Consider the following 59,221-nt stretch of genomic DNA (forward strand, 5'->3'; position numbering starts at 1 on the left):
GGCTTGTCTGAGCTCCTTGACTTTCACGCGGCACTGATCTGAGTCCCTATTGTGGCCTCTCAACATCATGCCCTTGGAGATATTTTCAAAAGTTTTGGCATTTCGTCTTTTCAAACGAAGTTCTGCTAGCACTGAATCCTCTCCCCATATAGCGATCAGATCCAGTACCTCCTGTACGGTCCATGCTGGTGCTCTTTTTCGATTATCGGCCTCCATGGTTACCTGTGCTGATGAGCTGAGCTGTCTGTGGTCACCTGTGCTCTCCACACTGGGCAAACAAGAAATGAAATTCAAATGTTCGGAGGGCTTTTCCTGTCTACCTGGCCAGTGCATCCGAGTTCAGATTGCTGTCCAGAGCGGTCACAATGGTGCACTGTGGGACAGCTCCCGGAGGCCAATACCATCGAATTGCGGCCACACTAACCCTAATTCGAAATGACAATATCGATTTTGGCGCTACTCCGCTCGTCGGGGTGGAGTACAGAAATCGATTTTAAGAGCCCTTTATTTTGAAATAAATGGCTTCGTTGTGTGGACGGGTGCAGGGTTAATTTGATTTAACGCTGCTAAATCTGAATTAAAGTCATAGTGTAGACCAATGCAGACACCGTTTGCAAGAATTCTACAGTGTGCATGTGTACGCACAGTGGAATACAGATAGGGACCACAGATCTCAAAAAACTAGTCACAATAGGGTAAATAACTTCCCTTTTCCCCTTCGATTCCGAAGGGAGCAGCTATGTTGCTCATTCCCGACTGCACAATTTTTGCTTCAGATTTAAATGGAAAGAAATTCCAAATAAGATTATTGGGAGGATAATCAGTCAATGTATCTTTAGCAATATTTGCAAAATAATCAAAAAGGACTTTTATGCCATCTTTCATGATTTCTCCAGTGTCCCCTGATACTGGGTACATCCATATAGCACTAGAAAAATATGACACACTAAATTTTTAACATTTTAACTTTTAATGGGGTTCACTCACAGCTGAAGTTCCTCCTTGTGGCTGCATCTGGGGAATCAGCTCTCATCTGGTCTGGTGTCCCCCTCCATTGTTTGCTTGGCCAGGGCCGGCTCCAGGCACCAGCCCTCCAAGCATGTGCTTGGGGCGGCCCCTGGAGGGGCGCTCCAGCCAGCCAGGAAGAGCGGGGCCGCCCTCCCCCAGCGCTCTGGCCGGCCGGGGAGAGCGGGGCTGTGGCTGGACTCTCCACCCTCCCCCCGGCTCTCCAGCCGGTCGGGGAGAGCGGGGCCCCAGCCGGGCTCGCCGCCGGGGAGAGCAGAGCCGCGGCAGGCTCGCCGCTCTACCCCGGCGCTCCGGCCGGTTGGGGAGAGCGGGGCCACGGCCGGGCTTGCCGCCCTCCCCCCGGCGCTCTGGCCAGTTGGGGAGAGCAGGGCCACAGCCGGGCTCGGCGTCCTCCTCTGCCACGCTCCCCGCCGGGGGCGGGAGGGCGACGGGAGGCTTTTTTGCCTGGGGTGGCAAAAAAGCTAGAGCCGGCCCTGTGCTTGCCCCACAGCCTCTCTCTCTTTTCTACTTGGCCATCTGGTTAGGTTACTGTGTAGTTCCCCCCTTCTGAAGCACCAGAGTCTCTCCAGACCAGCTGTCTTGTTGATGTCTCCTACAATCCTGTGCCACTTCCCAGTGGCTGGTAGGTAAACCAGGGCCAGGTTTCAGCCCACAGACGCTACAGTCAGCAGCCAAGGTCTGCACAATCTCTATCCTTGCTGCTCTTTACCTGGACTGCTTCCTGTTCTGCCTCCCACAGGCCTTCTCCACTCTTCTGGGTAAACCATTCTCTCAGGGACAGAATCCCAAGGCTTCTCTCTCTCCTCCTGGGTGTCCTCCTTTTCCCTCTCTAAGCTGAGAGGATGACTGCTGGTTTCCACTCTGCATCCACTTTCTGTGCCACCTTAACCCCTTCAAGGCTAGCATGGGTTAAACACCCCATCACAGAATCCCATGCCATTTTCTTATACTGAGTAACTGGCCCTGAGTTTCTGTTTCTCTCTTGCCAAAATTTGTGAAGATGGGAAAAGAGTAGTCAATTCTAAGATTAAAAACATCCATAATGCAAATCAAAGTTAAAATATTATGGTGTGGGCATTGCGTTGTTTAGTTCATTGTAATGAGTCATCCCAATGCATAGGGAGATGACCCAGAGAAAGAGAGAGAAAGAAATGTTGACTATTTGGAGCAGATGTTGGCAGGGAATTCAAGCAGAAGGTTCATTTGGTGAGGGAAAGTTGTCACAATGCCTGGTTTAATGGGAAGTGGAGAATGGTAAAATGTCTCTGCTTCCAAGTTTTTACTAGTTCAACACAGTATATCTTGTGGTTTTGCTATAAAACTGAGTGCAATTGAAAAATTATCAATATAAAGACAGGTCAACAAAATACAAAGAAAAATAATGTAAAAGACAGATGGCTTTGACCAGCCAAAGAAGAGCAGTCCGAGTATGCATCATCTTCAGGAGCTAATCCAGACCATCGGCCATTGGGGCAGACCTGTATATATTGAGCCCTTAGTTCTCCACCTCATTGGCCTAACTCATACCATGGAAAGAGACACAGACATTAAAAAGTAAACAAAAGAAAGACATCCTTCATTTGGAATTCTTTTCTGCCAAAAAACACAGCTCTGGGTCAGGGCTGGCTCCAGGGTTTTTGCCGCCCCAAGCGGCGGGGGAAAAAAAAAAGGCGCAATTGCGATCGGCGGCAGCTCCACCACACCGCTTTCTTCTTCGGCGGCAGGTCCTTCCCTCCGAGAAGGAGCGAGGGACCCACCCCCGAAGAGCCCGACATGCCGCCCCTTCCCCTTGGCCGCCCCAGGCACCTGCTTGCTGGGCTGGTGCCTGGAGCCGGCCCTGCTCTGGGTGCAGAGAAGCAGCCAGAAGCAGATCCACTTAAACCAAAGAAAGAACAAGTAGGAACTGAAGAGAAACAATCAAACGAAAAGGAGTCTCGTCCAATTACGTCACATGAAGGCAGACTACTAAATACTGACAAATTTTATAAGTGCTTGTATACAAATGCTGGATGTCTAAATACTAAGATGGGTAAATTTGTGTGTCTCGTATTAAGTGAGGATATTGATATAATAGGCATCACAGAAACTTGGTGGAACAATAATAATCAAAGGGACATGGTAATACTAGGGTACAAAATATATAGGAATGACAAAGTAGGTCATGCTGGTGAGGGAGTGGGACTGTATGTGAAAGGATAGAGTCAAATATAGTAAAAATCTTAAATGAATTCAACTATACCATAGAATCTATATGGATTCCAGGCCCAAATAATAAGAGAATAGCATTAGGAATATACTACTGACCACATAACCAGGATGGTGACAGTGATTGTGAAATTCTTCGGGAGATTAGAGAGGCTACAAAAAAAAGAAAACCGAATAAAAATGGTGTATTTCAACTATCCCCATATTGACTGGGTACGTATCACCTCAGGATGGGACACAGAGATAGAATTTCTAGACACCATTAATGACAGCTTCTTGGAGAAGCTAGTCCTGGAACCCGCAAGTGGAGAGGCAATTCTTGATTTCATCCTAAGTGGTACACAGGATCTGGTCCAAGAGGCAAATACAGCTGAACTCCTCGGTAATAGCGCCCATAATGTAATTAAATTTAACATCCTTGTAGGGAGGGAAATGCCAAAGAAACACACCACAGTAGCATTTAACTTAAAAAGGAGAACTTCACAAAAATTAGGAAGCTGCTTAAACACAAATTAAAAGGAACCGTCATAAGATTGAAATGCCTGCAAGCTGCAGAGAAACTATTTAAAAATACCATAATAGATACTCAAACTAAATGTATACCCCAAATCAAAACAAACAGTAAGAGGACCAAAAAATTCCTCCATGCCTAAACAGTAAAAAAAGGCGATTAAAGGCTATGAAGCTAAGCACCTCTGTATTCACACCCCACACACGACTGTAATAATCTTTGTACAAAATATGCCTTGTGAGGTATCATTTGAAAACTAACAACTCACTGATCATTAATATTCTTGCATGATGTATGTACACAATGTGTATTAAGAATTATAAATATATACTGGAATTATTACTTGTGTGTGTAAACCAGGTATGTCAAGCGGAGTTGTTAAATAGGTCTGTTTTAGACAAAGGAATGTGTATTTGATTCTCTGATCAGCTCAATATCCAGGAGAAGACAGTGAAGGTCGCTATTGACATATAAACATAAACAGGACTATCAAGACACAGCAGGGGAGGAGATGGCAGAAAACAGAATGATTTGCATTTCAGCAAACACAAGTGGGGGATTAAAGACCAAGGAGCTTCCTTCACCACCAGACTCCATGTTGTCTTCCTCGCAGCTTGAATAAACTTTACTTTGAGGGGTAACCCTCAAAAGAATCCATTTCAAAGGTAGGGGGTCTAAACCTCCAGTGATAAGCAATTGAATGAACTGATTGTATACAACATTACTGTATTAGAAGAGTGTATTGAGTCAGCTCTTTTCTGAAAGCTGGTGGTTAACATCATTATAAAATGTATGTACTAATACTGAGTAAGGAATTATGGATACTCATTGATATTAGGCTGTACAGTCTGCCCAGACAGAAGGAAAGTCACAGCTATCTACCTGTCTCCTATGTGACTTAAGCATGGTGGAATCAGAAACCATGGAAGCCCCATTTACATAGAAATCATACAGGGGGATGGGAAGCCCATAGGAATGGAAGAACAGCAAGAAATCACCCTGCTCTTAAAACAAAGTCATCAGACTTTGGAAGATATGAGCAAAGACAGAAGCCGTCTTTGGCATCCATCACTAGACAGACACAAGGGAACAGAGCTCTTGCACGCTGAGAAAGGTAGGTCCTTCAACCAAGGGGAGGTTGAAGTCTCTCAAACTGAATATAGATGTGAAACCTGCCTAGATAAAGATTGTTCTCCTAAGAAGACAAGGGAAGCCAGCACCTTGTACTTTCGTGGAAGGTTCTGACTGAGGGAAAATCAGCCATGGCTGGGAGGAAGAATGACTAGTGAGAAAAACCATCTAGAGCAAAGCCTGCACCTTGCTAGATTAAGTTTTAGACTTTTAGATGTGTGTTTTCACTTTTGTTTTACTTGTAACCCTTTCTAACTTTACTATTTTTATTTGGCATCACTTAACCTATATCCTATTGTTAATAAATTAATTTTATTCTTACTAGAAACCAACTCATTGTTGTGTTTAAATGGAAGGCTGCATTTACCTCAGTTAAGTTAAAAAAGTTGTGATGTGGTTTTGTCTTTTTACAGGAGCAACGAATCTTATTATTTCACTGAACTGTCCAGGTGAGGTCTGGACTCTTCAGGGAACATGGTTTTGAGGAAATTCGGGACTGGAATTGTGTTTGGGTCATCTGGCTGCTTGTATCCAAGGCCAGAGTGGGGCTGTAGACAGGCTCCTGTCTAATCGCACAAATCCAAAGACCCTTGCCCTGCCCCCAGCTCACCCCTTCCCCGAGGCCACGCCCCATGCTACCCCTTCTCCAAGGCCCCACCCCCACTCACTCCATCCCTCCCTCCCTCCGTCGCTCACTTTCCCCCTCCCTCACTCAATTTCACCAGGCTGGGGCAGAGGGTTGGGTTGCGGGAAGGGGTGTGGGGTCTGGGAGGGAGTTTGGGTGCAGGGGGTGGACTGTGGGAGGCAGTTTGGGTGTGGGGTGTGGGCTCTAGGTTGCAGGAGGAGGTGTGGGCTCTGGGAGGGAGTTTGGATGTGGGGTGCGGGCTCTAGGCTGGGGAAGGGGGTTGGGGTGCAGGAGGGGGTCGGCACTTGCACTTACCTTGGGCAGCTCCTGAAAGCAACCAGCACATCCCTGTGGCAGCAGCTCCTAGGCAGGGGGGCCAAGGGGTCTCTGTGCGCTGCTTCCCACAGGCGCCGCCCCACATCTCCCATTTGGGTGTAGTTCCCGGCCAATGGGAGCTGTGGAGTCAGTGCTCAGGGGGGCAGCTCAGGACGGGGGTCGCAGGGACAGTGCCAGCCACTTCCAGGAGCGGGGCTACGGCAGGCAGGAAGCCTGCCTTAGCACCCAAAATCTCCTGGTTTGGCTGAAGAAGCCTCCAGGAGATAGAACATGATTCCAGGAGACTCACGACGAAACCAGGAGAGTTGGCAACCATACTCCTGGGGTCGGAGCTGCTAAACAAGTGCTGTCAAGAATACAGACACTCAGGGTGTGACTTGCATGCTTCTTGCTGACTGTGAGTATCCCAGGCTGGGAGCTATAGAAGCAAGGCATTCCAGGGTTGCAGGGCAAGCAATGACAACCCCTCACTGGTCTGCATTGTCCCCTGAACCAGAACAACCACAACAGAGGCAAACAGACATCCTTTAAAAATTGGAAGTTAGATGCTACTGAGGAAAATAGGAGAATAAACTCTGACAAATCAAGTGTAAAAGTATAATTAGGCAGGTCAAAAAAGAATATGAAGAGCAACTAGCAAAAGACACAAAAACAGCAAAAAAATTTAAAAATACATCAGAAGTAGGAAGCCTGCCAAACCATCAGTGGGGCCACTGGATGATTGAGTTGCTAAAGGAGCATTCAAGGAAGATGGCCATTATGGAGAAGCTAAATTAATTATTTGTATCAGTCTTCACAGCTGAGGATGTGAGGTAGATTCCCACACCTGAACCATTCTTTTTAGGTGGCAAATCTAAGGAACTGTCACAGATGGAGGTGTCAATAGAGGAGGTTAATGAAGAATAGCCATACTATCATCACACAAACCGGAGTGCAAGAATCCGCATAGCTGATGAATGACCACAGAGTTATGGCTTGGTATCAGCATGCAGGCACTCTGGCTAAATAGATGCTAAACAAAATAATACATAATGGCCTGAGCTTTCAAAAAGATTTTAATTACAGGAAGAACACCACCATTCCTTTATTGCTATAATACTCTTTGTACTGCCTTCAGCAATTAGGCCAAATTCATTTTAAACACGTTAACTGTAAGAATTCAAATTATATATAACGTAGTGATCAGTTTAATTCAATATACATGCAGGCAGACTGACAATCTTAAGGGATTCAGTACTCCATCATTATTGGTGTACTATCAAAAAGTATTTCCTCAGAACGACCATTCTATGATCATCTAACAAAAGAAAGTTGAATTCAAGCAAGTATTTTCCACTGGCATTTCTGATCAATAAACCGTCTGATAGTTGGTCAATTAGGCCCGACCAGATTTAGTTACTAAGGGCTTGTCTCCAGTTACTGATGGATCCACTGGGGGTCAATTTAGCGGGTCTAGTGAAGACCCACTAAATCAACCACCGATCGCTCTCCTGTCGATTTGGTGTTACACCAAAACGGGAAGCATAAGATAAGTCGATGGGAGAGTTTCTCCCGTCGACCCAATGCAATGTAGACACCGCAATAAGTCGCCCTAAGGTACGTCAACTCCAGCTACATTATTCACGTAGCTAGAGTTGAATAACTTAGGTCAATTTAACCCCACAGTGTAGACCTGCCCTAAGGCTCATGAGCAATTGAAGAGGTTTAGAATGGAAATCTCTTCCCATCTTTAGCTATAGCATTCAATACTGCAGACATCAAGGGCTAGATCAGCAGCTTTTACATGTGCAATCCTTACTCTCACAGGTAGTCCCAATTAAGTCAATGTACCTTTGACTTCAATAGGACTGTTTTAATGAGCAATGAATATTCCCATAAGATTTGTGAGATCTGGCCTTATAATTGCTAATAGGATGTTTATATCACTGAATAATCTTATTTTAAAATGACTTTATGGACCTTTCACTGCCATAGGGTTTATTGTTCTTTCAGCTAATTTATAAAAGCAGCAATTTAACATGACATCAGATTTGGCTCAGGCCCTATTTTGAAGTAGAGATCTCTGTTTAACTTGAACAAATCAAATCTCAGACTGTCTGACTGTAGACTAATTTTATTTTCAATGTCCTGCTGGGCAGAGTGTTTCCTAGAGATTCTAAAACATAATTTGCAACAAACACACAGTATGTGTCCATAGCAACTGGCCATTTCCAAGCAACTTACCGACTATCTAAGGTTTCATGGTTTCTGATGTGGAAAAATTCCTTGTACCAATAAGGGTTACATAGTCTGATCCCCTCAGGTCACTGCATTCTCAAGAGTACCATGCATCAATCCTCAATTCTCTGGAATTTAGTGCAGGTGAGCATTTCAATCTGTCATCATCCAAGAATCAAAGAACTCAAGACAAGGCTCTTTCCCCACCCCTACTTTTTAAAAACACCCGGTGAGTATTTTAAGTCTCTATGATTTTCACAAGAGCCATCCACATGTAACTGCTTCAGACCTCATTTGAGCTCATTTGCTCACATAACTGATCAGATTTGCACGTGGTAGTATGATGTTTGCAGGCACAACAGATGCGAGTGTGTTTGTATAAGTGTACCTATCACACTCTGCTTGGCAAAAACACATCTCCAGAAGTTAAAGTATTGGGGAAAATAGTGTACTTTATAGCAAGGGACTATCTCACTCCTCATTCTCTGGAGACCTTCATCCCTCAGTCCGACCTTGTTGAGTCCTTCCACAAGAGTCATCTTTCCAATGAATTCTAGAAGCTTTCCTCTCCAGGGCTCATATTCAGCTCCCCTCCATCCCAATTAAAGTCAGGGAACTCTGATAATGAGACCCCATCCCCACTCAAGAGGAGTGGGACCCTGAAGGGGAGGACTCAGAAGGAGAAGTTTCTAGAGGGTTCCAAGCTCTGCACAAGGCAAGCCGCAAAAGACTGTGCTCTGGCCACATCCAGGCAGTAACAACTGCAAAACACGTCAAAAAGTAAAAAAAAAAAAAAAAAAAAAAAGAAGAAAAAAAAAAAGTGCAAAACAATCCCAAAGGTACTTGTCCTCTGACTCAGACTCCACCTCCTCTACTGAGAAAGGAGAACTTTCAGGCTCCAAATCTGAGCAGGACTTGGAAAAAATGCAACAATATTTTATTCCCCCTGAGAAGTTTGAGGTCATCTGCAAAAAGTTTGTGGTCACCATCCAGATCCAACCTAAGCAGGCTTTTGTGGATAAACCCCCAAACGAACACCTTTTCTCAAAATCATCCCCAAAAGCAGCGATTCCTCAGCACTCCTTTGAGGATGTGATCAGGGAGGAACTGGAAAAACCTGATAAGAAGTAAACGTATTAACAAGCACAACCATAGATGCAAGAAACAAATAAGGACAGAGATCGCCCAGACATCAGCTGCATACTTAAGAAAATTTCCCTGGCAACAGCATTTGTGCCTGACGCCATAGAGGACACAATAAGATTCTCACCGGGGGCTATGGCATCCAGCTCAGCAGCCAGGAGGCATATATTATATATGACTCTGCCCCCAGAAGATAAACACTCATTCCAAGCAAGTCTGTGCTCCTCTAATTCACAAGATCTCTCCTCTTTGGAGAGAAGTTAGCCCTCCCGTCTCCTCTGAGTGGTCAAAGAAGGGAGTATAATCCCACTTTCTGGCAGCCACTCTCCTTTCACCCATCCTCTTTACAGACGTACCAGAGAAAAGATACTAGATACACCAAGGGCAAGTCTTGGGACTGAGGCTTGAGCAGAAAGCCCAGAGATGGTCCCACAGCCCTCAGGAGCCCAGCAAACCATCCCACTGCGTAAGAAAGATGGGAAGTATGGTAAGAGGCCACTCTAGCTTAAGCAGGAGATCTTCAATGCTCTGAAACTCAAAAAAAGAGTCCTACAAAAAGTGGAAACTAGTCAAATTACAAATGATGAATATTAACAAACACCACAAGTGTGTAAAGACAAAATTAAATTAGCTAGAGATGTTAAGAGTAACAAGAAAATATTACACAAATACATGAAAGCAAGAGGAAGACCAAGGACAGGATAGGGAAAGGAGAAAGACAATAACAGAAATTGTGGAAATGGCAGAAATGCTAAACAACTTTTTTGTTTCAGTTTTCACCAAAAAGTTTAGTAGTGATTGGAAGTCTAATATAGTGAACGCCAGTGAAAATGAGGTAGGATCTGAGGCTAAAATAGGGAAAGAACAAAGTTACAAATTACTTAGACAAGTTAGACAAGTTTTAAAAAGTGGAAGTCAAATCCTAGTGAGGTAAATAGAAAGGAGCATAAACACTGCCAAATTAAGTGTAAAAATGTAATAAGAAAAGCCAAAAAAGAGTTTGAAGAACAGCTAGCCAAAAACTCAAAAGGTAATAACAAAATGTTTTTTAAGTATATCAGAAGCAGGAAGCCTGCTAAACAACCAGTGGGGCACCTGGACGATAGAGATACAAAAGGAGCACTTAAAGACAATAAAGTCATTGCGGAGAAACTAAATGAATTATTTGCTTCAGTCTTCACGGCTGAGGATGTTAGGGAGATTCCCAAACCTGAGCCATCCTTTGTAGGTGACAAATCTGAGGAATTGTCACAGATTGAAGTGTCACTAGAGGAGGTTTTGGAATTAATTGATAAACTTAACATTAACAAGTCACCGGGACCAGATGGCATTCACCCAAGAGTTCTGAAAGAACTCAAATGTGAAATTGCATGGTTTCTGTAAAAGGGAAATCATGTCTTACTAATCTATTAGAGTTCTTTGAAGGGGTCAACAAACACGTGGACAAGGGGGATCTAGTGGACATAGTATACTTAGATTTCCAGAAAGCCTTTGACAAGGTCCCTCACCAAAGGCTCTTATGTAAATTAAGTTGTCATGGGATAAGAGGGAAGATCCTTTCCTGGATTGAGAACTGGTTAAAAGACGGAACAAAGGGTAGGAATAAATGGTAATTTTTCAGAATGGAGAGATGTAACTAGTGATATTCCCCAAGGGTCAGTCCTAGGACCAATCCTATTCAACTTATTCATAAATGATCTGGAGAAAAGGGTAAACAGTGAGGTGGCAAAGTTTGCAGATGATACTAAACTGCTCAAGATAGTTAAGACCAAAGCAGACTGTGAAGAACTTCAAAAGATCTCACAAAACTAAGTGATTGGGCAACAAAATGGCAAATTAAATTTAATGTGGATAAATGTAAAGTAATGCACATTGGAAAAAATAAAACCCCAACTCTACATACAATATGATGGGGGCTAATTTAGCAACAACTAATCAGGAAAGAGATCTTGGCGTCGTCATGGATAGTTCTCTTAAGACATCCACGCAGTGTGCAGCGGTAGTCAAAAAAGCAAACAGGATGTTTGGAATCATTAAAAAAAGGATAGAGCATAAGATGGATAATATCTTATTGCCCTTACATAAATTCATGGTACACCCACATCTTGAATACTGCGTACAGATGTGGTCTCTTCATCTCCAAAAAGATATACTGGCATTAGAAAAGATTCAGAGAAGGGCAACTAAAATGATTAGGGGTTTGGTAGGAGGCGGCAGAGGTCCCCCAGCTCCCTGCTTCTAGAGACGGCACTGCAGGGGAACCCCAAACTCCCAGCGGGTGGTGGCCGGGGGAAACAGTAGATGTGGTATATCTTGACTTTAATAAGGCTTTTGGTACCGTCTCACATGACCTTCTCATAAACAAACTAGGGAAATACAACCTAGACAGAGCTACTGTAAGGTGGGGGCATAACTGGTTGGAAAAGTGTTCCCAGAGAGTAATCAGTGGTTCACAGTCAAGCTGGAAGGGCATAGCGAGCAGAGTCCTGCAGGGATCAGTCCTGGGTCTGGTTCTGTTCAATATCTTTATCAGTGATTTAGATAATGGCATCGAGCAGCAGTTCTCAAACTTTAGCAACCCGAGGATTCCCATTTTGATTTACATTTTTTCATGGACCCCCAAGCCTCCCCCACTCAGCCCGATTCCACCCCCTACCGCCCCACCCAGTGCCTCCTATACACTGGGGAACAGCTGGAGCACTGGGAGGGAACAGGAGAAGTTGATCAGCAGCCCCAGACATGATCCCTCACTTGAGCGTGCCATGTCCCCACTCCTCCCCCTCCCTCCCAGTGCCTCCTGCACACCTTTGAATAGGAGCTCCCTGGTGTGCAGGAGGCACTGGGAGAGAAGGGGAGGAGTTGAGGGAGGGGGAGTAGTTGATCAATAGGGTCCATGGACCCCAGTTTGAGAAATGCATAGAGAGTACACTTATAAAGTTTGCAGATGATACCAAAGCAAGTGCTTTGGAGGATAGGATTAAAATTCAAAATGATCTGGACAAACTGGAGAAATGGTCTGAAGTAAATGGAATGAAATTCATTAAGGACAAATGCAATGTACACCAATTAGGAAGGAACAATCAACTGCACACATACAAAATTGGGAAATGACTGCCTAGGAAGGAGTACTACAGAAGTGGGATCTGGAGGTTATAATGGATGACAAGCTAAATGTGAGTCAAGAGGGTAACACTGTTGCAAAAAAAAAAAAAAAAGGCAAATATCATTCTGTGATGCATTAGCAGGAGAGTTGAAAGAAAGATTTGAGAAGTGATTATTCCGCTCTACTCCGTGCTGATAAGACCTCAAATGGAGTATTGTGTCCAGTTCGGGGTGCCTCATTTCAGGAAAGATGTGAACAATTGGCAAAAGTCCAGAGGAGAGCAACAAAAATAATTAAAGGTCTAGAAAACATGACCTATTTGGAAAGATTGAAAAAGTTGGGTTTGTTTAGTCTGAAGAAGAGGAGATTGGGGGGGGGGAGGGGCATCCTAACAGTCTTCAGATACTTAAAAGGTTGTTACAAGAAGGAGAGTGTACAATTGTTCTTGTTAACCTCTGAGGATAGGACAAGAAGCAATGGGGTGAAATTGTAGCAAGGGAGGTTGAGGTTGGGCATTAGGAAAAACATCCTAATTGTCAGGGTAGTTAAGCACTGAAATAAATTGCCTAGGGAGGTTGTGGAATCTCCATCATTGGAGGTTTTTAAGAACAAGTTAGACAAACACCGGTCAGGAATGGTCTAGTTGTTACATAGTCTTGCCTTGAGTGCAGGGGACTGGACTAGTTGGCTGCTCGAGATCCCTTCCAGTCTTACACTTCTGTGATTCTGTGACAACAAACAAATGTACCTCTGCTCAGACCTGACTGTAGATGACAGAATTTTCCACTTTTCAGAGGAATGGTCCATGTGGACCACAGACAAGTGGGTAAGTGTTAACTTGAATTTTAGAGGGCTGGCTTATTATAGGCTTGCCAATGATTTGACCAGAAGATAATTAGGTTCTTATCCCAAAATCAGGCTACAGAATTAGAGAATGTAGAGAGTCCAATATTTCGTACAGATCCTTAGGGTGTGCAAGGACATTCACACTGAGGATAAAGTCAGGCTTTAGAGAGATTTATTAAAATAAAGGAAAAAGTTATCAAAGCTTCAAACCACAATCAAAAAGAAGTAATACGGTTCTATAGGGACTTCTGGTACCATCCCTTACAAAAGCTACTTAGATTTAGCATACTCACACCCTTCTTTGGGGACCTGGTAGTGGGAGACAAAGGACCAGCCTCGTCTATGACATGCCAACTGAGACCGATGGTCCAGGTCCCTCAATCCCAAGATGATGGAGATCAGGGTCAAGTGTTGAGTAGCTAAGCTATATTGCAAAAACTGAGCTAATAGCTAAACAAAAGAGAACTTGAAGCTACAAGGTAGCTCCATATGTTGGTTTACCCTCTTATAGGGTCTTGGCACTATCCTGATTATTCATGTCAGTGCCCAACTTTCCATGTCCAATTCTTATTTCCTCACCCACATAAATCTTAGGGTACACTTACTCTAAAGGCTAGCATATTATTACATATTAATAACAATCATACATATTAATGCCAATTATCTCATTCTTGAAACCATTACCTTTGCCTGAACCGTTACTTCCATGTTCTTATGATGTACTTTGTGATTACTGGTATCCAGAATTTTAGTAAACACATTCCGTTCCCCAAAGTCAAAAAGGGTAGGACATTTATCTATGCCAAAGGTTACATCCACTTATGCAAACTTGCTCTAGCTAATCATACAGGATACAAGCCTATAGGTTTTCTGCATTACAGCCAAATATAATGAAGTAACGTCTGCTGAAATTACTCAATACAAAAATATAAGCCAAAATAATAAGCCAATAGAGAAAAACAAATATAATATAGCAGGCTAGTCCCATGGGTTACAAGTGAGCGTGTGAACTAGGGGTAACTCCTGCAAGCCACAGGCTTCACCCCATCCCTTCTTCATCCAGACTCCTTTATTCAGTGATTCTGCCCAGCACAAACTGATCTGGAATGAGATCTCCTAGCTCATGGAGCAGTGGAAGGAGTTCCCTTAGAAAAAAGGTTCTCAGGATTCTACTCCACCTATTTGTTGTTCAGAAGTGCACCGGGGGAGTCAGAGCCATCCTTAACCTGAAAAGACTCACCAAGTGGATGAAGAAGACAAAATTCCAGATGGAGATCTTAACTTTGACAGTATCATCCCTATCCCAATGGGAACCTCCTAACTTTAGTGAATCTGGCAGAGGCATATCTCCATATTCACATATGCCCATACCACTACAAGCTTCTGAGGTTTGCTTAACAACACAGACCACGACCAGTACTGAACTCTCTCATTTGGTCTCTTGTGAGCCCCCACAGTCCTTAAAGAGATACTAGTGGTAATGATAGCTAGAGTCAGGTTGTAGGGTTACCCCTTTTTGGATGATATCCTGATCAGAGCTCTGAGCCAGTCTGCAGTGCACACCACCACGATTAGGATTCTGGATCTCTTGCAAGTACACAACTTTGTAATAAACATCCAGAAAATTTCCTTGAGTCCCTTGACAAAGATATCTCACATACAAGTGGACATAGGCACCTCGTTAGCAAAAATCTATCCATCACTTGAAAGATTCCAGGAGATCCAGGATCTCTACCAGAGTGCATGAGGCTAACCATTGCTCAGTGTTTTCAGCTTCTGGGCCTCCTAATGTGTGCATAAGGATCACTCCATGGGCAAGATCACACATCAACTGTCTCCAGGTTTTCCTGCTCCCCGGAGCGCATGAAAGATCAGGTGCTGGTCCCTAATCAGGTGCGCGACTCCCTAAAATGGTGGACAGTCCCAGGAAATGTCCACAACACACACACACACACCCCATATGCCTTCCAGACCCTCTGGTTCTCACAAATCAGGACCCCAAACTGCATAAGAAATTCAGAGTCCTGGGGAGAGGAAGCACAGCATCAGTCTCCTAGAGTTCAGAGAGCCCTCTGGAGGTTCCAGAGCCACCTAGAGGGAAATCTCTTCAGTGAGACAACACAAAATGAGGCTCAAGCACCATTTGTTCAAAAATCCTTATTATCTTGAAAATACTAGCAATATTTAATTTAGCTTCATCCAATGGGAAGTTTTAACTCCAGAAAAAGCATATTTTCTCAGTAACTGACAGCTGTAAGAAAATAAAAATATTTCAGTGGAATTTTGAAAACAGAATTATTTTTTGAGATTCGTATCATACAGTAGACAGACTATTTCTTTTTTAAAAAGCAGGACTGTAGTGTGTAGCACAGAGCTAAATGAAATATATTCACTTCCGTTGCTGCTTTTAATTGCATAATTTTGTCACTGCCACAGATCTTTCTCAAGTGTTTATGATTACAGTTGAGTAAACCATTGTACATTGGCCAAACTGGACAGTCTCTACGCAAAAGAATTAATGGACACAAATCTGACATCAGGAATCATAACACTCAAAAACCAGTGGGAGAACACTTTAACCTGTCTGGTCATTCAATGACAGACCTGCGGGTGGCTATTTTACAACAGAAAAGCTTCGAAAAGAGACTCCAATGAGAAACTGCTGAACTCGAATTGATATGCAAATTAGACACAATCAATTTAGGTTTGAATAGAGACTGGGAATGGCTGAGCCATTACAAACATTGAATCTATCTCCCCATGTAAGTACTCTCACACTTATCAACCTGTCTGTACTGGGCTATCTTGATTATCACTTTAAAAGATTTTTTTCCCTTTTACTTAATTGGCCTCTCAGAGATGGTAAGACAACTCCCACCTGTTCATGCTCTCTGTATGTGTGTATATATCTCCTCAATATATGTTCCATTCTATGCATCCGAAGAAGTGGGATGTAGCCCACAAAAGCTTATGCTCAAATAAATTTGTTAGTCTCTAAGGTGCCACAAGTACTCCAGTTCCATTGCTTTTACTGTCTTTTTTTGGAACCAGAAAAATAATCAAAAGAAGAAGCTAGACTAATGCTAGGGCTTCTGCATAAGCTAAAACAAACAATGTCAAGTAATCCAGCCTTAACATTTGACTTGCTTTAAAATAGTTCCAATTCTGATGCAGAACATTTTCTAGACTCTGAAAATATTCTCAAGTTAACTATTGTTCTTAAGCAATGCGGGGTGGGAAAATGACTCTGAAATACTTTACTCTGCTCTTACAGATCAGACTAGCCAATAAATAGACCACAGGTTAGTTGCATTAACATTAACCCCATTTCAAGAACCATTTTGAAAGTATTTGTATCCCTTTTTAAAGTATAATATTTTGACTTCTTCTGAAATTTGAATTATTGGTATGTTGTAAGAATTCCCTCTAAAATTCATATTAAGGAATGTGGCAGAAGAAAGCTATTTAAATAAAGCACAAAATATATTTCTAAAAACCAGTGGATATATTAAGTAAGAAACTGATACTAATAATAATTAGTTTCAAAAAGTGTAGGTTAGTAGGGAGCCACTGGAACGGGACAATGACTGTTAAATGGGAAAAAGGTGTTCTGGTCACATTTCTTTAGAAACCTACATTTAGGCACACAGATAGGAAATGATCAGGTAAGAAATTTTCCATTTTGGTAGCAACTACCACAATTTCTTTATGTCTGGACTGCTCCCCTCCATTCTGCAGTGTCCAGAGGCAGTTCAAAGCTGTGACACAGCGTGTGCTGGCCGTGCCTCCTCCTCCCACTTGCCACCAGATGAGTCATTCCAAAGCTGTGTAAAACTCGTAGAAAGATATTAACAACAAATGCCAACTCAGGCAACTGTCTGCATAGTAACTGTCCAAATAAAAAGCTGACCCCTTGGCTAACGAGCCATCCAGGGTGGATAAATTTTGGGGGAGACTGCTAGCAGAAAGAAACATGATATTGACGTTGAAAGTGTCCTTTAAATGAACGTTTAGTGCTAATAAATGCAATGTAATCACACCTTCATCATGACCAAAGGCCAGGTATGAAGTGAGCATAAAGCTAAATATCCCCTAGCGTGCGCTCTCTCTCTTTTTTATATATATATGTAAAAAATGTTTAGTATAGATATCAGAAGGAAACTTGATGCATGTGTATTTGGAGAGGACTCATTTCCACAGGAGATTAAGCCAGGTATGTTTATAACACATAGTAACCATACATTGTGGTATAGCTGAAAATAAATTACCCATGATGCATAGTGAATTAAACACCATTTTTACTTCAAACTACAGGGTATTTTCAAGTTTAGATGCAGTCTTTAAATATCTTCAAAGTACTTGTGTGTGTATTAAATTTACAATCCTTTTGATTTCCATGCTCTCTCTATTCTGTAAAAAACCAATTCTTACATTTGTTTAAGCTTCACTGAAGCATAGTCCTTATCTGTTAAATCTAAGGCAATTACTGACTGATACATTTGATATGAATGTTACTACAACCTTAGGGAGGGCAGAATATGATAAAGGCAACTTTCAGAGTACTGAGTCAGAGGCACAGAGGTTAAAATGTACCAATGGAGCAGAATGAGACAATCAACAACTTAGCAGGTACAAGGTAATTTTTACACCATCCAACAGCTGTTTGGTGAGATTACTGAAATCTCATTGCTCCTAGAGAGGTGTCCACAGAGAGTAGTATTTGTGCTGTAAAGAGCCTAGTTACTTACTGTTCATATATTGCAGGGCAAAAGCTAAAGGGGGTTAAAAAGAAACTCTCTATAGGCAGGTTATTCCATAACTATATTCTGAAAGTTTTTCTGTATCTTCCTATGAGGCACGTGGGATGGCACGTGAAAAACAGGTAGTGGACTAGATGGAGCATTGGGGAGATCGTGTGCATCGATTCCTATGACCCACTGAGACTGACCTACCTCCTCAGTCTTTATAGGTAGTGCTTCCAGGTCAGTATTGAGATATATTGCCAGGAGGGCATGAGATAGCTTGCAATTTTCATTAGATTGGAGATTTTTTTTCTAATCAAAACACCCAAATATTGTCAATTAAAATACTTTTCATAAGCATAAAAAAGGCTACAGGTACTTCGGATATAGTAAGTATTACTGTTTTCTAGAACAAACACACACACCTGCTATAAAGTGTGTTCTGTGAACTACTGTTTATATACTTGTCATTAAATAGTGAGAATAGTGCAAAACAATACCCTTTCTCTATTTCATCAATAAGTACTTCCTCTAAGAATTAGTAAGTAGCACTAAGTCCTTAATATATTTAGCAATTTCATTCATTAAATTATCTGTAAGGCAAGTAAGAAAAAGATGGCTACAAATCTGAAATCTTTTAAATGTCCAAAATATATTACTGCCCACAGTGAAATGAAGTATACAAGTTGCAGGCTTTTATTCTAATCCAAGATCTCTGTGCCAATATTTTTTATTTGAAATAATCATTTTGATATAAAAATATACAATATTTTAAGACACACTTTGTTCAATGAATACAAAGTAAATGTTTACCCTTTTAATAAGTATCAGTTGCTTTAAAAAAAAAAAGTTATTCACATGATAAAATGAGGATCATTTCTAGGTAAAATTTACATACTAAATTATATTTGCCACATAGTGCAAACAAATCATCACCCCAAATATATTGCTCAGAACAGTGAAAAATTCTACAAATTTAAGAGTCCCATTTTCATAATTTTACTTTTTCTTGCTTTTGAGAGAGTTGCTGTGAATTCTCACTCGCTGCTGAACAGAGGAAGCAATTTTCATAGATGCCTTCTTTACAAGGGACCTTTCCACAGCTCCAGGTTTCCATAGCAACAGCTGTGCATCCTCTCCACCAGTCAACAAAGAATCATCTGTCATGTTCCAGTAGAATGAGCGAACTGCAGCAGAATGTCCTCCATGAAGGGTGCCCACAAGGCTCAGTCCATCAATGCCACAGTTTATTAGGTGAATGTTTCCCATAGCTGTTCCACCAACAATAAACAATTTGTCTGCCTTTTCATGGTACAAGCCACCTATCAGATAGTTTAAGTTGCTATTTTCAATGAAGACTACTTCTCTGACATCCTGAATCTGCAACAATGTCATTGGTTCCTCAGTATCTATTTGAGTAAGATCCCACCAACAAAATCCTTCCGTATGTGTCATGCAATATACCTGTTTATAATCTTTCCCAGACCAACCAATAAAACTTACTGATGAATTTGAATTACAAGTTGCAATCAAAGCATCATCTTCATTTTCCTTGTTAATATCAAACACATTAACCAATCCATCAGTTGATCCAGACGCTACCAAATTGGGTTTCATAGGATGGAAACATATTTTAGTGATATCATCATTGTGAGTCTCTGAATAGGTTCCTAAGGGCTCTTTAGCTGCGCATGCATAGTTTGTATTACTTCTTGCATCCCAAAACACCATGAATGTGTCCTCTTCAACTTTTTCTGTCCCAGCGCAAACTATAAGATCACTGCAATTAATATCAAAGCTGATGAAAACATTTGAAGGATAACCACTGAATAATTGTATAGTTTCCTGAGTAGCTAAGCGAGTATCCCAACATTTTATTGTGCCATCACTGCATGCTGAAAACAACATATTCTCACTTGTATGAGCAAATCTGACTCCATTAAGTAACCCAGGATGGCCACTATACTCCCTTAGCAAGTGTAATGTTTCTCTACTATATACTTTAATTGACTTATTGGAACATGAAACAGCAACTAAGTGGTTACTTTCTGCTTGAACAGATTTTGAAACATCTATATCCAGTAAGTAAGTGGAGTCTTCAGTTAGTGCACAACGTTTTGCTATGCGCAGATTAGCAAACTGTTCTTCTATCTTCTCCATAGCAGTTGTCAGAAAGACTGTACCCAGAGCTGGTAGGAATCTGCAATACATCAAATCTCAAATATATTATTTGAATTAAACAAGTTTCAATTATGCAGAAATTCCAGCTCTTAAAAAACTCTGAAACAGCATCTTTCACAACAGATCTCATGCATAAAAGTAGGTTTAAATTATTCTTACACCACAACTACTGTCATTTGATATATACACAAGAGGATAAGCAGAAGTAAGTATGAATACAGCAGCCTGCTCCATCAGGAAACCATTTTGGTAAAATGTGTTTTAAGATAAGTATTTTAACTAAGCCGATAAAATCTTAATTGTTCTCTTCGTGAATCATTTGCAAGTTGTTCTAGCCAAATTTGCTTAATACTACTCATAAGTAGGAAAGCAATGTTCTTGACAAGTGGAAAGACACTCAAGTCAACACCCTAACCTGCTCAGCTATATGTAATAATACCTGAAATGCTACTCGGCAGTATGATGGTCAGTTAGGGTCAGATTTGCCTAAGGATGGCAAGATAGGTGCCTTGTGGGGTTAACAGAAAAGCTTAAACAGGGTAGATGCCTAACTCTCATTGGTACCTAGTTAATGGGAGTTAGGCACTTAACCTGCTTGGGTGTTTTCCTAAATCCCATGAGGCATCTATCTGCATTTTTACACACCTAAATATATTTGTACGTCTGGCCCTTAGCGCAAAGGGTAAAATAAAGAATTAAAATACAATGAACACTACAGTACATTTTTGTTTAAAGTAATCCAAGGTAGGATAAATTAGGAGTCATGGGATGAAACTGAGAAACAGAGAACAGCTTTTAGATTGTGGAACTGTCACTGAAGATCAATGGTGAATGACCTATATCAAACGATTTTTAAAAATAGACTGCATAAAGCACTTAACACACTGTAGATAAAAACCTTACATTCAGATGCAATTTCTTCTGTGACATTACTGAACTGTCCTGTAAATCTAAGATATTTCTGTAAATGTACATACAGGTCCTAAAATGTGCGGATTACTCATAAAAAAACCCCATCATTTCCTAACATGAAAAGAATCCTATTCCAAAATATATGAGGTGCCCTACAGGAGATCTCTTTTTACCAAGCATACCCTGTTTTCTACATTATAAAGCAGTAAGAAATTGTGCAACTACAGTAAAGGGTTGATGCCAATTCTGAATCAGAAAACTTAACACAGCCTTTAAATTGAGATAATTTGCCATGATGCCCAGTTTCTGTCCGTTTACAGACTTTGGCCACTAAAAAGGAACAAAAGTTTCTGAAATTTCATTTGGTTATGAAAACTTAAAACAGAAGTCAGACCATGTGGCTGGCAAAGTTTACAGGATGGACTGAGCTTTTCTTTTTAAATAGAAATCAGCAATAATGTTAATAAAAATTTATCTAATTGAAAAACCATATACCAAGTTCTATGGGGCCAATTCTCCCTCCAGTGCCCTTCATCTTGTATAGATATTTATGCCATTGTAAATTGAGTGTAAAACATTATTACAATAACTCCCACAGACTTCACTGGCAGCTATTGCAGACCCCAAAACCAGCAACTACTTGTGTTAACTGACCATTTTGCATGGGCGGGGGATTTGTGCAGGGAAGGGACTGACTGTCAGGAGGGAAGTGTGTGGATGGATTACAGGGGAGAGTGAGGGAGGGCTATATTACTTGTTTTAGATAAACCTTTTAAAATTTCCATGAAAAAAAAATTATCAGCTACCATGGGTTACCATAGAATGTTCTAGAATGTATCTGAACTTTTATATAGTTATGGGTTTGTCTGTAGTGACTGGAAATAGATAGTTTGGGGGTAGGGAGGTGTTCATAATGTGTAAAATATTCATCTTATGATGAAACAATCAGGACCAAATTCACACCAAACTTCAGTTTAAGTACACACTTACACTCACAAAAGCTTAATTCCCAAGTCACAAATAATCTCACAAAACTATTTGCTTCAGTAATATCCTGTGACAATAAGGTTCCCAGGTTAATATTCCACATCAAAGCAACCCTACAAAATACATCTGCAAGTGCATTTTTTGCTACAAAATGCAGACATCCTGTGGAAACTCTTTCTCCCCAGAGAGAGAAAGTACAATATTCTGTCTGGCACAACGGTGTGCACAAGTTTAATCATCACAGTTTACTTCTTCCAAACTTTTCTAGATAGGTCTTCCAGATTAGGCATGTGTTCAGCAATGCAATTACATAAACACCAGCCAGTTCATAAGCACTGTTCAGTAGACTGTAAGCTCTTCAGAGCAGGGACTGCAACTTACTCTGGGTTCATTAAGCTATACCTACCTAGATAGTGCTTTTTCAAAAATAATTATGTCCTTACTTTTCCCTGATATACTAATAGGGTGAAAAATACTCACCAGATAGTTTTATGACAGTACTTCAAAGATGAGGCAATGGATAAAAAGGCAAAAGACACAAATTATAGTTTTGAGAGAGAAAAAAGTGGCTTAATTATTTAACAATGCTCAGATAAATCTGATCTGCTTTTATTTTAAATTAAGGGGAAAACAGATAATTTTATTAGTATCAGAAAACAGAAATGGAACATGGCATATTTAATCAAGATCACTGAAGAATTACAACAGAAACTTATGTTTTAAAGGAGTATTTCCAAATTTGTGCCTGCCTGTCGACACAGGAGGGAAGTGGTCTGCAGAACCTGGGGTAATCTCTGAACTGTGATGACTGCAGAACATGTATATAGTGGGTCCCAGCCAGATTGTGTTTGTAAGAAAAAGGTAATTTTCCATGTTGACTTAAATTTCTACCTCAAAATAATCAAACCTTTTTAGAACAGAAAGATCAAGTAAACTCAGACAGACATTCTCCTGACAAATGTCAGCCATTTGGAAAATAACCTGTGATTGTTTAATATTACTGACTTTGATAAAATATATTATTCCATGTGCAATTTCTGCAACACTCATCTTGTGTGTCAAAAATTTTACTAACACAGGGAAATGTCAAATTATAGCCTACAGTGTGCACAGTCTGCAAAGTCCTACTTCAACTTAACATATTGGGGTTTTCTAGAAAACAGAATGGCCTGGGGCCTCTTCTAGTTGTTTACTCCAAATTTTACAGTTGTAGTTGCTCTGAAATACTGGGGGGAAATGTTTTCATGTTTTCCAGGGAGATGTAATTTATATGTACTGGAAGATGGGGGGTATGGTCTTTCAATTCTATTTTCAATGAAATGGCTGAAAGGGGTTTATGCTGCACTTAACAGCTAGCATGTCTCACTAAAACCTGTTATACTAATATGCAACAAAATCTCTGCTCTGGTGAAAAATACTTTAGTCTATTATGAATTCCTGATTGAAGGTTATATAAACAATTCATGCTAACTTCAGGGTGTAGCTGCCAGCCCTTCCTTTTCAGAAGGGGAAGTCACTGTTGTATTTTGGTGGGAGAGTTTAAATAGGAGGAATAGGATGTGTGTTAAATTTATGAGATAAATAGGAAATAATGATCTTCCAAGCAAAACAGAAGATAACTAAGTGTTGGAATGATGCCATTTACAAGAATATATAAGGCAAATGATGCTACGTACTCAAGAATGTAGTCTGTGATGCAGTGTTACCACACCCTCCATCTGCCAAGCCTGCAACAACTTTGCCACTGTTTCAACAGGTCTACTAATGTTTTGATCTTAGATACAGTAAAGCACCTATGAGATTAGCAACCAGGTGCTATCCTTGGAAAAGAGGGTGCACAGTTTGTAAATTAGGTTTAAAATTAACCTAAAGGAAATTTCCAGCTGTTGTAATTTGTATTTTTTTTTATTATTATTTTATAAAGTGTTTTTTATTTGAATTGCAGAAATGTGGGGCTGGAAGGGACCTCAAGAGGTCATCTAGTCCATCCCCCTGCACTGAGGCAGGATGAAGGAATGTTAGCAACAAGAAGGTGGTCAGGAAAAGTGTGGGCCCCTTACTAAATGGAAGAGGCAACCTAATGACAGGATGTGGAAAAAGGTAATGTACTCAATGCTTTTTTTGGCCTCTATCTTCACGAACAAGGTCAGCTCCCAGACTACTGCATTCGACAGCACAGTATGGGGAGGAGGTGACCAGCCCTTTGGAGAGAAAGAAGTGGTTCAGGACTATTTAGAAAAGCTGGACGAGCACAAGTCCATGTGGCCGGATGAACTGCATCCGAGGGTGCTAAAGGACTTGGCGAATGTGATTGCAGAGCCATTGGCCATTATCTTTCAAAACTCATGGTGATCGGGGGAGGTCCCGGATGACTGGAAAAAGGCTAATGTAGTGCCCATCTTTTAAAAAAGGGAAGGAGGAGGATCTGGGGAACTACAGGCCAGTCAGCCTTACTTCAATCCCTGGAAAAATCATGGAGCAGGTCCTCAAGGAATCAATTTTGAAACAACAGTCAGCATGGATTCACCAAGGGCAAGTCATGCCTGACTAACCTAATTGCCTTCTATGATGAGATAACTGGCTCTGTGGATGAGGGGAAAGCAGTGGACGTGTTATTCCTTGACTTTAGCAAAGCTTGTGATACAGTCTCCCACAGTATTCTTGCCAGCAAGTTAAAGAAGTATGGGCTGGATGAATGGACTATAAAGTGGATAGAAAGCTAGCTAGATCGTCAGGCTCAACGGGTAGTGATCAATGGCTCCATGTCTAGTTGGCAGCCGGTATCAAGCGGAGTGCCCCCAAGGTCGGCCCTGGGGCCGGTTTTGTTCAATATATTCATTAATGATCTGGAGGATGGCATGGATTGCACACTCAGCAAGTTTGCAGATGACACTAAACTGGGAGGAGTGGTAGATACGCTGGAGGGTAGGGATAGGATACACAGGGACCTAGACAAATTAGAGGATTGGCCCAAAAGAAATCTGATGAGGTTCAACAAGGACAAGTGCAGAGTCCTTCACTTATGACAGAAGAATCCCATGCACTGCTACAGGCTAGGGACCGAGTGGCTAGGCAGCAGTTCTGCAGAAAAGGACCTAGGGGTTACAGTGGACGAGAAGCTGGATATAAGTCAACAGTGTGTCCTTGTTGCCAAGAAGGCCAACTGCATTTTGGGATGTATAAGTAGGAGCATTGCCAGCAGACCGAGGGACGTGATCGTTCCCCTCTATTTGGCATTGGTGAGGCCTCATCTGGAGTTTTGGACCCCACAGTACAAGAAGGATTTGGAAAAATTGGAGAGTCCAGCGGAGGGCAACAAAAATTATTAGGGGGTTGGAGCACATGATTTATGAGGAGAGGCTGAGGGAACTGGGATTATTTAGTCTTCAGCCTAGCAGAATGAGGGGGGATTTGATAGCTGCTTTCAACTACCTGAAAGGGGGTTCCAAAGAAGATGGCTCTAGACTGTTCTCAGTGGTAGCAGATGACAGAACAAGGAGTAATGGTCTCAAGTTGCAGTGGAGGAGGTTTAGGTTGGATATTAGGAAAAACTTATTCACCAGGAGGGTGATGAAGCACTGGAATGGGTTACCTAGGGAGGTGGTGGAATCTCCTTCCTTAGAGGTTTTTAAGTTCAGGCTTGACAAAGCCCTGGCTGGGACGATTTAGCTGGGGATTGGTCCTGCTTTGAGCAGGCGGTTGGACTAGATGACCTCCTGAGGTCCCTTCCAGCCCTGATATTCTATGATTCTAAGTAATCCTAGACCATCTCTGACAGGTGTTTGTCCAACCTGTTCTTAAAAACCTCCAATGACAGGGATTCCACAACCTTCCTTGGTAACCTGTTCCAGTGCTTAACTATCCTTATGGTTAGAACATTTTTCCTAATATCTAACTGTAACAGGGTGCTGGCCTAAGAGGCACTGAACCAGCCCGTTAGCTCAGAACCTGCTAGCATAGCTCCCATAAAGGGGAACTGACTGTAGCTGGCAGGGCTCATTAAAGGAGCCTGACAGCAATCACCTGTGAGCCTGCTAAGAGGAAGGCCTATAAAGCTAGCAGGAAGGAAGTGGGGGGGGGGGGGGACAGGAAAGTGAGGACCTGTTGCTCCCAGCTAGCTATAAGAGCAAGTTGTTCCCTAAGGGGCTAGCTGATTGATACTGAACTGTATAAACACGTGGTGGTGGGAAAATACAGGGAAATAAAAGGGCACTGGTGTGTGAAAGAGTGGTCTCCAGCGAATTTGTACCGCGAGCAACAAAGCGCTTGTCTACACTAACCTAGTCTCCCTTGCTGCAAACTAAGAGGATTAATTCTTGCCCCACCCTTGGTGGACTTGGAGAACAAATGATCATAGTCCTCTTTACAATACGCTTTTATATATTTCAAGACTATGATGTCCCCCCTCAACCTTCTCTTTCCAATGCCCAATTCTTTCAACCTTTCTTCACAGGTCACATTTTCTAAACCTTTTATCATTTTTTTTGTTTGTTCTTGTCTGGACTCTCTTCAGTTTGTAGTTTGTTCACATCTTTACTGGCACCATTAGAGTTTTCAAAATATGGAGCTGGTTGACCACGAACACACACAGCAACAAACTGGGTGGATCAGCCTTATTGTTTAATCTGGTTGCTCACTCCCCAAACCTACAAGGCTCCTGAACAGATCTCACAACCATTACAAAGAAATATGGCAGAGGTGGTTTCATTTTTATTCATAATGCTTAAAGCCTCTCCAATTAAGTAAAGGGGAAAGACTAATTGATTAATTCCTGATTTACACCTTCATCATCTATCTCTAGAAAGTATTACATAAGCCTCATCTTGTACTGAGAACACCAAGTAGAAAAAAATATTCCCTATACATTGACAAGATTTGGACCAAATTTTTCATTTCTGTGGAAGCAGGACAATATCTTGGGGACAACAAATGCTGTATCATCGCTCCTTGAATTTTAACCAGTAGAGCTCTCTGAGGTACTAGCAAAACCTCATGACACAACCTGTGCATCAGATCCACGTCCTTCTTGGCAGGTGGAGGTTAGCTGGGAAGTACAGGGTCCAGTACTAAGAGTGATTGTAAGTGCTGTTGTAATAACTGGGTCAACAAATTTACCCTAATTGTAAGGAGAACAAGGAAGCACTGGTTGTCCTGCCTGCAGGGTGAAACCCAGCTTTTTGTTTCTCTCTCTTCCAACTGAGGTGGTGTGGATGAATGCCTTTTCCAGTGACGGGGTGAGATGGAACACCAACATTTAGTAAAGACACAGACGATGTTGGTTAACTAAGGAAAGCAAATGGAAGATCTGACTGAAGGGATTTGGCCACCATTTGTAACTTGTATTTGCTACCTTGGAATCTGATTGGATTCCCAATTAGTGTTGGATGACTGAGTTACAGCAGTGGCTGCACAGCTTTCTTTTATCTGTGGCTAACCAAGAAGTTGTGACCTTGTATTTTGGACGCGGACTTGGCCACTTATCTGTGGCTTTGTCAACTCACTATCAGACTATTACAATGTGTTCCCTACTTGAAGTTAACTCTTAAATCCATTCAGAAGCTGAAGCGAGTACAGAATTCAGCAGCCTACTTTTTAAGCAGAGTATCTCACTTTAAGTTCATTTCACCAGTGCTTCATTATCTTCACAGGCTGGCTTTGGGTTTCTGGGAACACTTTAAGGTATTAATTTTGACCTATAAAGCCCTATTAAATGGCCTAGGGTCTGCTTACCTGAGAGACCCACTCCCCTATGCCATACTGCAACAACTGAGATCAGCAGAGGCATTCAAGCTGCAGCTTCCTTGGTTGAGAGAGAAGCAGCTTCTTGCAGGGCACTTTCTGTGAAAACACGCCAACTTTCAAGCTTTTACACCTACCAATCTGAAACAGCCTAAATCTGTGGACCTTCAGAGTATGCTGCAAAGCTCACCTTTTTACTGGCTTTTGGGGGCAGGGGAGAGTAGAGGGAGGATGGAATGGTCCCCTGAAGGGGGGAGGAGAGGGTGATATCTTTTTGATATATAGGATAGCTGTTTATTTCTGATTTATGGTGGAGTTTGCTTCTGATTTTCCCTTACATTTTTAAAATGTCAAGGTGCCAAGTGTCTGGAGTAGGTACATTAGAATTCTAAAGAAATAGAATAAATATTTGTCAATTTTGCAGGGCTAATATATAGTGTTATCAGAACATATATTGTAATGTTCTGTACTTGGCATGATAGTTATAAACAGCATTTCCCCAGCTAAAGAAGACAGATCAATGAGTCATTTTAATCCAACAAGGTTTTCAAAAAATAACCCAGTGATTCATAAAGTAGATTCTCTCTCTTTTTAGAATGGCTCCTGGGAATCGTGAGATTCTGCAGCTCTTCCCTTGTTCCCAAAAAGGAATGTCAATGCAACAATGTATACAAATTAAATCACATCTCTCTGAAATACATGATGGAAAATGGGAGAAATGAGCTGTTTATCTTAGAAAGGTTTAATCAGTATGTAAGAGTAACTTATCAATAGGCGAATAGAAGCATTTATTAAAAATGAAAACAACCAACAGATTTGGCAGCCTGCTCACTGCAGGTCAAAAACCAAACACAGCAAGTGGTTTGAACAACTGTATGTGGAATCATGCTCAGTTCTTTCCCACTCTCAGCAATGAAAACAAACCCTCACTCCCTCCCTTTCACAATTATTAGACGTTAAAGAAAAAAAATGAAAATGAACAAGCAATCACTGGCAAATGTAAAGCGGTCCACACAGCTGCAACAAATATGGGGTTTTCATTTTACAGTGAAAACACCAAGCACAGCACTGGTTTAGGAGAACACATTAGCATTTGCACAACATGCTCCACTTTTACTCATAGCATAATGCTTTCTGGAACCTCCCATATCATCAGCACCAGTGGGGAAAACAAAGTGAATCAGCCAAGTCTACTAATCAGTAAAAGGAAGCACACGTAGACAATTACTCAGTATATTACAATTCCTTGTACAAAAAAGGGTGCCAACATGCTTTACAAACAACTGGAGAAAGGATTCCAGCTCCAAACTTACAAATTAAACAGACAACAAAATTTAGGATGGGGGTAAGATGCAACAAAAAACAAGAAACAGAGGTAAACATAAGTATGTGCTTTGAGAGTTTGTGCTATTTGTAAATACTGCAGTTGATTTTGTTAATCTTACTGAGATGAGAACAACAGAGATGTATGTTTACTGGAAATAGGTTTTAAGAAGAGACTTGGAGGTGAAGAGGGTAGAGGCATGGCATATCAGGCAAGGAGGGAATTTCAGGCATAAGGGGCTTTGTGGAAAGTGCAAAGATGAGACTGCGAGAACACGTAAGAGGCAATTAATTGTATGGCTTGTGCAACAAACAGAGAATCAGAATGGTGAATCCAGTCCAGACATTTGTTTTTTCCTTCCAAACAAATCAGCTAGGTCTAAGTTCCAAGTGGCATGTCAAAGGCAGTAAAACTGAATCTAGGGAGATTTTGTACCTGTACAAGAGAGAAAATTATTACTCTTAATGGGCAGAAGGGAGGGACAGACAAACAATATGGGGGTGGAGGAGAAAATATAAACCTTTGTCATTCAGCAAGTCCAATTCCATCTCTACTTCCTCACAACATGTGTCATCAGAGTATGATCCGGCCCAAGAACAACAGTAAAGGCTAAGGGATAGGAAAAAGGAGCAGGGAAGTAGGCTTAGGTACCAGGGGCAGTAAAAGGAAAAATGTAAATCAGACAACCAGAAGAGCATCAAGGAGAAAGTCACAGGGGCTTAGTACAGGCAGTGGTTCTCAACCTTTTTGGGTTCAGGACCCATTTGTAAATGTTTATGGCCTGTCACGACTCAGAAAATAGTCTGGGGTTAGAGGCCCTGGAGTAGTTTTGATTGGATCCTGCCCCCTGGGGAGCTTGGGCCCTGCCTGGCACTCACCCCACAGTGGCAGCTCCTGTTCTGTGGGGCTGGCTAGACTTGGCTCTCTGCTCCAGGCATTGTAACCTCTGGGGTTGCAGTGCCACTCAGGTTTGGCCTCAGCCCCCTGACTGGACCAAATCTGTTTGAGTGGCGTTATGACCTGGCTCATGGGGTTGCAGTGACACTCACTCAAATTTGGTCTACCTGGACTCCTGTCATCATGATGGCTGGGGCAAACCTGAGTGGCAGCACTCCTCCTGAGTGGAGGTTGCAGTGCCAGGAGCATGAGATAGGCGTCACAGGAGCTGCCATACAACCCTTTCAAACATTCTGGCGACCCAATTTTGGGTCCCAACTCACTGGGTGAAAAACCCTGATCTAGAGGCTCAATAAGAATTAGCGGGAAAGAAGAATACCTCTGCAGCAGGGGGCACTTGCAGGTTTAAACTATTGTATATGGTGGATTCTCTGTTCACTTGAAGTCTTCAAATCATGATTTGAGGACTTCAGTAACTCAGCCAGAGGTTATCGCTCTTTTACAGGAGTGGATGAGGATCTGTGACCTGCAAGGTGCAAGAGGTCAGACAAGATGGTCCTGTCTGGCCTTAAAGTCTATTAGTCTACACAAGAAGGGAACAAGAACAGTTTTGTACCCTAATCTCTTTGCTTAGAAACATTCCCATCAATACAGAATATGAAGTTTCTTCTTCATCACTATACAGGATTCACAGAGATGGACCACGAAAATGGTGTTTGCATCTAGATTAAGTGTAGATTAAGTTTCGGGTTAGTCAGCACCAACTTGTTCTAGTACAACTTTGCTCCAAAGAAAGATGGAAGTTTTAGAAAGTCAATTGTTCATTTGAATCTTGGCTGCATCCAGACTGGGGTACATATTCCATTCTAATTTTGGATTTGTTGTGAAACAAAAATTGTACGGATAGGCATAGATAAAGAAAATTCAAATATAGAGCCTGGCCCAAATTCACCATTCTAATTCTGGCCATCTCTATTTACATTATAACTGAGCAGGAAAATTAGCAGAGTAGAAGTACAGGTAAGAGAAATTGGATAGGAGGTGAAGCACAAGTTGGAGACCTACTGATATAAAAACCATGAACTAGAAAAGGAAAGTTAATAGCAGCAAATGGGATCACAAAGCAGCACAAGAAAGGATTGCTCTCCGTAAAAAGACTACATGAGACAGACACATAGAACAAAATTCAGACAATTAGGCCAGCTCTATATTAAGTGATTGCAATAATGCTTAAATAACCAAAGGAAGTTTTAATTCAGAAAATCTTAAATATTTAAGAATGACACTGCCATTAAATAGAGTGCCAGCTGTGCATTTGGTTCCAGAGGACAATGCAATAGAAAATTCTAATAAAGACAATTACAGAAAATACAACAATGGCCAAAGTGTTAAATGCCTTTTTGCTTTAGTTTTCGCCCAAAAAATTAGTAGTGATTGGACAACTAAACATAGTGAACATCAGTGTAAATGGGATAGGATTTGAGGCTAAAATAGGAAAAGAACAAGTTAAGAATTACTAAGTTAGAAGAACAGGAGTACTTGTGGCACCATAGAGACTAACACATTTATTTGAGCATAAGCTTTCGTGGGCTACAGCCCACTTCATCGGATGCATGTAGTGGAAAATACAGTAGGAAGATATATATATTTACACAGAAACACACACACACACACACACACACACACAGAATATAAAACAATGGGTGTTACCATACTCACTATAAGGAGAGTGATCAGTTAAGATGAGCTATTATCAGCAAGAGAGAAAAAGAACTGTTTGTAGTAATGAAAATGGCCCATTTCCAGCAATTAGACAAGTTAGATGTCTTCATATCAGCCAGGCCTGATGAAATACATCCTAGAATACTTAAAGAACCGGCAGAAGAGATCTATGAGCCATTAGCGATTATCTTTGAGAACACGTGGAGAACAGAAGAGATCCAAGAGGACTGGAAAAGGGCAACTATAGTATCTATCAAGAAAAATAATAAGGACAACTGATGGAATAACAGACAAGTCAGCTTAACTTTGGTACCCGGAAAGATAAAGGAGCAAATAATCAAACAATCAATCTGTAAGTACCTAGAGGAAAATAAGGTAATAAACAACAGTCAACAGCCAAAAACATGTGTCAACCCAACCTAATATCCTTTTTTGACCAGGTAACAAGCCTTGTGGATACAGGGGAAGTAGTAGATGTAATATATCTTGACTTTAGTAAGACTTTTGACACTATTTCACATGACCTCTTAAGCAAACTAGGAAAATATAGCTTAGATGAACCTCCTATAAGGTGGTTGCACAACTGGTTGGAAAAGCGTACTCAGAAAGTAGTTATCAATGGTTCACAATCAAGCTGGAAGGGGTCCCACAAGGCTCTGTCCTGGATCTGGTTCTATTCAATATCTTCATAAATGATTTGGATAATAGCAAAAAGAGTATACTTATAAAGTTTTCAAAGGATACCAAGCTGGGAGGGGTTGCAAGTGCTTTGGAGGATAGGATTAAAATTCAAAATGATCTGGACAAACTGGAGAAATGGTCTGAATAAAAAAGGATGAAATTTAATAAGGACAAATGCAAAGTACTAGACTGAGGAAGGAACAATCAACTGCACAAATACAAACTGGGAAATGACTACCTAGGAAGGAGTAATGCAGAGAATGATCTGGGGGGTTATAGTGGATCACAACTAAATGAGTCAACACTGTAATACTGTTCACTTGTTTTGCAACGTCATTCTGGGATGTATTAGCAGGAGGGTTACAAGCAAAACATGAGAAGTAATTCTTCCACTCTACTCAGCACTGATAAGGCCTCAACTTGAGTACTATGTCCAGTTCCGGTACCACACTTTGAGAAAGATGTGAACAAATTGGAAAAAGTCCAGAGGAAAGCAACAAAAATGATTAAAGGTCTAGAACAGGAATAGGCAACCTATGGCACATGTGCCAAAGGCGGCACACAAGCTGATTTTCAGTGGCACTCACATTGCCCAGGTCCTGGCCACTGGTCCGGGGGGGCTCTGCATTTTAAATTTAAATGAAGTTTCTTAAACATTTTAAAAACCTTCTTTACTTTACATACAACAATAATTTAGTTGTATATTATAAACTTATAGAAAGAGACCTTCTAAAAACGTTAAAATGTATTACTGGCACGCAAAACCTTAAATTAGAGTGAATAAATGAAGACTCGGCACACCACTTCTGAAAGGTTGCCGACCCCTGGTCTAGAAAGCATGACCTATGAGGAAAGATTGAAAAAACTGGGTTTGTTTCATCTAGAGATGAGAAGACTGGGGTGGAACATAAGAGTCTGCAAGTATGTAAAAGGTTGTTATAAAGAGGAAGATGATAAATTGTTCTCCTTATCCAGTGAGGACAGGACAAGAAGTAATAGATTTAAATTTCAGCAAGTGAGATTTAGATAAGATATTAGGAAAACTTTCTAACTGTAAGGGTAGTTAAACACTGGAACAAATTACCTAGGGAGGTTGTGGAATCTCTGTCTAACCTGTTCTTAAGAACTGCCAATGACGAACACCTGTCAGGGATTATCTAGATAATACTTAGTCCTGCCTCAGTGCAGGTAACTGAACTTGATGACCTATCAAGGTCTCTTCCAATCCCACATTTCTATGATTCTAGAAACATTGCCATTTTACAGATGTGCAAGACAGAGAGATTAAGTTACTTGCCTGGGTGGCAGTGTGGATTTGCCATGGGCCATGATCTTTAAAATCTATTTGCTAATACTGGTTCTCATATGATTTACTGTATAACTTTAGGCAACTACTGTTTTCAAATTGGATTATAATCCTCATTTTTAAATGAGAATAATGATATTTGCTTACTTCACAGTGTTCCTTATGTAGGAAGTATTAGTAAGTCCAGTCAGTGGCAAAGTTGGGAATAGAGCACTGTTCATTACGCTAGGCCACATGGCAAATGTGAGTCATCTCCTGTGATGGGTCAGAGGAGCCCCATACCAATAAAGGCGGCGTTAAGGAGAACCTTTTAGCTCAGCTAGCCCTGCCCAGCTATAGCTATGGCCACTGCCAAGCCTGGAGGGGGAATAAAAGCAGACAGCCTGGCTCAGTTCAGGGCTGACTGGCCAGGAAGGAGCTCTGCTTCTCTTTACTTACAGAGTTGTGGAGATAGCCTTGCTAGCTGGAGCAGCCACTGGGAGGAACAGTTAGACCCCAAGGAACATGCAATGCTCAAATCATAGGCCTTGTCTATACTACCGCACTAAGTTACGCTACTTCAGATATGTGAATAACGTAACTGAAGTTGACGTAGCTTAGGTCAACTTACCACAGCGTCTACAACACTCTGTGTCGATGGGAGATGCTCTCCTGCCAACTTACCTTACTCTTCTCAGGAAGCTGCAGTACCAGAGTCGACAGGAGAGCGCTCTGCCATCGACTTAGCGGGTCTTCACACCAATAATTTAGCATACATGTGCTTAATTTAGCAATACATATGCTAAATAATACACCAATAATTTAGCATACATATGCTTTGCGGTACCAAAGCTCATTCTTTTAAACCCATGATTACAGCATTTTCTGGATGCTTTGCTTATCATGCATCCATAACCTTAAAATTTGTTCCTGCTGTTCACAGCTTCTATTGAGAAAACTGATGAGAAATTAATCTGAATTATCCTCCTCCTCCTGTGTAGATGTGGTATTACTACTCCCACTTCATATTCTGAAAAATATATTTTTATGCAAGCTATCATTTTTGTAATATTACACCAATGTCAGTGCCTTAATCACAATACCATGTTTTAAGAGTAAACACTTACTGATCCCTATTAATGAGGAAACAAAAATTTCCTCAGTTGTTTCCCCAGGACTTTCATGGGGGTACCTCTGACCAACCCACACAGCTGGTCACACCTTGAACCTGGTGTTTGGATTACATATTGATACAGAAGAGACCACAATCCAGCCACTGCTTTGGATACACTATTACCCCACTAAGGCAATGGTGAGAATTCTCTAGCAACCAGACAACCCATGATCCTAGTCTGTCCACAAATTCCCAGGGATTCCATCAAATTCCAAAACATAGTAAAAGTCAGCAGCACTCTGCCTACAGGTCAAATAATTACGGCTCTGGTGAGCCATCCTCCTCTACACACAGCCACTGAAGTTCTGATTCCCAAATGATGGCTTCCTCCTAACTGTCCATACAAACCTCCTTGGTTTTCTGACAGCCTGATCCAGACAACAAGAAGAAAATGGCACAAAACAATAAGATTAAACATCAGTGGCATCTAGCCCTTCTAGGTGAAGCTAAAGTGCTGCAATAGACCTCATCAAATGAGGTACTACATGAAATATGGTTGAATAGCTACTTGAAGGGTGGGGATTAAGTCAAAAGTCCCCAGAACTATCTAAAACCTGTGGGGTCTTGTGGAAGGATATATTTATCATTCTCTATAGTGGTAAATGCTCAGTTCACAAAATCATATTACATGACACAGAATCGCATGAAGTCTGAACCTTCAAACTCTTCAAACGTTAATTAAGTGGGAGTTCTGCATATGGCGAGCTTGCAAATTTGGGCCTTGTCACCGGTATCCCTCAGCCTCACTGGTGATCTAGAAATGTAGTGGTAATTAGTAATCCTGGCTGGGTGTGATGGAGTTTAGTTAGAATGACTGACCCCAGCTGTGAAGAATCAGAGAGAGGATTATTTAAACAGCTGAACTCAGTCAGGGAGAAGACCCAGGAGACAGGAACAAGGAGAGTTCCCTCTTTGAGAAAGGCCTGGGAAAACTAGGCTGGAAAAGAATCAAAAGGGAGCAAGACAGGCCTGCAAGGAACAGAGAAATCCCTGAGGTAAACTGCCAAAGTCCTTGGGGGGAAATGTGCTGGGGAAAAAACAGCTTAGGAGAAATTCTGCAAGATCTAGGAGTATACACAAAAGCAGAAGATAATTCAGAGAGGCCTGAGAGGGGCAGAAGAATTATTAGTTGGAAGACACTGGACTCCTGGAAGGGGAGTGAACTTTTGTCCCTTGGCCGGAGGGCTAGGCCACAAAACACCCAGATAAAGACTGTTGGGAAAAGACACAGACAGGCCACTGTGGGGCCAAGGAAGTGGGACAGAGGTACAAGAGGCCAAGTCCCCTGCAATATAGTGCTCTGATGCCAGGGAAGTGCTACAGCAGTAAGAGCAACCTATTACAGCTCTTGAGTTATTTTAGTAGATCAATTTCAGTTGGCCAATTTAGAATGAATAGATGACATTAACAGGTATCCCCATTCCTTTATCTGGAACATATGACATCATATATGCATTATACACACAAATCTCACTCAGACATGCACATTCAATTATTTGAAATCTGAAGAACCTGCCTTATAGTGAGAGATTTAAGGAGCTTACTCTATTTGGTTTAATCCAATAGATGGTTAAGAGATGATGTCATCAAAAATCTGTAAATACCTATATGGACAAAATTTCTAACAGTAAAAGATTCTTTAGTGGACAAAAACATAACAAAATCTAATCTCTGGAAGCTGAAGCTAGACAAATTCAGACTAGAAATAAGGTTCAAATTTTAAACAAAGGATAATTAATCATTTGAACAGCTTGTCTAGGGATGTCATGGATTATCTATCCTTTGAAGTCTTTAAATAAAGATTGGATGTCCTTCATAACAAATTCTGCAACTCAGAAAGAAATTATGGGCTTGATCCAGGAATTATTGGTGAAATTCTATGGTCTGTGTTATGAAGGAGGTCAGATTAGAAGATCACAGGAGTCCCCTTCTGGCTTTAAAATGTAGGAATCATAATTATGACAATTTTTTTTTTAAGGTCTTAACACATTACACACTTTCAAACTGACATTATGTCTTCCAGTAAAATAATAATCTCCCCAAGGTCAGAATCTGAGTATATTTTGACCAACTGAATGCAAGTGGATTTGTATTACTAGTGAAAGGAAATTTGTCACACAGCTGAAGAGTCTGGGTTTATTTTACTGATTGTGTTGATTGGAAATTCATTAGTTATTACTATTATTTATTAGACTGACTAAGTAAGAGTTGTGTGTTGTGAATTCCCTTTTAGTTTTCTTTAAGTGTGTGTGTGGGGGGGTAAGCAGACAACACAGCATAGGTAGTAATCTTTGTGGCAATAGAGAAAATAGTGGCTTGGGAATGGGGAGGGCGGCAGCGAGGTTGTGTGGTGATGTCCCAGGGTAGCAGGGATTTCAAGTTGTAAGTAAGCAGGAGTGGGATATAAAGTGATATGGGAGTTTGAGGAGCTCAGGTAATGAGGTGAGTGGGGCTTTGTACAGGAGAAGCAAAAAGGCAGATAAGGATTAATGCTTTTCCTGCCTTCTCTACCCAACAGACTACTATGATTAGCAACACAGAGACTCTTCTCCCTGGCAAGCAGTAACAAGTGCTACACACCTCCATGCTCCCCCACATTCCAGCTCTTTCCCCATCCCCTGCAAAAGATGCATTAACTTCCTGCTAGTTCCCAAAACTGCTGAGCTGCACGATGTTTGGCAACATGAGTCCCACTGTGATTCATCTACAGATGAGTGCAGATGATTTCTGGCAATGGAAAACCACAAAAGGCTTGTCAAATCCAGACTGTGCCCTCTTGTTTTTTTTAAAATGAAGGTGCAGCCTTGTTTTGTCAGCACAGTTTAGCTGAAACCCCTCCTTTTCACCAGCCCCTCCCACTACTTCAGTCTCTAAGAATGAGTGTGTCCCAGAGAAGAGGTGGTTACAGCAATTTGGGCCACTCCACAATGAAGGAGGCTGTCAAGTTGGGAAACAGCTGACAGAGCTGAACAATTCCATTGTCTCTTTTTGGCAGAGATCAAATTGTTTATGATCGGGGAGAATAACTGACTAAATTATGATTTCAAAAGCAGTATGTGTCTTAGGTAGGGGTGCGTGTGTGTGTGTGTGTGTGTATATATATATATATATACACACACACACACACACACATACACACACACACACGGTAATATATCTATATTACATTACACACACACACACACACCAGTTGTTTAGCTAGAGGACCCCTTGCCTCCCAGGATGCCACTTCAGATTTGGCATGTGTGTCCATCTGACCATGGTTTCAGGGGCTACTTAGGCACCTGAAAACTCTAGCTTTTTTGCAGATAATTTAGAAATTATCTGACAGAAGCAGTGTATCTAATTCCTATATAAAGAAAAAATATATACATAAACACCAATTAAAACCACATTTTAAGTAAGTTTAGCAAATGTTCCCAATCCCGAGCCTTGAGGTATCAGTTTTGGAGCCTTAACACAGATATCAGAAACACAAGTTTAATTCTTTGTATTCTAGCTTTAGTAGAGATAAATAAAATCTGCTTGCCCCTACAATTTTTTTTTAAAATGTCTTTGTAGAGGGACGAATTCACCCCTGCGGCGCCTCCTGCTGGTCGTCTCTGGGAATTAGCTCATTTCAGCACTGGAGTGCCCTCTGCAGGCCAGTGTTCCACCTGTCCTCTGGCCCCAGGCCCTTCCCAGGACCCGGTGCCCCTATTACTGGGCTGCTGACCCCTGGCAGTACCCCACAGATCTGGGTCTCCCCTCCCTGGGGAACCCCCAGCCACTATCCCCACCTCACCTCAGAATAAGGCCACTGCCAGTCACTATCAAGCCCCCACTCCCTGGGGCAGACTGCAGTATCAGCCACTCATCACTGGCAAGGGAGGTTTGGACCTGCTGCCTTGGCCTACCCCCGGGCTGCCCTCTGCAATCCCCAGTACCCCTTGGCCTCCTACTAGGCCGCAGCCTGGGGCTTTCCAGGCTGGAGCTCCCTAGCTCCTCAGCCTGTCCCCAGCCCTGTTCCACATAGGTTCTCGGTCTCTAGCTCGCTGCAGCCAAGCCCTTCTCCCTCTGAAGGCAAAGAGAGACTGTTTGGCCTCTGGCTCACAGCCTTTTTATATAGGGCCAGCTGAGGCCTGATTGGGGTGTGGCCCAACTGCAGCTGCTTCCCAATCAGCCCAACTTAGCAGCTCCCAGCCACAACCTTCCCCCAGGGCTGTTTTAAGCCCTTCAGGGCAGGAGCGGGGTAACCACCCCGCTACAGTCTTAGGTTCAAATTATGAAGAGGAGAATGAGACAGAAATTTATTCCAGGAATGTTTAAAGGTAAATAAATTATTAAAAAAACAATCAATACTACTCCAGATATGAGCTAATACAATGGATAATGGCATGGTCTCATCTTGGAAAAATTGTTAATGGCCTTGTTGATATCCTGGTGTTTTGAAGCTTCACATTCACAGACTAAAATTACCAAGTCACTTAAGCATTCCTCTCCCATTGTGGATCTTAAATAGTCCTTTACTTTCTTGAGCACAGATAAGTACCTTTCACGTGATGCTGTAGAGACTGGAAGGCTCAACACAAAATCTACACTAGACAGCAAAGACTGGTAACCCCTTGGTATGTCACTGAGAACATTCCAGAATTCAGAAATTGAAGTCAATTTTTTTGGTGCAATGTGCTTCTTGGCAACTTCGACTTCTGCATCCAGATCACAAAAAATGGTACCTGTTGATCCTGCAATTATTTTCAATTTCTCATAATCAAGAAAATTTTCACTTTTTGGGTCACAAGCAGTTAGTGCAGAAAGTAAACTGGAGTTGAAGTTGAATCCTCTTATCAAGCTCAGCAAGAATTCTGTCCAGAACAGGATAGTAGAAATCAGATTTTATAGATTGAGTGCTCTTGGGAACATCATGTGTTAATGACTGACTCAGTGTACTAGAAACAAATAAGGCCAGCTTGAAGGATACTTTGTTAGGTCTTCTTGCCATTTTTTGTATTGCTGTGCTGATAGGGTCCGACTGCCTGACCCGAACTACCAGTTTCAAGTTCCTTGGCAATGATCTCATCTTCATCACATAGTACTTTCCATTTGCTTTCAGATGTTCTTATTTCTTGAAGAATTGCTTGCTACTAATTCCATGGCACTTGATAAATTCAATTTTTTATTCTGCAGTTCTTCTAAAGCACTATTAAAAATTTTGAATATTCTTTCCAAAACCAAGAGATTCAACAGAAAGGGATAGCTCCTTAGCCTTACCATCAAATCCTTTCCAGAGCTAACTGATGGTCCATCAGCTCTCTGAACTGAAATGGCTTCCAGTGTTTCCACTACAGTGCCGTAACTTACATGCAGTTTTCAGAGGGAGTCATACTGGTACGACCAGCGAGTTTCACATACTGTACGTAGCTCAAGTACCTTCTGGCCTAGCTCCTGCTGTGCCTTAAACAGTTCATGGTGCTTGTAACCACTGCTAAAAAAGATGCCAGTTCCTTGGCAAATGCAAAGACTTCCTGATACTGGGTGATGCTGGAATATGTATCTGCAATGACAACATTAAGCCTGCGAGCATGGCAGTGCACATAAATAGCAGGCATAATCCTTTCCTGAATTTGACCTTGTACTCCTGTTAAGTGCCCACCCAGATAGAAGCTCCATCATAGCACTGAGCAACAATGTAATTAATATCAAGCTTCAAATGCTGTAGTTCTTCAATAATAATTTATAAACAGATTCAGCATTTAGATTTTCCATGTGGCAGCAGCCCAGAATTTGTTCCTGAATGATTCCTTTTCGATAGTAGCAAAAAAGGAGACAGTTCTTTTTTTTTTTTTTGATGCATCTTTAGTTTCATCAACAAGGACTGAAAAATACTTGACTTGTCCAACCTCTTCAACAATGTTTTCTCTCGGGAGTTCTGCTGCAGAATGTATTAAATCATTCTGGTACTGGTGAGAGGTACAGTGTCTGTGACGCTGTATGGAATTTGGGGGACACTTTAGGATATTATGAACACCAATATTGTAAAATTGCAATGCGTTGTGCCAAATATGCCATGTAAGATATCTGCAAAAATGTTATAATTTGTCAAGTATAATAATCTTGTTTATATGTTTGTATCACTTTTGTATTATGAGTTACAGGTATGTACGTATGTCTGTATTTCAAACTTGTGCTATGCTTCTGGGTGACACCCCCAGAGAGTTTGGCATCAGCACTGCCTAGCCTGCTTGATGGCTCATCAAGGAACATCAACTGTACAATTAACCCACTGAAAGGGTCAAGGGCTACACCTTATGACTCAGCAAGGCATGCAGGCGCATGCATATGGATAGAACTCTTCCAGGCCATGTGCTGGGCAGCTTGTGTTCGGAACAAAGGAAGCACAAGCCACGTGGCAAAAGACCATAAAAGGCAGCTGCATCTTTTCCATTTTGTCTTCAGTCCTGCTTCTTACCTCTGGAGTAACCTTTCTTCAAACAAAGTTCTGAACAAAGGACTGAATGACCCATCCAAGCTGTGGATGTGTTCCAGAGGGACTTTTAAGCCAATAAACTCACCAATGCTAGGAGTCTGATACATGAACTTTGAATCTTTGTATGTATGTGAGTGCTTTACCATTTAACATCTCTTCTTGTTCTTTTTTCTTTATAATAAACATTTAGTTTTAGATGTTAAGGATTGGCTGTCAGTGTGGTATTTTGAGTAAGCTCCAAACCTATACTGACCTGGTAAGGTGGCTGGCCATTTGGGGTCAGAAGAACATTTTGTATATGTGAGCAGAGTTTAAATAGTTTCTCACTGTACTGGACCTGTGTGCTGACTGGGGGCGAGAGAACTGGAATGCAATAAAGGGGTGTGATTTCCTTTTTCAGCTTCTCAATAACCAGTGTGGGGGATCGGGAGCACAATTTGTGACTGGCTGGGGAATTTAACTTCAGGGTTACCCACCAGTCTTGGGAGTATCTGCTCTCCCTTTTGCAGCCTGCCCTGAACTTGGCATTTCCAGTAAGGGCTGCCCCAGACACACTGGATCACAGTGTCCATACTTGCTTCTGAATCTATTCAAAAGGCTGGGCTGAGTGGAAGCAACCAGCTCAAGAATTTCCATGAAATTGCCTTGATTGCTAGAGTTACGTATTTCATCATGCCCTGGAAAAGCAATACCACGCAGTGCACGGATACCTTTAAGAGTGTCTCAATATGCTGGCAATTTTCAGCTATGGAGCCTGACGACTAGAAACAAGTTGATCTGCAACGCTTTTTGAACTGCTGATCCTAAGTTTCAAGTAGTTTTGCGATGAAATGAAAACTGCCGTATGCCTGGAACTGAATGGATGTTGTTTTAACAAACTATGAAAATCTTTCCATTTCTTAAAGCTATGCCCAATGAATGTTCTGTTGTTGAATTGTTCTCCTGGTCCAATTTTGCTTTGAGTAGCAAAATGATGGCATGGAAAGCAAAAAACAGAATCCTCTACAACTGAGTACTCAATAAAGGGGTACAAAGAAAACCAACTACAGTTGAAACGTCCACCATTTGTAGGATATAAATCCACCTTAGGCTGTATTGGTTGTTCCTCTTTGTGCAATGAAATAAGCTGTGGAGATGATGTTTTTCCTGTCATGAACAAAACCTTCTGCCCCCGCTGGTGATGTCAGAGCACACAGGACATCCTTAGATATGTAGTTGGTGGCCATTGATATACTGGCACAAGGATCATTATCCTGTTTGTTTTTCTGTGTTGACTGCAGGACAATGTTACTTGAGGAAGCATATGCACAGTTCATTTTCAAGGATGGTTCTTCATTGTCACAGTTTTCATGGTCAGGGGCCTTTCTTTTTTAAAAAAAAAATGATAAAATATTCCTCTGCCCTGGTGGTACAGGTGCCATTGTACACGAGATTATTTTTTTTAAATCAACTTTTAAACACAAAAATAAAATATAATAGTGTAGATTTTATTTTATTACTATATTTGTATTAAATATTATTTAAAGGCAACACAGCAATGCCTTTCAATGAGGCAGTGAATACTTGTGCAATTAATGAAACAAAACCACATGAAACAAAAATAAAAGGTTTTTTTTGTTTGTTTGTTTGTTTTTTACTTTTTTCAGGCTTTGGCTTCGGCACTGAGTAGTAAGGCTCAGGCTTCGGCCCTGGACCTCAGCAAGTCTAACACCATCTCTGGCGATCCCATTAAAATGGAGTTGTGACCAACTTTGGGGTCCCAACCCACAGTTTGAGAACCTCTGATCTACTCTATTTTAGTCAATTGTTTTTCACTCCACTAAAACGGTCTTTACTTAATTTTAACATACATAATTAAGTTTTATTTTCTCTTTTATTAAGAATGGGGATTTATTTTTCTATTTATTTTGGCATTTACATTTATCAGTCACAATCATGTACATGACTCACTAACACTTGACTCCATCGTTACTATAGTATCAGACTTGGAACCGTATTTCTCTCTTTCAAATGTTAAGTTATTTTACAGATATAATTAAAAATACAATTTGAAAATAAGCGACCTTCATCTGCACAGTGTCTAAACGTAGGTATTTCGCTAATGTTAATGACACTCAATATTAAATAGTTGCTTTATTTTTTTTTTCTTGAAATTGGCATGCCTAAGGTGAGTACAAGCTAAGTTTACATTCTAGAAGGCTACTACTATTTGATTGTATCACTTTAAATAATAAATGACAAAGCAGAAGATGGTAATAAAAGTAATAATGATAATTACTTCAGCCAGGGCAGGTTAGACATTTTAGAACTCGCTACTCAAAGAATTAAATTTAAGTATAAGAGAAAATTAAAAAATACATAGACCAGTAAAAAAAAACTAGAACAGTACTGTAATCCTTGAACTTTGAAAGAATAAAATTACAGAGAATATATGTGCATTGCATCTTTTGACAGGAAGTGCCAAGAAGTGACAACAACAACAAAATCCCCTAAACTAGTTAAAAACTATAATAATAATTTTTTAAAATCTCTGGCCTATTATTGTGTATGTTTTCAGGCTGTCAGGGCAACAAGTTTACTTTGTAAGAACCTGAGTTCTTACATAGTGACATAGGAACATTATGAGTTCAGAGTTTACTTACTTTTATTCTCTTATGTAATTCAAATAAACAAGATATTGCGTTATAAAATGAAGCAGACTCTGCCAGAAGCCTGTTTGTGAACTTCAGTGAATACTGAAGTGATGGACTAAAGAATCAAGTGAATATGATGTAAGCAACTTAAATGGATTTTTTTTAATCAAAGTAAAATAAGAGACCAAATAATGACACATCGTTATTAAAAAAACAACAACAACAAAAAAACAACACATACTTACCAGAGAGGACAGAACACCATGTCTAAAAAGCAGAATTCTTCCAACCTCCATCAGTGTGTGTGTAGACACGGGACTGTTTCAACACAAGAATTGGCACAGTGAGCTAATAAACTTCCTGCTGAAGTGAGGAGCACCAACAGGTGGTGGCTAGGGATTATGGGATTTGTAGGAACAGGCTAGGGAAATCAGCAAAAAGAATGTGACTGCCTAAACTTCACATTTTAAATGTGTGTATTGTTCATAAAATTATAATGTGGTATGAAACATGGCGGGGGGGGGGGATAGGTGCCCCTCCTGCCCTCCCTATATGACGCCTTTGCCTGCCTCCCACACCCCCAAAAGCCTGCAAAATTGTCAGGACAAAATTTGAAAAAAAGAGAGCATTATTAAATGTCTTTTCTGCAAAGTTTTCTTAAAAATATTATACAGAAAATTCAACTGTCCTCTGCCAAATTTTGAGACTATTTTTACTCACTAAAGTGTGAAACAGAAGGATTTTAGTCCTGAACTAAGTGTACATCTCAATTCAACCTTAACTGGAACTGGAGTTCCAGTTAGGCTTGACAAAGCCCTGGCTGGGATGATTTAGTTGGGGATTGGTCCTGCTTTGAGCAGGGGGTTGGACTAGATGACCTCCTGAGGTCCCTTCCAACCCTGATATTCTAGGATTCCCACTGATGCCTTCATTACATGCGCTAACAGATGTCTCATCAACGGAACATGCTATTCCCTAATAAATCCACTTGGGGTCACTAACTGACCATCAGTCAATGAATATTTGAAATACCATCTTCATGAAACTAGAGAATCAAAGCTTTTAAAGAAGTTTAATACAGTAATTTGATAGAAGTAATGAGGAATTATCTAATTATTACAAGAACATGTGAAGAACTACCTGTGGACAATCATGCAATTCTAATCTCATTATCTTACTAGCACACATTACTGTATTTGGTAAATGAAAAATTATCTTCTGTTTTTGGCATTACAATAAAGACTTAAAAGAAGTCTTAAACATTTCTGACAACAGTGTTGCCAACTCTCACAATTTCATCACGAATCTCACCATATTTATTGTTTTTCTTAGAGACTCAATTCTTGGAATCAAATGATTACATGAGAATCTCAGCTTTCATTAAAAAAGTAAGTTTCTGGCCCTCACTGTTGTGACACAAAGCTTGAAAACATGACCCCAGTATATCAAGTTAGGAAATTGGAACGCAAATAAACAGCCCAACATTTTTTTTTTAAATCTTGTGATTTTTAAGCTAATCTCATGCTTTTTTGGAGGACCTGAATCAAGATTTGTGAACATTTAGGGTTGACGTTATCAAGACAACGATTCCAAATCTGAGAAGAGGTGTTGCTGTCTCCAAACACAGAAGTCAAGTCACTTGTCACACAACACACACCTGTGTTTGCACTTCAAACATCCAGCAAGCGTCAAAGTCCACACCAGGCTCCACAACAAATGCCATGCTGAGATACTACCCCTTCTCAAATTAATATAGTACTAGCATTTTGGGCCCCAACAGAGTTCCCAAAGCATGATGCAATTATGTAACATGCACCCTATCTGTTCAGCTGCTCAACTAATTTTGTCTTAAATCCATTGTTTTCCCTGTGGGGTTGGTGCATACAGTACACTAAGGCCTGGTCTACACTAACCCCCCAATTCGAACTAAGGTACGCAACTTCAGCTACGTGAATAACATAGCTGAAGTCGACGTACCTTAGCTCGAACTTACCGCGGTCCAGACGCGGCAGGCAGGCTCCCCTGTCGACTCCGCGTACTCCTCGTGCCGAGCAGGATTACCGAAGACGACGAGGAGGACTTCTGGGTTCGATTTATCGCATCCAGACAAGACGCGATAAATCGAACCCAGAAGTTCAATTGCCTGCCACCGAACCAGCGCATAAGTATAGACAAGCCCTAAGTGTGGAAACTACATAAACTAAAACAAATCCACTTACCTAATACAAGTTTTGCAGAATTTTTATCGGGTTTGCTAGTAATAGACTTGTGTTTATTGAACAAGTATTACTGCTTTCATAACTCATCTGTTTTGTCCTTTCGGATCCTGTAAGAAAATCATAATGCTAATTTCTACTATCTCCATCACTGCCATAGCAACAGACATAATTATATGCTTATTAGATTAGGCTCCCCGATTATCCAAAATCACCAGTATCTGAATCTGCCTATCTCCCTGTCTAGCAAACAATTTGCCAATTTTAGTTTATTAGGGAGAGGTAAATAATGAAGAGGACAGGTGACTGATACAGAGTGATCTGGATTGCTTGGTAAACTGGGCACAAGCAAACAATATGTGTTTTAATATTGTAAATGTAAATGTATACATCTAGGAACAAAGAGTATAGGCCATACTTACAGGATGGGGGTCTCTATTCTGGGAAGCAGTGACTCTGAAAAAGATTTGGGGGTTGTGATGGATAATCAGCTGAACATCAGCTCCAAGTGTGACACTATGGCCAAAAGAGCTAATGCAATCCCGGGATGCATAAACTGGGGAATTCTGAGTAGGAGTAGAGTGGTTATTTTACCTCCGTAGTTGGCACTGGTGAGACCACTGCTGTAAAACTGTGTCCAGCCTAGAACATACAATTCAAAAAGGATGTTTATAACTTGCAGAAGGTTCAGAGAAGAGCCACAAGAATGATTAATGGATTAGAAAACATACCTTATAGAGCTAAATAGATTGAGCTCCTTGAGTCTAACAAAGAAAAGGTTGAGGGGGTGACTTGATTACAATCTACAAATATTTACATGATGAAAAAATATTTAATAATGGGCTCTTCAATCTAGCAGAGAAAGTTATAACACAATCCAATGGTTGGAAGTTCAAGCTAGACACATTCAGAGTGGAAATAAGGTGTAAATGTTTAAGGATGAGAGTACAGTTTCCAACAGGACCGTGGTGGATTCTCCATCACTGCCAATTTTTAAATCAAGAATGGATGTTTTTCTAAAAAATAGACACTAAGGATTATTTTTGGGACGCTCTATGGCATGTGTTATACAGAAGGTCAGAGTGGACGATAGATTCTAAGGCCTGAAAGGAACATTACTATGACTTTATGAGGTCACTTTGCCAATTTGTTAATTGCTTACCAATTATAAGGCACTTATTCCTTTGTATTTATTAATTCTTGTTGAAAAGCCATGCAGGAGATTTTGGCAATAACGGACAGATCTGGAAACAAGAAGAGTGTGATAGTTCTGGCTGTATGAGGGAAGGAGATGTGTGTTCACAATTACAGACACTACAGAAGTATAAAAGAAAACTTTAAGACTTTGCATATCAATGCAAAGTGCTGCTGAGGCCAAATAAAAAATAAACCATGAATGGTTTCAGCAAATGATGGAGAACAGGAGCCTTTATTGAACATTTTGTTACAGTATTTTTCTTTAAATTGACTCCCAATTATATGAATAATTCTAGTGTTCGGGTAGCTGAGATCCTATGGTACTTCACTACAGAACCAAGCAGAAGCAACAGCAGATTACAGTAAAATACAATCTAAGTAAAACAAAAATAAAATATAGATCTCCCACATTTACAAATAAGAGTTTATTCCAAATAGTAACTGAACCCCAAACCCTAAACTATGACTACAGTCATTCAAACAATGACGGCATAGTAATAACCAGACATTGCATAAGATTGTTTAGTTTAGTGCATTTTAGTGTCACTGAAAGAGATACTAACAGCATTGGCTAGAACCAAACAAAGCACATGCAGTTCCTGGACAAAATTTTACATGGGCCACGTTGTTTCGACAGCACCACAGTGCATCCAAGCTATTCCAGTATTCATCTGTTTTGAGAAGACTTCAAGTTATGTTTAGTGATGTGGAAAACTGTCCCTGAAGAATTGGTTTTCCTGGTGATCAAACTAATGTCTAAAAAAATTAAAGGCTAGTGCATTAAAATGCCATGTCACTTAACTAGCTTCCATGATATTTCTATTGCAATATAAGGTATATATCCAATTATAGGACCCAGTTCATGAAAGCACTTGTGTCTGAACTCAAATTAAACAGGTGCTTAAGTGATTTTGTGGATAAGAATGTTTCTTGAATATGGGCCACAAAAATTAACTACAAGTGCTATATGTTGAAAGTCAAATGACAAAATAAAAATCTAAGATTAAAACTAAATTCTTAAAGATAAATTGCTGATAAGCATTTTATAACCTAACACCCTCTTACTCTGACGATTCATTAATGTTACTTTCTCTACATCTGACACGTGGAAACAGTAAATGATTAGCTTAATTCAACCTCACCTCGGTTTTTGACACTGGAAACACAGGATATTAAAAAGATCAACACTCTCTTCCTGAACTTTGAATTGAACTCAGAATTCCTGAGAATCATCATTCCTCTTTATGTGTAGCAAACAGCTGTGAAACAGGCTAAGAAAGTATGTCTTTCATCAATCTCTACTGGCTAGGTCACAGAGGACAACAGCCTATTACCGCTACAGTTAGTTAGCTCAAGTGGCAAGAGGTCTATGCTGGGGAGTCTAAAGATTCCAATTCTACTCATGACCCATGTAGTGGTCAATAGGGTTTCTGGGTTTTTTCAGTTTGCTTTCTTTAAAACTTAGGAAATTTGTATTTTTTTATATATATTAAAAGAATATTAAGATTGCAAAATTGAACACTCAAAAGTGAGGAAATGCCAGAATTAAGGTTCCCTGCACGAAGTTAATTTGGCCCCCTTTTGCTTAGGCATTATGACAGTCTTTAATTACATGATCATACTGTTACAGGGTCCTTTGGAAAGTACGTACTGAGTCAGGAGCTGACTCAATTTGAGACTCAACTCCCCACCAATATATGTTTATTGAGACCAATGAAGTGAATAGAGCTATGGCTGAGGGGATAATTTGAGAGGGAAGCAACCCTAGCAGCTGGAGTATATAAATTGAGAGGAAGAAAGCTCAGGGGAGAGCAGAGAGCCCGAGGAAGGCAGAGAGAGTCAGAACTGGCTGTTGCTAGTCCTGTTCCCATCCCCAGAAGTAAATCGGGGAGATGGCTGGGGCAGGGTAAATATACGTAAATAGTACTACAGGTGGTGACCTGCTTGACCACCACAATAAAACACAATGCTGGTGAAGGATAACTGAAGTGGTGTGACAGACCCCATCTCATTCAATGCACAGGATGGACAGTACTCAGGGAATGAACCAGGATTGTATAATGAAGACGACTTATCTGTAGGACCCTCTACCTCATCTATTACAGAAGTAGGAAGTTATGCAGCAAATGAGGCAGGGGATTCAAAAAAGAAAAATGAAGGTGTTGTTTCAGCTGCCTTAACCACCACTCTGGAGAACTGGATTCTATCCCTGCCTCTATCATGTGAGCTGTGAGATTCTGGGCAAGTCACATAAACCAAAATTTTCACAGGTGGCCATTAACTGTGTTCCTCGTTTTCTGCATACCCAATATGAGATACCTGGGGATTGATTTGCAGAAGTGCTTAGCATTCTCAATTGCAACTCAATGGGACCTGTGGTCTGAACATATCAAGGCCTATAAAACTTATCACCCTTGACAATTTTGGACTTCACTCCCCATGTGTAAAATGGGGATAATAAATACATACCACCTTATTTCACATGGATATTGTAAAGAAATTAATTCATGTTTGTGAAGCATTATCAGCTACTACAGTGATGAGCACCAGAGAAAACAAGAAGACAGTTCTTTCTCTGAAGAGTTTACCATCTAGAAACTGATCATGCCCCAGAATCCTTTGTGCCATCTCCTTTGATGCACTGCTACACTCAGAATAAATGTACATGAGAAATATTTGTGAAATATTATTTGCATTGCTAAAGAAACTCACTACATATAACTGTGCAAAAAACAGAGAGACTCTTAGAGGAAGAAATTACAGAAGTAATGGGCCAAGGGGAATAAAATACACCAAAGCCTACATTCATATATAGGACAGCATATTTAAGGCCAATTCTGCCTTTGCTTCATATTTGCTTCATGCTTTGTCAGAGCAGTATGATACATACGTATGTACAGCTATAGTATGTCAAACCATAATCACCATTTTAAAAAATTCTCAAAACCCCATTAACAGCAGTAGGGGCTACTCCTTCTACATTCATTTGGAAACTAAAAGTTCGAGTGCTCAAGGTGTTTCTATTTTGTGCCATTTCTGAAATTTGGAACAGAACACTGTACAAGAAAGTTTTGATACTGGTGGTACTGTAGAGTTAAATCATGGTTTTCTCCCACTTCAATATATACGGATCTTGAAGATATGAGAGAATAAAAGGAAGCATATTTTTATTGGTGTATTATCAGCAACATGGATGCTATTATAACCAAAGAAATAAGAACCGTTTCAACTTAGTTTGGCGGAAAGACAAGAGGTGAAGATGTTGGTGATCAGGATCGTCTTTCTTTTTCAAGGAGCAGCCTCAGCAGGACAGCTCTGAGACTAAATGTATTCCTCAATAACTGCCAGGAATAAAATCTCATAAAATCCTATTCTTGTACCAAACAGGATATGGAAGATACCAAGAAGTTGGCCAATGTCTATGCATATGTGAGAAAATCTTGAGCTCCAACTGGTACATGTTGCAATCAAGGTATTTTCCTCATGGGGCTTTCTAGGGAACATCAAAAAGGGTATGCTGTACACAGAGATGTGTAATATCAGTAATTTACATCTGATGAGAGAATAGAACCACCAAGGACTACTCAACATAAGCCAAGATGTCAGCACAAGCTGGGCACCATCCAGTGTGCAGGCAATCAGTATGGTCTTTTACTGCTAGGGTCATGAAACACACTGTACAACCACCCCCACTTCTCCCTCCCCCCCTCCCCACAGACCCTGCCCCAGAACCCGTCCCCCACACACAAACCCTGCCCCGGAACCCCTCCCCCACACACAAACCCTGCCCCAGAAGCCCACCACACACACACACACACACACAGACCCTGCCCCGGAACCCCTCCCCCCCACACACAGACCCTGCCCCACCACCCCAGAGATCCTGCCCCAGCATCCCTCCCCCCACACAGACTCTGCCCCAGAGCCCTACGCCCTTTGACTCCCCGCAATGGTCCTCCCCCCGAACTGTTCCCCGGCCGCTCCTCTCACACACCAGTTCTACTCCCTGCGGCTGCCTCTTCCTCCTCTCCCCGCCCTTCCCGGCCCGCTCGCACCCACGTGCGCCGGGCCCGGCACGGGGACATAACGTCACCTTGAGCCGCCTGCCTGCCTGCCTCCCTGGCCCCCGATAGACACGCGCACGCTGTACGCCGCACCCAAACCCCGTCCTCAACCGCCGCTCACCCTACCCGGCTGCTGCCCTCAGTCCCGCCCCGCCCAGCCCAGCCCAGCCGGCCATTGGCCGCTTCTGCGCGGAGTGTCGGGCCAGCTCGGCTCTCACGATTGGGTACCAGCTCGGGAACGCGGGCAGAGGGATTGGTCCGGAAGGGGGGGCGGGGGGAGGCTCACTGGGCTGTGGGCGGGGCGGCCTGGCACGTAGGGGTCACCCCTCCCCCATAGCGGGGTACCCGGAACGTAGGGGGTCACCCCTATGGGCCGGGCCTTGGCCCGGATAAACCGGCTCCCCGGCTCAGAGGGTGTCCGGGAGACGCAGGCCCTTGGGGGCGGTGCTACGAACAGTCCCAGGTCACTGCCCCCCCCGCCAGCCCGGGTGTGGGTCAGTCACGGGACACCACAGACAGGCCCAGGTGGGCAGTGCCATGAAGCGCAGTGGGCCCAAAGCCAGCCTGTACAGACCAGGGCTGCAGTGCTATGCTGCGACACTGCCCGGCCCCACCTACGCCGCGGGGCGCGGTTAGGGTTACCAGGCGTGGCCTGGTTGAAAAGGGACCCTGGCGGCTCCGGTCAGCACTGCCAACCAGGCCGTTAAAAGTCCGGTCGGCAGCGCTAAGGCACCGCGCTGCGCCCCTGAAGCAGCCAGCAGATCCAGCTCCTAGACCGGGTAGCCACGGGGCTCCGCGTGCTGTCCCTGCCCCAAGCACCAGCTCCACACTCCCATTGGCCGGGAAACTTGGCCAATGGAAGCTGGGGGGGGGGGGGCAGTGCCTGCAGGCAAGAGCAGCGCACGGAGTCTCCTGGTCCCACCACCTAGGAGCCGGACCTGCTGCTGGCCGCTTCCAGGGCACAGCGTGGAACCAGGACAGGCAGGAAACCTGCTTTAACCCTGCAGCACTGCTGACCGGGAGCCACCCGATGTAAGCCAGTGTCCCAAGCCAGTGTCCCAGCCCTGAGCCGCCCTAATCCGTAGCCCCCTCCTGCACCTCAAATCCCTCATCCCTGACCCCACCCCAGAGCCCACACCCCCAGCCGGAGCCCTCACCTCCTCTCGCATCCCTACCAACTGTCTCAGCCTGGAGCCCCCTCCCGCACTCTGAACTCCTCATTTATGGCTCCACTCCAGAGCCCGCACTCTCAGCCAGAGCCCTCACCTCCTCCCATACCCCAGCCCCGAGCCAGTCCAGTGAAAATGAGCAAGTGAGGGTGGGGAGAGTGAGTGACAGAGGGAGGGGGGGAATGGAGTGAGCAGGGGGTGGGACCTCAAAGCAGGGGCGGGGCATGGGTGGGGCCTCGGAGGGAGAGCAGGACAAGGGTGTTCGGTTTTGTGCAGTAGAAAGTTGGCAACGCTAGCTGTAAGTGGTGGTTTGTCACTGTCCCAGCGCCACATGCCTGTGGTCCATGACTGTTCATAGCACTGCACCTGTTTTGTACATGGTGGCCTTAGGCCCGTTGCTCTTCATGGCAATGCGCCTAGGGTTGCCAACTTTCTAATCGCACAAAGCCGAACACCCTAGCACTGCCCCTTCCCCAAAGCCCTGCCCCCGCTCACTACATTCCCCTCCCTCAGTGGCTCACTCTCCCCCACCCTCGCTTTCACTGGGCTGGGGCAGGGGATTAGGGTGCAGGTGCTGATTTTTCAGTGTTTGTAGTTGAAAATACAGCAACAATTACAAAGTAGGGCACAGAATCTCTGTGCATTAAATTAAGAATTTTTAAAATAGTGGTTCATTTAATTTGCACTCTTCATTTGTATCTGATCTAGATTTTAAGTGGGGACTAAGTTTTCCTTTATAGATGTATGGGATCGAGGCAACAGACAGCATCAACAAAAATCATAATATGCCAGTAGTGAGCATAGAAACTTAAAATCAGTGGGATTATAGATTTTAGGAACCAGAGATGTAGAAGTTCTTATAGGATCAGGATCTACAACATGTGTGACACACAGAACCATGCAGGCTTGAGAAATCACAGGGATACTACTTAGGAAATCCAAGTAGGAAGGTAGGAGCAGAAGGAAAAGGAGAGTACATGGTGGATAGAGAGGAGATAGTCAGTCTACGCTTAAGGATAGCCTAAGACAAATATTAACCCCACCCCACCCCAAAAATCAAATAGCTGTAGGTCAGTATTTCCTATAACTTTTTGTTATTACATTTATCCAAATGGGGGGGGTGGGGTTAAATATAAACATTCCAGTAATAAAAAAGTGGAAAAGATAAATGAGTTTAAAACTCAGAAAAGCCAGAAGAACAAAAACAGCCTTACATATACAAATTATATTAGTATAATTAAGTAATTCTCCTTATTTATTTTTACAAATACCTAAGCTTATAGAAATTGAAAGAATTTTAAAAATCAAACTTATCTTTTAGCATTAAAGTTTTTAATTTACATTTTTTCCCCAAAACAGATGAGTGGAAATGACTAACCTTTGATTTTATAACTTATTTCTAGTCAGTTTCAAGTTCTTTTGCAATAACTGAATGGTGTTAAATATGGGTTACAAATATTGCAAGTGAAAATTTATTTTTAAAATAAAAGTGTTTGCAGCAGGATTTTTTAAAACAGTATAGAAACATTTCCATTAATTTAGTTGCCACTGCCATTTTTTTAAAACACATGCACACACCCAAAACTTTTGAGTCACATTTGAGCTGACTGTGTACATTTTAGTGTTTTTCTGACATGTAAAACAAGGACTTAAGCTAAAGCCAATAATATGGTCAAGTCACATGGGTAATAACTGTAGAACCACGCATAGTAAACACATGACTTGTTCTTCAGTCTTGATAAGATTTTTTTTTTTTTTAAACAACCCTGGTCACATAGGGTAAGCAGAAGTTGATATCAGAAGGCCAGCGTACTGACATTTCAATTATCTGTCACTGTAAAGCAAAGCTTAATTTTTGTGTACCCTGAGTAGCTGGAGCTGGAGATACTTAATGTTAATAAATGTAAACTTTTATTCATGCTGCAGTATGACCATTAATCTACCCATTTCACATTACAGTGCAGTTACTTTGTTATTTAAGTTATTCTGGCAGCATTATAATTTGTTTTGATTAGTGCATTCTTATTTAGGAACATCCTGTAATATTGTGAGAAACAGTCAGTCAACTTTCTTTGTAATTCACAACAATGCTGATATTCTGTGAACCAAGATTTCAATAGAGATAAATTTATTTCTAATTGGTTTCTTATTAGTGTAATATATTTGGTATAGCTTTCTACATTCATGACAAGTTACTGACAAATAGCTTACTTGAGTACAGAAGCCTGCTATCCATTGTGATGGGGCAAGGCCAGATGGCTACAGTAAAGTCGTGAGGAACAGGTATGTTAGCCCCAGGCTAAACAAATCCCTGGTACCATGGTAACCAAATGGCAGTTGCTCCAGGTTAATCAAGACACCTGGGTCCAATTAAGATCCTTCTAGAAGGCAGGAGAGACAGCTAGATTGATTGGGACACCTGAAGCCAATTAAGGACTGTCTGGAGCTAGTTAAAAGCCTCCCAGTTAGTCAGTGTGGTGTGGGTGCCAGGAGCTATAGGAGGGAGTGGTGTTGTTGGAGGAATGAAGTAGTATGATGCTATATCATGTGCAAGGAAGAAGGCCCTAAGGTAATTGTGAAGAAGATATTGAGTGGGGGCTGCTGTGGGGAAGTAGCCCATTGAATTGTACGTGCCCTATTTCCAAAAAGTCAGCTTTCATAGCTGCTAAGTTTAGGGTCCCTGGGCTGGAGCCTGGAGTAGAGGTTGGGCCTGGGCTTCCCCCCCCCTCCCTGATTAATCACTGATACTGGGAGACAACAGAGCCTGTGTGAGGGAGGGTTGTTTCTCCTCACCTCCCTTGCTGGCTTATGATGAAAATGGCTCAGTAGACTGTGACCCTTGCCTCTAGAGAGAAGGGCTATGTGAAGGGTCACAGTGAGCCTCTAAGGCTAGCAAAAATCTGTCAGGAAATGCAGGACCCATGGAGTCAAGGACAGAACTTTGTCACACCATGCAGACATCACTTTTAGTAGTGACACAGAAGACAAAACCCCACACCCTGAATTAGTCTGTGTGTGTGTATTTTTTGTTCTGTAACAGTTGTTTCATGGGTCAGATTTTTTTTCCTGAGTTGTGCATTTAAAATCTAATAGTATATAATGTATAAACACAGTACAGCCATAATAAAGACCTAAATCACATGCTTAGTTCTACAGTGATATAACAGCCTTTCAAAATAGCTATAAAAATGTACAAGCTCAAACACAAAATGTACTCTGCTGCCTTTTGACTATGATTGATCATGAAATGCTAATGATGTTTTACTAATTTTAGGTGAGTGGGCAAGAAGAATTTTTCCAGAATAATATAAAAATGCTGTGGAAACAGACATACACTGTTTAAGGGCCTGCAAATCCAATCTAGGTCGGTGGACTCCCATTGAAGTCAATAGGACGCTGCACAGGTGCAAGAGTCTGCCTGCCTGATTCTGATTGCAGGATCAGGGCCTAAGTAATTAATTTTGCAGCAACTAGAAGACTGAGTGAAATCCTGGCTGCATTGAAATCAGTGGCAAAATACTCTAAAGTCTATGTATAGATTGCTAGATGACATAATTTTGAAGACTTTAAAACATGGCACGAAAACTTTGGGTTCGTCTGCTCACACTCCAGGAGCATCGGTCCCCAACTGTCAGAGCGTGGCTTCCCTCTGTGACCAATCTGGCTGGCCACTAGATTGATCCAGATTCTGGATTGGTAACTATAAACATCAACTGGCGGGGGGTGTGTGTGTGGAAAGCATATGCTAACTGCTGTATTCTCAATAAATGCAGCGTTTTTGCCTTCTCCCCTATAAAAGATCCTGTGTGCTTTGTATAGAATAACACATGTCATAGTGATAGGGCTACTGCACCTCTGTCCCCATTTTGGTCTCTGAGTGCACCCCCTCAGAGGTTAGGTCTCATGCATTTACCTCCTCTGGGGTGGAATTCCACAGTTCTGCCATTCTTAGAGTGGGATCTGGTGGGCTACAGTACCTTCTATATCTACCATGCCTATCCAGCAGGTCCAACTGGGTTTGGCATCTACAGTTCTTCCCTTCAGCAATATGTGACCAGTGTTACATACAGTTGCCAGTCAGCTTTCTTAAAACTAAAGCATTGTTTATTCCCACAGTAGGAACAAAGCCTAAGAGAAAAAGGATTTTCAAAACAAAGTGTCTAAACACGTCTTTCTTATTGAAGGCTTCCCATTTGATGATAAAACAGACAGGGTGTCTGTGTGTTAGTTTGATTTCCCAGCACAGCTATCCCAGCAACTACCATCCTCTCTCCCAAGAGTCCCTTTTTAAACTGCACTAGTCCTTCTGATCATCTTTTGTTGCTGAGTCTTTTCCTATCCAATGTTGTTTAACAACCCATTCGTGTTGACTAAGGAGGGGCTTGTCTTGAGCTGTTTTTCTTCCTGCTTGTTTGTCCAGACAAACCCCCCCCATTACAAAACCAACATGTTCATATAATAAATATTCTCAATAACTAGGTCATTCATTATTCATAAATTATTACAAAGTAGCTGGATCAGCATTCACATCATACTCCCTGTCAGTGCCCAGGCCAGGGAAGCTAATGATCCAACCCGTGGTCCAAATTTGGTGATGAATCTTGGTCACATGCCACTTGAGGCACCTACGAAGAAGACAGAGTTGACATCTTATCTGCTGAGAAATTATTCTGCCTCTCTCATAGAATTATCAGTTATTAAGTGGACTGAGTTTTAAATTGCACTTTTGTTGGGGAGGTTATAATTTTTATTTATTGACCTGGGGCCTGATCCCCTTGAAATCAACAGCCACTGAGAATATTAGCATCTGTCATGAGTGGGCTTCACAATTTCAAATTAATATGAGAAAAGCATTGTGTATTTGGACCAGTTAGTTACAGTCTCAGAATTGCTATATTATTATAAACAATGCATCCACTAACAGTGTCGTATCAAATGCTGATTGTGAAATAAGCATTTGCAGTGACTAGCAAGGGGTGGGAGCTGTGTCCAGACAGGCCTGTCAATGGAAAGAATTGAAGCAAGGAGCCAAACCTAATTATAATAATTTTATATTTTTCCTTCAACTCTGTATTAATGAGGTTAGTCAGCTTGAAGTCTAGACACGATAGTGATACAGTAATGAGGACAACTCAGCAGCAGCTGTTGCTATAACATAACTGGGATGGCACCCACCAGTCTGCATACTAAATTGGTACTGTTTGTGCTCTTACCACTATACCAAAGATATTGGCAACAGTTGCATTTTCAACTCTTAAAACATTTAACATACTGAATTTTGGCATATCACAGCCTCAGCCCTAAATAAATATTTTTAGTTCTTAAAATAAAGTCAGTGACAATTTCAGTTACACAAACTAAAAAAAAAAACAGTTGTAGTTTTTAGTCATAACTAAGTCAGTTTAGTTTAAATCAACAACAAAAATACTTAGTAATCATTGGACCATAATTAATCAGTTGGTGGTGGTTTATTTTCTAAAACATGAGGTTACTACAGATAGATGCAAGCAGAGTCTGAATGAGCTCTCCCCTGACATTTAGTGGTGAGCTGTGGAAATAGACTTCAGGAGCTGATCTCGTTTGCATGGGTACACCCACCCTGCCTAGGTGCTCAGCATGATCAGATTTATTGCCCAAATGATCTCTTGTGGCTGGTGTTGGATCCCCAGTCTCCTTGTTATTGAGGTAGGAGTAATAAAGGGTTGTTATCCTTGTTGTGTGAACCGAGGGCAGCAGAACTGTACGTGGCATACCCCAATGGAGGGACCCACCCTCAACTGAATGGTACTCACTAAGCAGGGGACATGCATTCCAAAGCCCAATTTAGGGGGTAGATAGGTAGGTACTTGTATCTGGTGGTGTAGGCCCTGTTTAAGGGTCTTAAACACCATTTGACTGTTCCTCTCTCCACTGTATAATAAAAGAGCTAATTTAGATTCAATTGAGAGCCTTGTTACATACTGCAGAGCTGAAATCACTGATACCTAGGTCTAAGTAGCAGACCTACTTTAGGACAGTGTCTCTATTGCAAGAGACTGCCCAGTATGCACCAGCAGTGAGGCTCCCGCGCTAATAGCTGAAATCACTTAGAACTGTGTTAAGTTGGGGGCCCTGAAGACATCTTGGTGGGTGGCATGTGGAGAGGTGCAGCAAGCAGCCAGCAGGGTGGCTGGCAGAGAGGTGTGGCAAGGACTTCCTGAGGGGAAAAGGACACTGCCCAACTTACTTGGGGGTGGGTGTTTTGCTCATGAACCCTAGTTGCAGTGTTTTCCCAAATTAATGCTAAGTTACTGCCCTCCTTTTATTAAAAGTTTTTGCTACACTCAGACTCTGTGCTTGTGAGAGGGGAAGCATTGCCTCTTAGAGGCACCCAAAGGGTGGTGTGTAATTGTCCCAGGTCACTGGGTGGGGGCTCGAGACAGTTTGCGTTGTATTGTTGAAAAGGAACCCCTAGATACTGAACCCAGCCCTTGTTGCTGCTGGCTCCACCTGGCAGAAAAGACACACACACACTTTAACTAACAGCCCTAATATATATATTTAATCTGTTAACTCACATGATTAAAAAAATTAATTGTGATTAAAAAAATAAAAATCAATCAGTTTTAATCACACTTAAAAAATAAATTGGTATTCTATTTTTTTAATGAAAATGTATTAAATATTGGGGATGTTTTTCTACATTTTCA

The 59,221-nt window shown here is 41.6% G+C and overlaps 1 protein-coding gene across 12 annotated transcripts; it reads right to left on the reverse strand.

The window, feature by feature from the left end:
* Positions 1–17,441: 17,441 nt before the first annotated feature.
* Positions 17,442–51,431, reverse strand: WDR89 (WD repeat domain 89). 12 transcript variants are annotated; one of them, XM_034768398.1, is made up of 7 exons: positions 51,294–51,421; positions 47,265–47,346; positions 46,697–46,744; positions 46,525–46,558; positions 46,106–46,212; positions 44,132–44,204; positions 17,443–20,085 (listed from the first exon to the last, which is right to left on the reverse strand). In XM_034768398.1, exon 7 carries the CDS (start codon positions 20,043–20,045, stop codon positions 18,885–18,887), a length of 1,161 nt encoding a protein of 386 aa, XP_034624289.1. In that variant the 5' UTR covers positions 20,046–20,085; positions 44,132–44,204; positions 46,106–46,212; positions 46,525–46,558; positions 46,697–46,744; positions 47,265–47,346; positions 51,294–51,421; the 3' UTR covers positions 17,443–18,884. The 12 variants fall into 12 exon arrangements, with proteins under 12 accessions (XP_034624300.1, XP_034624289.1, XP_034624292.1 ...); XM_034768401.1 differs by lacking the exon at positions 47,265–47,346 and having other exon boundaries at positions 51,294–51,426; XM_034768397.1 differs by lacking the exon at positions 51,294–51,421 and having other exon boundaries at positions 47,265–48,758.
* Positions 51,432–59,221: the final 7,790 nt, after the last annotated feature.

Source organism: Trachemys scripta, chromosome 4, assembly GCF_013100865.1.
Source record: "Trachemys scripta elegans isolate TJP31775 chromosome 4, CAS_Tse_1.0, whole genome shotgun sequence".
Lineage (NCBI taxonomy): Eukaryota > Metazoa > Chordata > Testudines > Emydidae > Trachemys > Trachemys scripta.

Excerpts from the sequence above, each read along its gene's own strand:
- WDR89 (XM_034768409.1), bottom strand. The coding sequence starts at position 20,045 with ATGGAGAAGATAGAAGAACAGTTTGCTAATCTGCGCATAGCAAAACGT.